The sequence below is a fragment of the Malania oleifera genome, chromosome 6 (genome assembly GCF_029873635.1).
Source record: "Malania oleifera isolate guangnan ecotype guangnan chromosome 6, ASM2987363v1, whole genome shotgun sequence".
Lineage (NCBI taxonomy): Eukaryota > Viridiplantae > Streptophyta > Magnoliopsida > Santalales > Ximeniaceae > Malania > Malania oleifera.
Window position 1 is genome coordinate 66,232,886 of NC_080422.1, and position 72,089 is coordinate 66,304,974.

Sequence of the window (72,089 nt, forward strand, 5' to 3'; positions counted from 1 at the left end):
GTTGCCCAAGGGTATAACCAACAGGAAGGGATTGATTTTGATGAAACATATGCTCCTGTTGCTAGATTAGAAGCCATTCGTATGCTACTTGCCTTTGCCGCTTTTAAAAATTTTAAATTTTTTCAAATGGATGTTAAAAGCGCATTTCTAAATGGCTACATCAATGAAGAGGTATATGTAGAACAACCACCCGGTTTTGAGAATCATAAATATCTCGATCATGTTTACCGATTGTCTAAAGCCCTATATGGATTAAAACAAGCTCCTAGAGCTTGGTATGAGAGGCTTAGTGGTTTCCTATTAGAAAATGAGTTTACCCGTGGCAAAATTGACACTACACTTTTCATCAAGTCCAAAAATGATGATATGCTCCTTGTTCAAATCTATGTGGACGATATTATTTTTGGAGCAACCAATGATGAGTTGTGTAATGAGTTTACCAAATGCATGCAAAGTGAGTTTGAAATGAACATGATGGGTGAACTTAGTTTCTTCTTAGGTCTACAAATTAAGCAAGCTAATCATGGAACTTTCATATGCCAATCTAAATACATTAGGGACTTGCTAAAGAAATTTAATATGGAAGATTGTAAAATCCTTGGCACACCTATGAACTCTTCCATAAAGCTTGATAAAGATGAGCAAGGAATCCCTGTTGATGTAAAATTATATCGTGGCATGATTGGAAGTCTCCTATATCTCATTGCTAGTAGGCCTGATATTATGTTTAGTGTGTGCATGTGTGCTAGATTTCAGGCTGACCCTAAGGAATCCCATCTGAAAGCTGTTAAATGAATTCTTAGGTATCTAGTTGGAACTATAGAGTTAGGACTCTGGTACCCTAAGCATACTACCTTTGAGATTGTTAGTTACACTGATGCTGACTTTGCCGGTAGTAAGGTTGATAGAAAAAGCACTAGCGGCACTTGTCATTACTTAGGACAATCTCTTGTTTCTTGGTTTTCTAAGAAACAAAATCCAGTTGCCTTATCCACTGCCGAAACTGAATATATTGCAGCTGGAAGTTGTTGTGCCCAAACTCTTTATCTGAAACAACAACTTGTGGATTTTGGATTGCACTATGAAACAATACCGATTAAATGTGATAATACTAGTGCAATCAACATCTCCAAAAATCCTATCTCGCATTCACGAACTAAACACATTGAGATTAGACATCATTTTCTTCGTGATCATGTGCAAAAAGGAGATGTGGCTCTTGAGTTTGTATACACAGATGAACAGTGGGCTGATATATTCACTAAGCCACTACCTGAGGATAGATTCATACAAATTAGACGTGAGTTAGGCTTAATGCATAGTAGAGAAGCTTCCTAAACTAAAATGCCTCATAACTTGCATAATTTTAGTGGGAGCCCTCTTATGCGAACTTTTCAAGTCTTAGCAACTGATCTTATTGTTGATTTATCTTTTTTCTTGAGATATTGTGAAAATTGGTTGTTGATTGGGTGCTTATGTCATACGCTCATTTATTGCATGTTCATATTGACTATTATCTATAATTGCATCATTGTCCAATTCATGGCCATTTTGACAATTTATTTATTGTGTTGGACCATACTGAACTGTTTGAGTAGTTGTGGATAAACTGTTAGGAAATATAAACTCAAAACAGGTTAAACTTATACAGGTTTACTTTTGGAAAGTCCTATTTACAAACGGCACTCTGCCGAAATTTTTCAAAATCCCTTTCCAAAATTAATCTTGTATAAATGTACTTAACAACCCATGCCTAGACCTTTAATTCCGATGACCCTTTTTCCTATTGCCATAAGGGGGAGATGGAAAGAGAGGCAAATTGGACGCATCTTGTGAGGGGGAGCCTTCTTAGGACTTAACCCCTATAGTTTTTCCAATCGGGTTTGTCATCATCAAAAGGGGGGAGAATGTTGACCTTATAGGTCACACCCTGGTTTTGATAATGACAAACACAATTGTATTTAATAAATATCTAGTTCATGTGCAGGTTCATATTAGCATATCTTCAGTGGCACGTGAAAAGCTTAAAGACTTGAAGACAATTTCATACTCTTAATTGTAATAGTTTTAAACGAAATTTGTCTGTAATAGTAATTAGGGTTTTCGGTTTGTAATAAGCTCACACACATCACATGCATGATTTAATTTGTAAGCTCAAACCGAACCATAGAAAGACCTTAGGGTGAACCATCGGTCGACCGACACCGGACTTTTTTGGTGTTTCCAAATTGGACCCCAAGCGACCTTAGGACACGTACATATGCACATATGTTTATTAGGCACTTGAAATAGACTTATTTGGGTCAATTCGGGATCGAAATGCACACTTGAAGCACTTTCGGTCGACCAGCCAACTCAGTTCAATCTGGCCTGGTCGACCGAAACCGGTCCGGGTCAACTGTTTGACCCAGGCCCGATCGACCGAGCGCTTATAGGTCATTTAACCTTGGTCGACCGAACCTTCTGGGAGTCAACTCTTTGACCTCCCGGTCGACCGACCAGATTTGTACTCCAACTACCTAGTCGACCGAGGGGTCTTGGGAGAATTCCCAACTGCCTGGTCGACCGAGCCCTGTAGTTCAAAAAGGCCCCGGTCGACTGAACCTCGGAAATTTGGCAAATCGCCCTCTCCGGTCAACCGAGCCACTTAATTCAAAATTGCCCTGGTCGACCGAGCTACTTGAGTCCTGGTCAACCGAACCATTTCTGGTCGACCGGACCTCTCAGGTTGCTCCCATTTTTTACCGCAGTTAATAACTTTTTAACGGGGTTAAATCATCTTAAGTATCATTAATCTTTTCCAAAAATCCCTAATAAGTCCCCAATAGTCAAAATTTTTAGTATGTCTATATATACTCCTTCATTTGGTGATTTAAGCACGGATTAGCAAAGAGATTAAAAAATTCTCTCTCAAGCCAAAATAATCATTTTTGCCTCTCATTACTCTCACTTCTTTTGAAACCTACTCAAGCTTACACTCTTCATCCATCAAAATCATTTGTAAGTGCATTGAGTACTTTTACTTAGAGGTTAGCTCTCCATATTTGTTGCATATTTGAATCAATTTTTGAGAGCATAACCTAAGTTTTCTTAGGAGGCTTTGCCAATAAGCCTGCCCTAAGAAATACTTGTTGTGACATCCCAAGTATTGCATTCTCGTTGCAATAACTTAGGAAGTTTGTTTTTGTTTGGAGATTGCAAAAATACTTTCAAACATATCTGAATATCTTGTGGTGTTCATATTGATATATTTGTGAAAAGATATTCATGTGTGTGATATATCAATCTTTGTGGTATTATTTATACAAGTATATATATCATTTACCGAAAACAAAGATTATCTATTTTGCAATCCAAGCATATACGCATTCTATTGATTGATAATATTGAGGCTTGTTTGATATTCTGTGTGAACACTCTTAACTGAATATTTTGAAGTACACAGATTATTATTGACACTCTCACGTACTTGCTACACAGATAGAAAACATTGTTGAGAGTTGACATATTTAGACCACACAGAGCTTACACTATTAAATCATCTGTGGTGTTTGTGTTTGTGCGCACTTGTGGTACAAATCTGCTTTACGTGAAAGCATTCTTGTATTGTACCTTTGATTGTATATCTGAGAGATTCCAGGCGTGGCCTGAGGGGGCGGTAATCCAGCCCGGTAAGGATTGGTGTAAAGGTTGAGGTCAGCCCTGTGGTAATTTGACCTGGTGTGTATAGGTGCCGCTCCACCCATTTAAGTGAGCAAGGTATTGTGATAATCCTTGTGCTGGTTAGCCAAGGCGGGGACGTAGGCAATTGGCTGAACCTCGATAACATATCTGCGTGTCATCCTCTCTTTACTGCTTTCTGGTGCTTGTATGGTTATTTAAACTGCTTCATTTAATTTCTGGTATATTTAGATTATTTGCACTAGATTGACCCTAGGCTTGTGAACATACTGCTGCTAGGAGGAATACCTAGGAGATAAAATTTAAAAATACCAATTCACCCCCCCTCTTGGGATCACGGTAAAGCTAACAGCCTTGTACAATTTTATTTGTACAAAAATAATAATAAAGTTGGTATTAATCTTAGCACTGTATCAGAATGTCCTTCCTCTACTCAGTCGTCGTTCCAGACGATGTCATCGTCATCGTATCCCTCCGGTCCCATCCTTTCTTCTCTCGGCCGCCGTTCTAGACGATGTTGTCATCATCGTCTCCAGTGTCTGCACCTCCAACGTGACTCTCGCCTCTCCGCCTCAAAGTCTCTCTCGTGATCTCGTCTCTGGTCTCTTGGTCACAGACTCTCTTAGTCTCATCTCTCTAAGTCTCTTGATTCCTCTCGCACCCCAAGTGAGAATCATACAACTAGACCAAACACCATCGCCCTCTTGAGTCTTCACTAGTTCAGCATATAAAAGAGCAACAGAGGGACCGTATGGCATCTCTGGTTCATCTCCCCATCCGACGTTGTTTCATGCTCAATCTTCTAGAGCTCCTCAGACACTGTCTTCCTCCTCATCAATCTTCGATCCCAAAGAGGACGACTTGCTTGAGTTGCCATGACAACACAGAGGGAGACGCAACCACCGCCATTGATGTCAAGCTTTGGCTTCCTCCCGGCATGTTGCAGGCTTCCACCCGGCTTCCCTTGCCAGTCCCCACAAGACTTGATGAAATAAAATATTTTGAGTCTGGCCTCCATGCCAACTCTTTAAGAGCAGAGAACAAAGTTGAGAGTGCAGGGGAGACATCACTTACTTTTATGCTTTTACATGATACTACACAGAGCTTTTAAAGCTCCTTTCAGGAGAGAATAACATGCTCTAGACCCTCTGTAATTAGCAATGAGCATCCTTCTAAAGACAGGAAATTTACCCTTCTACAAGCAGATAAAGAGTAGCTCATTCAGCAATAGAATTTCTAAAATCTGATACCATATTGGCTTGATATAGGCATTTGGGAATAGAGGGACCGTGACTTGATTATTTTGAGACTTGATTTTTTTTAATTTTTTTATTTTTTTTTTACTGTGCTTCAATTTTTCACTATTATCCATTTTTTCTTTATGGCATCTTTAACTGATATTGCTCGCCTTATAGAGATTGTTTTGAATGGCTCCAACTATAATGTTTGGGCCTAACAAATGTCATTTTTTTTTATTGGTCAGAGATTATGACGTTTTTTCACTGGAACAAAACAAAAACCCACACAAATTGACACGAGATCAACAGAAGAGTTTGATAAGGATCTTGATGAATGGGAAAGTACACACTCGTTTCCTTGTCTATTAATACATCTGTTCCTCTTATTCGGAGTTTACTTCCTAAATTTCGTAAGGCCAAACTTGCTTATGATTTTTTGGCCAAACCATACAACTATGGCAGTGATGTTACTCTCGAGTCTCAATTGGAAACTAGACTTTCCCAGATGCGTCAAGAACCTAGACAATCCATTGCCGAGTTTCATGCTCAGGTTAGTGGCCTTTGGGATAAGCTTTCTCAAGCTGACCCTACTTTTTATGGTGAGCAGTCGATTAAACCTTTTTGTTGCATATCGGGATCATCGTCAGTTTATATACTTTATGATGCATATCCGAGATGAATTTGAGAATACTCAAGCTTATTTGTTACATCGCTCTCCTCTTCCTACACTTGAGGTTGCTCTTGCAGAGCTCATTTCAGAAAAGACACGCCAACAAACTCATCGGGTTCATTCTACAGATATTGTTTTAGCTACAACTCTGTCTCGTTCCTCTACTTTAATTACTCCTACTGCAGCTGTTGCGTCTTCTAAATCGTGTTGTTTCAATGGCCAGTGCCATTATTGTAAGGAAGACGGTCACCATATTTTTGGTTGTCCTAAGAAAAAGGCCAAGGATGCTCGGGATGATTTCAAGGCTAAGTCCTCTTACTCTTCCAAGCCCGTTACTGCTATCTCCACCATCTCCTCAATTTTTTCTCCATCGTCTGCACCTCCTTTGTCGTATCTTTCTGCAACTAACCTTGAGGCAATCATCACAATGGTTCTATCCCGCACTTCTATTGCCTTATTAGTCTCCACAAGTACCTCGACACCTTGGTTTATTGATTTTGCCTATTGCAATCATATGGCCTATGATTCCTCTTTAGTGACACATAAGCAGTCTTTAAATCTTGTTCCCTTAATTTATACTACTGATGGTTCACATATGTCTGTTAGTCATCTTGGTCATATTTCTACTCCTAATTTTTCCGTTCCTGACGCATATATTGTGCCTAACTTGTCTCTTAATCTCCTTTCTGTTGGTCAACTTGTTGAATATGGTAAGATCTTAACCTTTTCTCACAAAGGTTGTGACATGCAGGATCCGAAGACGGGCCAGCTTGTTAGGACTGAGCGTAAAGTTGGTCGCCTTTTCGAGCTCACATCTCTGCATTTGCCTCGTTCGTTTCTCCTGCATCTCTTTCTGCTATAGTGTCTGCCAGTGTTTGGCATTCTCATCTTGGTTATGCCTTGCTGTCTCGTGTTCAGTCCTTAGCTTCTAGTGGTTACTTAGGAAATGTTAAATTTGAACATTTTGATTGTATGCCTTGTCAACTTGGGAAATAGAAAGTTTTACCTTTTAATGAAAGTAATTCTTTGTCTTCTACACCTTTCTATTTGGTTCATTCTGATATTTAGGGACCTTCTCTTGTCCTTACTAAGGGCTGGTCTCGTTACTTTATCATTTTTATCGATGATTACTCTTGGTATACATGGATTTATCTTTTGCATGACCGCACTGGGTTACTTAATGTTTTTCGTGACTTTAAGCAAAAACTCAGTTTGCTCTTACCATTAATGTTTTTCGGTCTAATAACGTTCTGGAATATACTTCTACCCCTTTCATTGAATAACTTTGAGAGGCCGGCACCTTATCCCATCGATCCTGTCCATCCACCTTCCAACAAAATGGTCATGCTGAACGTAAGCATCGTCACATTCTGGACACTGTTTTCTGTTAACTCTTCTCTGCATCCCTCCTAGAATCCTTTTGGGGTGAAGCTACTCTTACCACTATTTACACTATTAATCGGGTTCCAACCCCTACTCTTTCCAATAAATCTCCATATGAGGCTCTCTATGGAAAAGTACCTGATTATATTCTTCTCAAAGTCTTTGATTGTGCTTGCTTTGTTTTGCTTCCACCTCAAGAACATAAAAAACTTAAACCTCGCACTCAACTCTATTGCTTTCTTGGTTATGGCATTGAACACAAGGGTTATCGGTGCTATGACCCCATCGCCAAGCATCTTCGAGTCTCTTGGTATGTTTAGTTTTGGGAACACAAAATTTTCACTAGTATCTCTCCATTTTCTTTCAATTGTCCCTCATACTCCCCCATTTTAACTGATCCTACCATCGATCCCTCTCCCTTTTTCTCTTCTAACTCAGGTCATGCCAGCTCATCAGGTGATCCCTCAGTGTCTGCCGCTCCCAAACCTGGACCGTCTGATGATTCTGCCATCGCTTCCACTCCGCCTGAGTCCACTAGATTGGATGTCCGTCCTTCTAGTCGGGTAAGGGAACCTCCTACCTATCTTAGTGACTTTAACTATTTTTCTACTCTTAACTCCCTTCATAAGCCTCGCAGTTATCGTGAAGCTTGTTCTGTTCCTACTTGGCAGCAAGCTATGTCTGAAGAACTTCACACACTTCACAAAACTCATACTTGGGACGTGGTTGACCTGCCTCCTAGTAAGGCTGTAGTTAGGAACAAATGGGTGTATAAACGGAAAACAAACTCTGATGGTTCTGAAGTATGATATAAAGCTTGTTTAATGGCAAAGGGCTTTACTTAGGAATATGGCATTGACTATGAGGAAACATTTGCCCCTGTTACTCGTATTACCTCTGTTCTCTCCCTTTCGGGTGTTGCCTCTGCTCGACAACGGCCTTTATTTTAGGTAGATGTCAAGAATGCCTTCTTACATGGTGATTTGGCTGAGGAGGTATATATGCAGCCCCCTCTTGGGTATCCTCATTCTCCTTGTCAGGTCTATCGTCTCCACCGTGCTTTATATGGGTTTAAGCTAGCTCCCCGTGCTTGGTTTGTGAAGTTCAGCTCCACTGTTGCCCAACTTGGGTTTGCTTCTAGCCTTTATGATTTAGACCTTTTTACTCGTCACACTGCCACTAGCATCACTCTTCCACTACTTTGTGTTGACGATATGATCATTACTAGTGATGATACTTCTGGTATTCATGAGCTTAAGCAATTTCTGTGTCAACATTTTAAGATGAAAGACCTTGGCTCTCTTTGCTACTTTCTTGACTTAGAAGTGTTCCCTACCTCTGATGGCTACTCCTTGACCCAAGGAAAATATGCCTCAGATCTTCTCACACGTGCTGGTCTCACCGATTGTAAGAAAATTGATAGTCCACAGAAGCCTAACATGAAACTCCATCCTACTGATGGGGACCTCCTTCCCGATGCCACTCATCACCAACAACTTGTTAGGAGCTTGATTTATCTCACTGTCACTAGACCAGACATTGCCTATGCGGTGCACCTTGTTAGCCAGTTTATGTCGGCTCCTCGTTCGATTCACTATGCAGTTGTTCTTCACATCTTACGATATGTGAAGGGCACCTTATTTCATGGAATTTTTTTTTCCTCTAACTCATCCTTGATGTTACAAGTTTATTCAGATGCTGATTGGGCAGGGGACCCTACTGATCGTCGATCTACCACTGGTTTTCTTTTTTTACTTGGTCACTCTCTTATCTCTTGGCAGAGCAAAAAGCAGACTGTTGTTGCCCACTCTAGTACTGAGGTTGAGTATCGGGCCCTCGGTGATACTACTTCTGAGCTTCTTTGGCTTCATTCACTTCTCCAAGATATGGGATTTCCTCAGCCCTCGAGCACTCCGCTTTATTGTGACAATCATAGTGCTGTCTAAATCGCTCACAACGATGTCTTTCATGAACACACCAAACATATCAAGATCAAATATCATTTTGTGTGTCATCATCTTCAGGACGGGACACTTCACCTCTTGTCAGTTTCTTCGACTAATTAGTTGGCTGATATCTTCACGAAAGCTCATCCACCTTGTCATCATCGTGCTTTAGTCTACAAACTCCAGATGACATCTGCGATACCACCTTGAGTTTGAGAGGGGATGTTAGCATATCTCCCTAAAATACCCATGTATATCTCCCTAAAATATACAAGCTAAAATACCCTTGTAGTCTGCCTCCTTCCCCTATAAAGGAAGGCTTTGTACAGTTTTATTTGTACAAAAAGATCAATAAAGTTTGTATTAATATTAACAAAAAAGAATTCAAACTCTATCAAATGGATGTGAAGAGAGCATTCTTAAATGTATTTATAAATGAAGAAGTCTATGTGGCACAACCTCTAGGTTTTGATGATTTTCATAGCCCTGGTCATGTGTTTAGATTAACAAAAGCAATATACAAACTACAAGAAGCCCCTAGAGCTTGGTATGAGAGATTGAGTTAATTTCTATTGGATTATGGCTTTTCTAGAGGAAAAGTAGATATCACATTGTTTATTAAACCTAAAAATGAAGATATGCTTATTATTCAAATCTATGTGGATGATATCATTTTTGGTGCTACAAACAAAGATTTTGTAATGTGCATGCAAAACGAATTTGAAATGAGTGTGATGGGAGATTTTAATTACTTCTTCGGACTTCAAATTAAGAAAGCTAAAACTGGAACCTTCATAAATCAATCAAAATATATAAGGGATATGCAAAAAGTTTGATTTGGAAGGTAGCAAACCTATAGGAACCCCAATGAGTACGTATATAAGTCTTGATAATGATGAAAAAGGAAAACCAGTAGATATGAAATATTACCAAGGCATGATAGGAAGTCTACTATATTTGACAGCTAGTAGATTAGACATTTTGTTTAGTGTATGCATGTGTGCCTAGTTTCAAGCAGCCCCTAAGGAATCTCACCAAATAGCTGTCAAATGAATCTTAAGATACTTGATAGGTACTATTGATTTGAGTCTATGGTATCCTAAGGACATCGTATTTAAGATGATCAGCTATTCAGATGCTGATAATGCTGGATATAAAATTGATAGAAAAAACATAAGTGGCACTTGTCACTTTCTAGGACCGGTGTCTTGGTTTTCCAAGAAAAAAAAGTTCATAACCTTATCTGCAGCTAAAGCTGAGTATGTGGCAATAGGTAGCTGTTGTGCACAACCTCTTTACTTGAAGCAACAATTAAAAGATTTTAAATTAGAGAATTCAGCAATACCTATAAAGTGTGATAATACCAATGTTATAAATATCTCCAAAAATCCCATATCAAACTTAAGAGCCAAACATATAGACATAAGGCATCATTCCTCAAGAGATCACGTGCAAAAAGAAGACATCTCACTTGAATTTGTAAACACAATTGATTAATGGGTTGATATATTTACAAAACCTCTTCCAGAAGATAGGTTTATATCTATAAGACGTGAACTAGGTTTGTTACACAGTAGAGAAGTTGTTTAGAGAGTAAATTGGATGGGTTACCAAGAAAATATTGAAAGGTAAGAGAGGTCAGGTGACTGAATTATAAGCCCCAGTCAACTGACTCGCTACTATTTGCAAAATTTAAATACGCTAAATTATCAAGTGATTGGCCCTTGATTTCAGTCGACTGGTTGACAGAAATTTAAATACCAAAAGTGCATGAAACCCTAAACTTTCAATTTCCTAGGCACCTGAATTTGTTTCTCTCCTCTCCTCCACCTATTTTCCTTTGATCCCAAGTGCTCCCTCACTCAAAATCCTCCATTTAAACCCTAATGAACTTCTTCATACAACATTTTCTCATATTTTCTAAGGTTTTATCGGTTGATTTCTATTGCAATTATAATGCCACGAATAAAAACTTGGAAAGAAAGCATAGTCCTCCAAGTAATACGATAGTTCATCTATCGAGCAATGGATTGTAGCTCCAAATGCAAAGAGACTATACAGAGAGCATTTTCATTCGACATAACCCATTTTCAGAAAATTTTTGGATATCAATTTCTTTGTCAAAAACATTCCTGATATTCTACCTATGTTTAGAGCATTAGGTTGGAAGAAATTCATCACCTATCAAGCTAAGGGTGTTTTTCCAAACCTTGTAAAGATTTTCTATGCAAATATGATTAAAGGAGAGACGGTAACCATTATCGAAGTCATGGGAAAATCAATTGCCCTGACTCCTCAGATATTGGTTACCATTTTCAATATCTGACAAGGAGAGTTTGATTGTCCATCCTTTGGGCAATCCTGGATTATGGAACAAGGTTTCACTCTTGAAGAATTTTTACCTACAATCATAGTTGATTAACCTGTTTACTTTGGACATCCCCCACTATACAAGCAACTGAATCTTCAGGCACAGATCCTCCAAAAGATCATTACATAGAATATTTTGCCTCAAGTAGGTTCACATGACTATATTTCTTACTTACACTGTTTCATCATGTGGTGCTTACTTAAAGGAGAAGAGCTTGATTTATGAAGCTTGGTCCCCAAATGGACGATCTCTCGAACAGAAGCCCGCAGAGTTATTCTACCTTATGGACAAATCCTGAATCTTATCTTTGCCTATCTAAACGTATCCTCTCCATTTGACTTGTTCATCAAGAGAACCCATTATGACCTCTTCACCTCAACTACACTTAAGCAAATGGGTTATGAGAAACTAGATCGAGGTTGGTTTCCTAAGTATAATCGTAGACGCCTACAGGCTCAGGAACAACAACAACCAGTTCAGCAACCAGCTTAACACCCTGCTCCTCCATCTGATGATGCACCATCTTGGTTTTTAGCTTACCATTAGCAATTCATCAATTTTAGTGGCGAAATGAGAGTTGATCTTCGAACTCTTCAAGACAACTTTGCTACTCTTCAAGTTAACAATTCTTCATTGGATCATCGGCTTGGTCATATTGAACAACATATAGCTAGTTGTGCATAAGGAAAATAACCAATGGAGATAAGTGAAGCAGACACTGAAGAAGAAGGCGATGAAGAAGAAGATGAAGATGTTGAAGAAGATAAAGAAAGAGCTGAAGATGAAGATACAACTGCAGATGCTTTAATTTTTTTTTTTTTTTGTTGAAATTTGTATTTCAGACATTTGCTTTGTAATTCCTAGATGTTTCTTATGTTGTTTCTAGACTCCTTAATTACAACATAATGAATGATATTCTCTCTTTTTTTTTCTCTCTCTTTTTTAGGTTGATGCTGCTCTACGCTTTAGTGTGTTTGTGATTATTGTCTCGTCTTTTTTTTTATTAATGTTAAAAGGGAGAGAATTCTGAGCAAAAATTGTAACAAGAGCAAAACTAAGACTAAACTGAAATATGGAATCTGAGATTGAATTGAGACATACACTGCTGATATTATGAATTGACAAATATGAACTTAACATTGGTGATCTTGAAATATGAACTTAAATTGAATTTGATGAACTGCAACTAAATCTGATGCAATATGATATGCAATCATATGAATAAATGATTTACTTTCAGAATTTTGTAACGAGTATGCTTATTGTAAGGGGGAACCTTTTAAGGCTTACTCTTTTTTGCACCTTATTTGTCATCATAAAAAAGGGGGAGATTGTTGGTCTAAATAAGGCTTAAGAATCTTATTTTGATGATAACAAATTAAGGGAACTTAACATATTTGGTTAAGTGATGATGTTTTGGGATTCAAGTAGTTTTGATAAAAGGTTCAAGATCTTAAGAGCTTGATGAGGTTCATTAAAGGCTTGAACTCAAAGATAGAAGATCTAGTGAAGCTTAAAGTCTATTGAAGAATGAAGACAAGATAGACTCAAAGAATGAAAGCAAAAAGCACAAAAACTTTGTGTTTTAGAAACTTAGAATCTTAGGAAGTCTCATGTAAGTACATCGTAAATCTCAATATAAAATTTTTGAAGCTCTTAAGAATCATTATGGACTTAGAGACCTATTTTTGAAAACGTTAGATAATAATTTAAAGACTCAATTAAGTTTTACAAGATTAAAGATTTAAAATCAAAGTTTTTGAACATTTCTGAAAATTGTAAGAACAGATGACTGATAGTATTTCATCAGTTGACTGACATTTTTATACTAAAAAAATTTGAGCAAACAGTATAGAATCAAGCGACTGAACTCCCAAGCTCAAGCGATTGACTCATTACTGAATTTTGAAATATACTGAATTGTAAAAGCTCAGGCGACTAACAATTCAGGATCAAGCAACTAATACTATACTAACTTCAAAAATTTGTTCTTCTATAAAAGATCAGGCGACTAACCCCGATAGTCTTAGTCGAATGACCATCATAATTTTTAAATGAGGGAGTATATATAGACACTCTAAAAAGTACAATTGTTTGGGACTTAATGGGTATTTTTGAAAATGTTTAAAAAGGTTTAATTAAAAATAACTCAGTTTAACCACGTTTTATAGCGGTAAAAATTTTGGCAACCCAAGAGGTTCGGTCAACCATATTACCAAGTTCGATCAACCGTGGCGATTTTTAACTAACAATACGGTCAACCATCTCAAGGCAATTTTGAACCCCTTCGTGGGTTTGCTCGACCAAAATAAAGGATGGTCGGCTACTTATCAGGTTTGGTCGACCGTGGCCAAAATGAACTACATATTTGGTTGCCCAAACAGTTGGGGTGTCTAACACATGGTGATTTGGTCGATCGTAGAAGACATTCATTTTAGAACAGCTAACCGTTTGAAGTCAAAGTGTTGACTTATTTGGTCGTTCAGTCGACCGTGGGATTTTATACTACCATAGTTCAGTCAACCGAGGCTAAGCCTTTTCAACCAACGATGGTTCGATCGACCCAGCTTAGTATAACTTGACTGGTCTGGTCTACCGGAGCCCTTTTAATGTTCATTTTAGGTCTTGATTTTTATTAGAAGTCAACCCTATTCACATAGGTATAACTTTGGAGTTATAGGGGACTTTTCATATGATGTTTAGGAACCTAAAGTCAATCTATGGTCATTTGAGCTTATCAGTCCTATCATGCATGCAATGCATTTTTTATTACACACCATATAAAATTATGGACCCAAAATAAATTAGACAATAATTAAATGGTCTTAAATTCTTTATGGTTCTCTGGTCTCTTTGCTCTTCCCATGCCATAGTTGAGGAGATATTTGTATTCGTTATGGCTTCCTTGTATTCCAACCCTTAGTGCAGCAACAAATGATCCTGTTCAAAAGTTCTTAGGGCACATGTAAGAACTATTGGATTTGTCATAATCAAAATGGGAAGGACTCATAGAGTCAACAACAATCAAATTGGAATGAAAGAGGGAGATGAATGAAAACCTATTTTTGAGACTTAATATGGACTTTATTAATGGTTGCTTAAGCCATTTGAACTTACAAATGCACCTAGTACTTTCATGAGATTAATGAACCATGTATTACATGCGTTCATAGGTAAATTTGTAGTCATGTACTTTGATGATATCCTAATGTACAACAAGAACTTTGATGAACATATTAAGAATTTTAGATGCGTGTTCGATGTTTTGAGATGTGAAAAGTTGTATGTTAATGTTAAGAAATGTACCTTTTGTATGGAAAATGTTGTTTTTCTTGGTCATTTTGTTAGTACAAAAGGCGTTGAGGTGGATGAAGAGAAAGTAAGGGCCATCAAGGAGTGGCCAACGCCTAAAGGCATCACTGAGGCGAGAAGCTTTCATGGATTAGCTAGCTTTTATAGGTGTTTTGTTAAGGATTTTAGCACCATTCACCTAAATAATTAAAAAGCAAAATGTTGGATTTCATTGGGGGATTGATCAAGCGAATGCATTTGCTACTATTAAAGAAAAGTTATGTTCTGAACCTGTGTTAGCATTACCTAACTTTAACAAAACTTTTGAGATTGAATGTGATGCCTTGGGAATAGGAATTGGAGTCATTTTGATGCAAGAAAGGTGACCCATAGCTCTCTTCAGTAAGAAGCTAAGTGGGACAACCATGAATTACCCTACTTATGAGAAAGAACTTTATGTTCTTGTTCGCACTCTAGAGACGTGGCAAAACTACCTTTGGCCTAAGGAGCTTGTGACCCACACTGATCCTGAATCATTGAAGCATCTCAAGGGTTAGGTTAAATTAAATAGGAGGCATGCTGGATCGATGGAATACATTGAGACCTTTCCTTATGTTATCTGTTACAAGCAAGGTAGGGAGAACATTGTTGCTAATGTTTTATCACAGAGGTATATACTTCCTACTTCTATAAGTTCTAAAATTCTTGGGTTTGAATATGTGAAAGACGTGTATTCCAATGACACTGATCTTTCTGACGTGTATATGGCGTGTGATAAAACGGCATTTGATAAGTTTTACAAGCATGATGGTTATTTATTTAAAGAAAGAAAATTTTGTATGCCAAATTGTTCAATGCGTGAATTATTGGTGCGTAGGGCACATGGTGGGGGATTAGTGGGACACTTTGGTGCCAGGAAAACCTTAAAAATTTTACAAGAACATTTCTTTTGGCCTAGGATGAGAAGAAACGTCACTCGAATATGTGGTAGGTGCATTACATGTAGAAAGGCCAAATCTAAGGTTTTTCCACAAGGGTTGTATACACCTTTACCCGTTCTTAGTTAGCCATGGGTAGACATATCTATGGACTTTGTTTTGGGGCTGCCTAGGACAAAAAAAGGGTGGAGATTCTATTTTTGTGGTAGTGAATAGATTTAGTAAAATGACACATTTTATTCCATGCCATTAAACAAATGACCCCACAAACATAGTTGATTTTTTTTTTTCAAGGAAATAGTGCGACTCCATGGTGCACCTTAGTGTATTATTTCTAATAGGGGTGTTATATTCCTTAATTACTTTTGAAAGGTTTTGTGGGGAAAATTAGGTACCAAACTTCTATTTTCCACTATTTTTTATCCACAGACTGATGGACAAACTGAAGTAGTCAACAAGACTCTAACTCAACTATTGTGCAATGTCATTCAAAAGAATTTAAAAACTTGGGAGGATTGTTTGCCATTTATAAAGTTTGCATATAATAGGACTATGCATACTACTACTTCTTATTCTCCCTTCGAAATTGTTTATGGTTTTAATCCACTTACTCCTTTAGATTTTATGTCTTTACCTATTGATGAAAGGAGTAGTTTGGATGGACACAAGGAAGCCGAATTGGGTAAGTCAATTCATAAGAGGGTATGACTTTAAAGTGCGTAGAAGAATGAAAAGTTTGCTTCACAAGCCAATATAGGGCGAAGTCATGTCATCTTTGAACTAAGAGAATGGGTTTGGGTCCACATGCACAAAGAAAGATTCCCAATCCATAGAAGTGCTAAATTGCATCCTCGAGGAGATGGACCATTCCAAATCCTTGAAAAAATTAACGATAATGCTTATAATGTGGATCTTCTGGGTGAGTATAATATCTCTGCTACTTTCAACGTTTTTTATCTTTATCCCTTTTGATGTAGGTGATGATTCGAGGTTGAATCCTTTTGAGGAGAGGGGGAATGATGGGCACTATGACGGACCAAGTCTAAAAGATCCCTTGCAAGTTCCAAATGGGCCAATCACAAGGTCAAGAGGTAAGAAGATCAAGGAAGCATTGCAAGGATTGATGCAATCCACTTGGGCCAAATTTGCAAATGTATCAAGCAAGACCGCAACATTGAAGAAGGGCTTGGAAGAATAAGAACTAGATTTAATCCATGTGATACAAGCTATAGAGGGGGGCAGCATGGCCTAGTGGTTTAGTGTAGGCTCTTTATTCAAATAAGTATATGCACGGGCCTATTTTATGTTTCTATGGCTGTAAGCGTTTGGGCCTATTTAATTTATTAGGTGGGCTTCTTTTGTTAGTTATAGGTGTGTAGTTTAGGGTGTTGTTACGTTATTTGAGTTTGAATTTGAATTGAGAGGTTTAAAAACATAGTTGTAGCAACATTCTCTACAAGTTGAACGTGAATGAAGTTTCCTTCATTGAGAATTTCTAGTTTTCTCTACTTGTTATTCAATGAACTAAGAACTTATCAAAGGTCAAACCTTTGTAGCATTCTCACTGAATCTAGGTTATTGAAACAAGTTTTAAACAAGTTTAGAACATCTTGATTTGATTCTTGACATTCTTGGGTAAGTTTTCAATTTGTTTGTGGGTTCCAGTTATTCTGATGTCACGGGTTCACATCATAGAGTCATTCAGAACACAATTTAAAATTCATTCCCTCCGAGCTATTAAGTCAGATCCAGTTTAATTAATCAAATACAATAAAAAATTAAGCTTGTGTAGGGGTAAAGATATGAGAACTTAAGTCATGGAAGCTAAACAATATTAAACAACGCCAAAAATAATCAACTAGAAATTGCTCGAAATTAAGTTAACTAATAGAAGAAAAATAGAGAAAATAAGACAGTGTACCTCTGATCGCACATGAATGGTCATGGAACACTGACTTGGGATTTCAAGTTGCACCCATGGAATGATTTGCATTGTTTACAATTATCTACCACAAATCACTGTTCAGATTCTCAGAGCTTTTCTGTTGGCTATCAAATTTCTTTTAGAATAGACAGAAATTGATCACTGTATATTTGTATAACCAATATACTTCATTTGAGACAATAGTAAAATAGAAAAGAACTTTTACCCTAAATCTGCTTCATAGTCATAAAAGCATATGAATATGTGCCCACTGCTCCAACCAAAAATGCCATTAACATTATTACCAGAATACCAACAGGCTCAGACCCAGAATTTCCTTGGACTCCAAAGATTTTCAAGTAGATAATGCACGTTAGCAAGAAGGAAACAAAAGCAATAAGAAGTGCTCCACTGAGAGAAGTTACAGATTGAAGAGATAGAATCACAATGGCCGAAACCACAGTGCTAATCAGCTAGCCATTCTGATTGAAATGGTAACCACCCCACTGTCTTGGTAGTTGGAAGGGAAGCAGTTTATAATCACAGTAGCAATTGGCATTATTGTTAATCCATATTTGGCAATCAGGCCTGCTAAAATGGTGTAGATTGCTACTTTTGATCCGACTTTATTTGTTGGTAAGTTCATCATCACTTACAATTGAACATTTTGCTCGTAGGTGAGGTAACCCAGAATGACCATGGACAAGTAGATGCTTGTGCAGACAACAAAACTTAGAAGCAACACCTGCAATTTGGAAAAAAAAAAATTACATAAAAAAAAAAGAAGAGTAAAGTAAAAATAGAAAAACTTGTGAAATTTATATTTATAGATGACCTTATATCCCAATCTCAACATGTTAAAGAGTTTGTAAAATTGAAATTGAATTTAAATTCAACCTATGACTCAAAATTCATGTCCCAAATTGTTAAAACTTGATATACATTGTTGGTATATAACGTAACAGTTTAAACTTTTAGGTAAAGTGATAATCTAATATAGTATCAGAGTTCTGATTACCAGGAGGTCTTAGATTATAGTCTTGTCGCTCGCATTTATTCTATGGTGTTATTTATCATTTGTTTATTTCCTCACGTGCTATTTGTGATTACCAGGAATCCTACGTTCTAGTCTTGTCATCTACATTTATTCTGTAGTGTTATATATCATTTGTTTATTTCCTCACGTGTTCTTTCTAATTAGCAGGAGGTCCTAGGTTTAGTCTTGTCGCTTACATTTATTCTATGGTGTTTTTAATCATTTTTTTTTATTTCCTCACATGCTGTCGGGTTGCAAGCGGGAAGTGTTAAAACTTGATATATATTGACCCTTTAAAAGCAATCCCTTCTTGAGGGGTTACAAGATACAAGAGTCATACCTTAGACAGCTGGCTTTTCTTTCTCACTGAAGCGAGGGAACATTGCATGGGCGCCATAGCAAAATGTGTACAAACTGAGAGCAGTGGGCATTTCATTTAAATTTATGGGTTTTCCTTTCCCATGAAACCCAACGCCACCCGTTACACCGACGCACCAAACACACATAACGATAACCAGAGAAGAGAGCACTCCGCCGGTGGAGACATAGGAAAGAACACCCAAGTCACTGCACCATATAGAAGGGAAGATCATGGCCACTGCGAGTGTGACAAAAGAATGCCTCCCTCTTATGGTGAAACCTCCAAAATTTAAGGCAAAGTTTGAAGAGGGCCTGTGCAAGTTGTCTCCTCCAAGTACGAGAAGGTTAGTGGCAAAAAAATAGTGTTCTAAGCAGAGGACAATGGAGGTTATAATTCCACCTTTTGTGCCAAAAGCATAACCTGCGACGTCAGGATAGCTTGCGATGAGAGGATTGGAGTCCGTGCACCGTCGGATCAAGAGTGCTGAAGCTGCGATCAGGAGAAGAACCAAACTTAATCAGCCTCCAGAAGATAGTGCATAGGGAATGGAGAGGATGCCAATGCCTGAGAAACAGCATGTATGGTATAATATTGATTTAGTAAGCCAAATGTGCTATAATATTGCCTGTACGAGACAAAGCGTTTATGCCATTGATGAAAGTTTTATGGAAGCTAACTTTTTGGGTTGGATCCGCTGCAATTTCCATTGTTTTTGTGTGTCAGAGGAAAGAAAGATGGTCAAATTAACAAGGGACGCGGATAGGGGTGAAGTTGAAACATGAACAAACGGTGCACGTCCATATCATATCCAAGAAAGAATCCAAGACGGCGGGCATATGACCAGTTTTGCAAAGATTTAGGCGGGCCTGTTCACTCGTTCAATCAAAAGTCACAACAACAAATTCGAGATATTGAGTTAGGCTTCATATGCATAGTGGGTAGCAGATTTGGAAAAAATGAATAAAAATTCATTAATCTGAACTGAATCTGACCCGCTTAAATTGACTTGTGACTGATTTGCACCCTCAGATGAGTTGAATATAGTTTGAACTTCGTTTATCCGCCACTAAATAAGTCGGTTGGCGTACTTAAGATTTTATCGGATAGATATCCGTATATCCACTAATAACAAATATTTAAATTCATTGATAATCTGATATGCTCACGCTTAGTAGGCACCAAATCAATTCGCATAAGCTCTATTGGCTAAGGCCTAATTTCACACTCTTAACTCTTGCACTATTATATGCGTTTGTAAGTGTGCCTTATGCCCATATTCAAACTCAAGCCCAAACGCTCAACTTTTTTCTAATTAAAATAAACGACTCTAAATTCGTGCTCTGAAAAATAAAATAAAAAATTATATTTTTGTGATTAGTTATTTTAATGTTTAATATATTACCAAATTTTAATTTTAAAAACAGCTTCAGTTATTGTGTTATAAAACAAATTGTTCATTAAATAGTAAAAAAAAAATTATATTAACGATGAGAATAATGAATTATCCGCCATTCGCTACGGATTATTCGATCCGAACTCCTACAAATCCGAAACATAAATGAGTCAGATATGGATTGTAATATTTTCACCTAAGTATCCATATAATCTGCCATGGATTATCCGACCCGGTCCGCTTTGCCAGGTCTAGTCGGTAAGGATCCCTCGTTTACTTTGAATTTTGATTTAGTTTTACACAAGTACATACAGTCAAGGTCTTAAATTTTTAGTTCAACTAAAATTTTGAATTTCCATGAGTATAGAATTTTGATGAAAAGTCAATGTCAATGTTGATTTGAATTTGAAAAAAAAAAAAAAATTTTGAAGAAATTAGTAGTAAAACATGCAATTCGTGAAATGTTCAATATACATAATAATATAAGATTTTTACAAGTAATATATTACAAATTAAATGCACTTATGTTGTGTATTAGGTGCATAAGTTGTAATATAATATGCGTATTAAAGAAATTTATTATAAAATCTAATATGCATGTTTCATTTTCAAACATTGTAAATGGAATTCATAAATCAATAAAATATTTTTATTATAAAATAAAGATAATTTAGACATAAATGGTTAAATAAAATGTTGTTTCTAAAAGACTCTTGTAATAATCTTTTGTTTCAATAAAAAAATAAGATAAATTAAGATAATGATGAAATTTCATCTTGTGCTTAAACCTCACATTTGCATTTTAAGAGAATTTGATTTTACATGTAAAATTTTGACATTTCGATAAATTTTCAATGATATGTTGAAATTTCAACAAAAAATTATGTAAGTTAGGATTCAACTGCTATTTCAATTTTGAGGGTGATAGAAAGTAAAACTTTTAATAGAAATTTCAGTAATTTTGCAAAAATTTAAGATCATGTAATACAACTATATTTCAAAATTAAATAATATAAAAAATGTACAAGAGCAAGGAAGCATGCTAGTAAAACAATTAGCATTGTTCGAGTGTATAGTGCCATTTGATTCGTAGAATTAGGGTCTGAATAAAATCAAGTCCAATTTCCATTCATTGCAGTAACCCAAATAATGTTGATTACCCCATTAAAAAAAAAACATTATTTATCTATTAAACAAAATGGTAATTTTTTTTTAATACTCACAATAATTTCCATTATAGTTTTGCTCCATTTTCACAAGAGATAAACTTTTGTAGGGTAAAACTATTCCAAATGTACTCATACTTAGAGTCATTCTTGTTATATAATTACACCTTACCATTCAATTGATTGGAGAAATCACAACAAGACATGAAATTGAGTATGAATCCCATCAATTTATCCCTATGAAAAGTAAGGAGGAATTCCCCATCTCTAAGTGTTGGTCCCTTAGGAAATCAAAAAGGGGGTGGGGGTGAATTGGGTATTTTTCTAATTTTTATGACACTTAACTCCTTTTATCAAACTCTTGATGAGTAATAGTCGAGTATGTATATTCTAATAAATGTGTTAGGAAAGCTTAGATAAAAATAAGTTTATGTTCACTTAAAACTCACCCTATATGCTTCAATACCTCAATAACCCAAGATAGGGTATGAAATATGCACAAACACAATTGAACAATTAATTCAATCAAATAATAAGGAGTGTAAGAGAGTAGGGAGAGAAATGCTCAAACTCTTTTATAGTTGTTCAGTCATCTTCACAATCATCTACATCCGCTCTCTTAACCGAATCTAACACGAGGTTTCACTAGTGAACTTCTTGCCTTTCAACTAGGGAAAAAGCACAATTACAAGGTCTAACCTTTCACCGGGGCTATAATACAAAGCAAGCGCTTTCATCAGAGCTCAAACAAGACTTACAATGTTGAGAAATTACAAATGATATGTGACTTAATATCTCCCAGTAGATTGATGCAACAACTCAAGTTTACAACTCAAATTCTCTTAAAGGAATGAAACTTGGAACTTGAAGAGTGTTAAAAGTAACAAAAAGAACTTTTACAAGAAAGTGCACTTTTAGGTAAGAACTGAATACTCTATCACTTAGATATATGGAGGAGAATGAGAGATTACTTGTATATGAAATTTCCCTTGTACTTCTTCCTTGAAATTGGCTCCTTTTATAATAATAATAAATAAACAAAAAGTGTCCACTAGCCATTGGAGATCAGGTTTTGGCTCCATATGACTAAAGTTGGAGTTAAACAATCAATGAAAAGAAATCTGATTTTCATGTGAGATGATATATTTTATAAAATCACGAACAGTCATATAAATAGCAAAGTAAATTCTATTAATATCATATTTATACATCAATGACCCAATAGGGGAATATTCCTCCTTTTCCCTTTTTTTTTTTTTCTAGTTAAGGCACACACACACATACAAAAGTGGTTCTTCTTCTAATAGGTGTTGATATGGGTGCTAGTCAACTAATCTCCCTTGAAATTATTGGTTCACCACCTTCCTTATACATAAATATACTCCTAAACCCTTGTTCTTTGTATAATAGGCCTATTAGGAATTTTTCCATTGTTTTCCCAAAAACAATTAATAAAGGTGGCAACTCCACTCTTTCAATATTTTGTATTTTCCTCGAGTTTGTCCACCCTTATATAACTTTCTTGTTTCGGGATTTGTTGACATATCCTTGAACCAGAATCTAGTGTTAACATATATCAACATGCTTTCCGTACAAAAACATAAATACACATTTGAAATATGAGAGGGTTATGAACTAACCTTATTGAAGATAACACATCAGTAGATCAAGTGGAGGACACTCTTACTTATGCACACACTTGAATATCCAAACAATGTTGAAAGAAATATGGATTTCTCTTTTCAAACCTTTCAACCAAACCTTTTATTTATCCCAAGAAAATGCATGAAAACACTTGAATATTTCTCTACTTGCCTCCAATTAGACATGCCCTCATCTCTCTACCAAAATGTCTTTTATAGATCTTCAATAGGATGAAGGGAAAAGGCTCCTTGAATTTGAATTTGAAACATTCAAATTCAAATTAATAACTACCAACTACCAATGTCATCATCTGATATATGGAAATCCTAGGATAAAGTGCATGCATAAATATCTTAGTTAATCATGAGTAAACAACACAAATATTCAAATTTTCTCTAGATTGATTGACTAACTAAATGGGCCGGTTAATTACCTATTGGTGGCACCAAGCAAAAGAAGGAGGGCAAGAGGTCTATTGGTGACACTAAGAAAAAGAATAGGGCAAGGGATGTTGGTATATATGTGTGCAATGCCCACCTCCCATGACTTGATTGGCACACCTACCTGACATTTGGCTCAGATGAGGTCGAAGTGATAGACCGCAATGGTACTATGAAGACAGAAGGCATTCCCCTCCAAGACATGGGGGTTCGGGGCAGCGCTCCCAGTGGGGGGTATGGGTGGGCAACGCCCCCTAAACAATGGGGTCCAGGGACTGCCGGTAGGCCCCGAAGAAATGGTATGACCTAGCTAGTGAGCAACGGCTACCAGTGTGAACGGTAGCTGTAGTTGGTGAATGATGGCCACTAATGTCAATGACGGCTATGGTAGGTGAGCCGTTGCCACCTACCATGGTAGGTGAGCCGCCTATGTGCTTCTTCCACAAGCCAAAGGCTATAAATAAGACACCCCCCCCCCACCAGAGCATCACACACATCATGACTACAATATTGTGTCGTCTTATGTTTTTCTATTTGGCGTCCTTTCGCCATTGAAGAGTGAGTGCATAGTTAGGTAGATTGTTGTAATCTAATTGTTGTAATAAAACTTTCTATTATCTTTTCAATCGTTTCTTCAAAGGACATCTTGGTGTTGCTATTCTACAAGGGGCGATCAGACTGCTTGAACCTTTGCTACCTTTTGTTCCCCAGTGTTTTCTGCCAAATTTTTTACATATTCAGTTCAGTCTATATTTCATTGATTAAAAAAATGACTATCAACAAAAATCGAATAGTTACACAAGTTAGGGAGCTCATTATCAAGGTTCACTAGGATTTGGGAACTTTTAGCTAAACACTATAATTTTAGGATAGTTTTTTATTTTATTTTCTCCTTGTCTTTAAATTTTTATTTTATTATTTTGTTGTTCAGGTGCAAACTTAAAGGCTTCAATAAGGACCTAAGTATATATTGTCCACGAATTGGTTATTCTTAATGAAACTTTAATGATTAGATATGATGATTTGTGCAAATTTGTGGTTTCGTTGCATAATTGTTGCATACTAAACAAAGCATTTTGTTTACAAATCATTTAAGCTCATACAACATTAATGTTCAGGACCTTAAAAAATAGAGCACCGATTGACACCCCATTGATAATACAACTATTGATGAGTTAAGATCATGTAAAAATAATGGGAAGGGAGAGTGGAGGGCGTAAAATGAAGCCAAGATGATGCAGATAAAGATATAGGAGCCTTAAGGGGCTAAATGAGTTGGCACCAAGACATAGTGGCTGAATTAAACAATGAAAATTAGGTCTACTAGAAGAACTCACTTACATATTATGTCATTGTTTCCACTAGGCTTTGCATTAGCCTGTGAAAATTAGGTTGAAGGAAATGCTTCAGGTAAGAGATGACTAGGGTAGATGGCATCTAAAGAATAATTAGGTTTCATTAACTCCCTACTATCAAGTCATAATACTTAATTTAGAATAGGATCTAGTCAAAACAAGGCAACATAATGATTAAGAGTCAAAAGCAAAACTAGATATAAGATGTTAGAAAAAAGACTTATAACTATACAGGAAAAACATCTTTATGGACTCGTGAATGCTTTAGAGCTATGTTAGGTGCCTAACGTTGTATCCAAGTTCAAGGTATCATATTTTGAGAAATTCAAAGAATAAATGTGTCCTATCACTCGTTGGACCATGTACTAAAGTAAAATGACAACCTCTTTTATGATGACAAGCTATTGAAATACTACTTCAAGGATAGTAAAACAAGTGCATGATTGAGATGATACTTTATTATAAACCATGTTACAGTCAAGATAGAGTAAGATTTGATATATGCATCTATGGCTAAATATAAACATGTGATGGATATGGCACCAAATAAATTCATAAATTAAAATATGAGAAAGACATCTAATAAGTCCATTAAACAATATGAATATAAATGGCATAAGCTAGTTGCACAAGTGCAACCCCTAATCACTAACCTACAACTTATAACTATATCTATCAATACCCTATCACCTCCCCATTTTAACCAAATAGTGAGTTCCACCTTACAAGACTTCTTTGATTTGGTGGTTACTGAAAAATGATAAAATGGCATTAGGACTAGGAAAATTCTAGATCTCTTTGTTGAAGAAGCTAGTATCTAGATAGGAGAACTATGAATGTTAAGGTCTAATCCCAAGAGGGGTGAATTGGGTACATTAAAAACTAACGCGGAAGTTTAATCCATTTGTTTTTCACAAGTGATCTAAATATATACTCTAATCACCATAGAACTCAGCAAACAACTATACCAATTTTGATATTCCTCAATATGAAACAAAATCACAAGATTTACAATATTTTCAGCAGATTAATATTTATAACAATATGTTCAGCCACACAAAGGTTGATGCTAGAAATTGAATGATTAATGAATCAATACAATGCAATACCTGTAGATTAAATTTAATTTAATTCCATAGCTACAATAGAGTTTGACCAATATAGGTACTCAATCATTCATGGCATTCACAACTCAAAGTAAAAACATTCATAGCATTCACAGCAGATATATCTCGTAATTAATACACTTGAAAAGTAAAAGAGGTAAGGGAAAAAGTGACACTAGTGTTTTTTACAAAGTTCGGCAACTATGCCAACGTCCTTGCCTCATGCATTCCGCTATAAGGATTTTACTATCCCAGTAGGCTAATATGCCTTTACAAAAATTCCTTCAATAGGCGAAGTCGCCTCTTTTCTTTACTTAGGTGATGTTACCTCTCTCTTTTGCATGGGTGGAGCACCCCACTTCTTCACTAGGCTGATTCGCCTCTCTCCATTCAGTAGGTGGAGTTACCTCTCAAGTAAGAACAATCATCTTGCTTTCCAATGATTTACAACTGAACCGTTATTTTACTAAGAAATCAATAGCTAATTATGTACAAGAAGGAAACTCTCTTAATTGAGCAGGTTTTTACATGATCAAATCTAATGCACTCTTAGAAAGGTATTGCTATAAAGCTAAAAGAGATTAAGCAAGGTTTTCTTGTTTGAAAAGCTATAAATGTGAGGAAAATGAACTTAGAATACTTTTACTAAGGAACGGTGCAAAACACAATTGATTTTCAATAATATGTGTAATCTCTTGTCCAAAACATATTAGCTATTCATATCATCTTTTGAATTATAGTCGTTGTGCATATTTTGGCAACTTTATATTTGAGAATCGAAAATATTTTTGGTTGTTTACGACACTTATCGTAGCGCTTCAGTCGACTGAACCATGTGTTTGGTAGCTTGAACCAATTAAATTTGAATTTCCAAAGTTACAGAAGTCATTTAGTCGACCAAACTCTAAGTTTGATCACCTAAATCATTTAGTGGTTCAATCACCTGAACTGCTAGGAAGTTTTTACTGTAATTTTCTAGAACACCCTTTAGTATTTGGAGCATAACTTTTTCTAGAGAACTCCAAAAAGGGCAATTTAGGTATCAACAGAAAGTTAAGAAAAATATCATAATTTCCTATTGGAAACTTTTGAAGATGAGAAGATATAGATAGAGAAAATTGCACATCAATGCGACTGTAGAAAAAAGAAGGGGATTTGGAGAACCATGTTTTGGGGTTTTAATTTCCAAAAATGATTTTAGCTTCTTGAAATAACTTAGGGCCTTGTAAAAATATTTTCTAAGATATTTAAAAATACATAAGGTCCAATTAAGTTCCCTAAGAACTTCATAACAAAAATAAATTTGAGAACTACTTATATGAGACCTATTTTACAATACACATGGAACACTATCTAGGTCTTCATGTATTTAAGCTTGATGTTCATCCAAACTTTTCTTCAATAGCCATAATGCATTTACTTTGTCTGCTTCATGACTTTTCATTATACATCATTCACTATGCTTTTAAATTATAATACTTGTAAAAACACTTGATAGCACAATTAGATGGCTCTATTTGTCATTATCAAAATGAGATTAGGCCTTGTTAGGCCAACAATCTCCTTCTTTTAAATGATGACAAATAAGGAGCAAAATGATATAGCGTTGTCAAGGCTCCCCCTCACAATATGCAAAAACATAAGAATAAGTAATATAAAACATGTTAGGCATATTGAGATTAAGACTATATTACTCCCAAATTTTACCATATTAATAATCATAATCGTCCCCTTTTTGACTTAGAATTCAGAAAGATATTTTATAATAAGTTTTGCATTTTGCTAAAAAAAATTATCCCTCTTTTGACATCAACAAAATGTTCAATAGAAATCAACACACAAGTATATTTTTACATTTTTCTCTTAACTTCTCCCCATTTTGACATAAGCAAAAGGTTCAACAGGAATTAGTGTACAAGTATATTTTTACATTATACTTAACAAAATCCCATTGAAAATTCATATATATACTCAGCTATTTCAATTTTCTCAAACAAGAATTTTTCAGAGCCAATTAGCAACAGTTCACAAAGATATTACCATCAGCAATACGCCAAAACCATACATGAATCAACATACATAAGTTTGCCAACATCAAGTAGCATGTATAATCATACATCAACCAGCATGCATTACAAAAATACATCAATTGACATTATGTTGTCAGAAGTCAACATTATCTCAAAAACATTTACATGATCATAGTGTTTTCAAACCATGTACATTAATATTAATATCTTGAAGCATACATACGTAGTCAAGTTGTTTTTAAAAACAAAAACACAAACAACAAGTGCAATCAGATTACAAAAAGTTCTCCTTCTAAAAATTTGAGCTCCCTTATCTTGATTTAATATTATTTTTGTTCAAAATTTTCCTTTCGGATCTAAAAAAAGATAAGATTTAACTACATTATTAACCAAAGATGATAATATTTTTCTAACAAAATTTTCAATCATGATTTGGAGTAATGAAGCCATTTTAGATGCAATTTCATTCAAGAGATTATTCTAACATTCTTCAAGTCATAGGCATGCTCTAACTAGTATAACAAGTCATAAGTATTCATAAATCCATAAAAGTTTAAGCCATATATAAGATATTCTATTAAGTTTCTTCCTCACAAGATTACGTTCTCCTTCTTTTTGCATTTTTCATTACTTCCCCCACCCCCCCCCCCCCCCTCCTTTTATTTGACCCTAGATCATTCATTTTGCATTCTTTTTTTCAAAATTCACCCCCCTTTTTATCTTAAAATAAGATCTCCATTTTTCAAAAATTTATTTAGCATTCAGTTCTCCCTATCATCAAAATGAGTCCTATCATTATTTGCATTTAACCAAAAGTTTGAAGCCTAAAACACTTTCAACGCAAATAGTCTCCATGTTAGTTCAATAATAACGAACTCATGTAATCCTTGGTTTTGGGTTTCCCGTTTATTAGTTGAAGCATTCATGGGAATTAAATCAATCACTATATACGGGTCAAACTTTGCAAAGGAGACTTGCTATTTTGTAATATGATGCACCATTTTTAAGACTTTCTAACTTTAATGGCCTCATTTATTCTCGTTGCCTAATTTCCTAAAATTTAGCAAAATCATATTAATATTTGAGTGTTTAGGTGATTCGGTGGAGTTGAGGAGATAAAGAGAGAAAGACCAAATGATTGTATTTTTCAGGGCAGGGTAACGGTTTTTAAAACTCGATAATTCGGTCACTTGAAAATAGGCCTTTTGGTTAACTATCTCATTTACTTTCAATAGCTTGAAATATTTAATATTCCCCTTCTTTGGGTTTAGTCGACCGACCTTCACCCTTTGGTCGCCCGAATTGTCTGGATTGCAAAAACAACCAACACAGTGAGTTTTCGATCAACTAGACAAGGGCAGTCAGTCGCTTGAATGTCTTGAAGTTTGCAATAACTTTTAATTTTGCTCGGAATACTTAAGTTAATGAGCTAATTATTCTCAACCAACTTCCTTAACATGTAATAACCTTGATTTGCTTCAAATTTTAATTTATTTGCATATATTTAATCCAGTATATTATTTTGGGTTGCGCTCACCTTTATTTTGTCTATATTATAGGTGTTTTCTATTTATGCTAATATGACTTTTTATTATGTATTGTGATGCTTTTATTTTTAGTATTTTAATTTTGTTATGATCTTTATTATGATTATATTGTTCTTATTATGACTCATATTAGGTTTATTACTACATTCAACATGTTTAGTTTAGGGTTATGTATTGTGACGATTTGACATTTTAGTTTATTATTAATAAAAATTGTATTATTATATTTAGTATATGTATTGTGGTCGTTTAATATTTTAGTTTATTATTATATTATTACTACATTTATTTTCATATATTGTGCTTATAGTCATGTTTAGTTTATTGTTAGGGATATTTTTAGTATATGTATTGTGGTAGTTTTTTTAGTTTATTATTACATATTGTGTCATGATATTTATTATATATATTGTGGAATGTTTAAGTATTTTAGTTTATATTATATATTTAGTATTATAGTATTATGGTACGTTTCAGTACTTTAGTTTATAATGTGTATTTAGTATTTTAGTTTATATTATACATTTAGTATTACAGTATTATGGTATGTTTGGTTTATTATTATGAATTGTGCTATTTTTAGTATTTTTAGCTTAGTATTATTTTTTATATTTTACGTTTATTATCTTGAAAAATCCTAGAAATTTTGAAAAATATTATAGAATACTTAGAAAAATCTCTACAAAATTTTGAAATAGATATTAGAGTTATTTTTCTTAAAATATTTTCTTGATTATTAGAAGGGGTATCCCTATGATTTAAAAATAAAAAGAGGCATGGGCTCTTTTGAGCCTCACATGTCTTAGTTCAGAGGGATACCTTACTTTATATATTCCATAATAATGTGAATGCTTGTGTGTTTATTTGTAAATGCTTAAATAATGTGTCTAATTAATGGGAGTAAAATAAAAGACCATTGAAATTTAGTTTGGGATAATCATTAATTAATTAGGTACCGTTCGTAGAACAGAGGTGTAGGGGATGTTAGAACCTTCCCCTCACATAACCAAACTCCCGATCCCGAATTTGGTATATGCAGATTGATTCTACTCTTAATTGGGTAGTAATCGTGTGTTCTAATTACACTCCAAAAGGTTAGTGTCGATTCCAACATCTAATTTTCTCGAAAATTAAAACTATTATTTTCATTTGCCACCTCGGGGCACCTCGCTTCCAAGACATCGCGACAAGGGTGATCTTGGAATCAATAGAAAGCTAAGAAACAATACCACAACTTTCGTGTTGAAGATATTTGAAGATGAGAAGATGATGATAGAAATAATCACACATCAATGCGGCTGCAAAGAAAAGAAGGGGATTTGGGGAACCTTATTTTGGGATTTGTCATTCCAAAAATGATTTTTTTGCCTTTCGAAATAACTTTTGACCTTGTAAAAATATTTTCCAAAGTATTTAAAAATTATTAAACTCTAACTAAATTCCCTAAGAGCTTCATAACAAGAATCAATTTGAGAAGTATTTACATGAAACCTATTTTACAATACACATGGAACACTATCTAGGTCTTCATGTCTTTAAGCTTGATCTTTGTCCAAACTTTTCTTCAGTAGCCATCTTTCATTTACTTTGTGTGCTTAATGGATTTCCATTATACATCATTCATTGTGCTTTTAAACTATAATACCTGTAAATATACTTGATAGCACAATTAGTTGCCTTGGTTTGTCATTATCAAAATGAGATTAAGCTTTATTAGGCCAACAAACCAAACAAGAGAAGTATAAGTAGTTAAGGGACACTCAAGTAGAAAAGGCAAAAGACACATCCCAAAGCATAGTTGTTTTCTCCTCTATCAACAATATTACTCAAAAAAATTTTAACTAGTAGTTTTCCAAGAACTTTGCTTAGGCTTCATGGAAGGAAACACAACCAAAACAATCCTCCAAGTCTAGGAAAGAAAGGAAATAAATAGAATCTTAGCAATCCTCACCACCTATGCAAATTTTTTCCCGCAGTGGTCTCAATCCAAAAACTCTACTACAATACCCTAAATGGTATAACATCAATGCCCATTATGAATACTAGTCAGCTGAATACATGATTAATAAATATGTAGCATTCAAAACAAGGTGCAAGCACTCTAGGACACCAAGAGGCTAGATTTCAATTATAAGTAGAAAAATGCAAATCATTTTCTAATCTTAAAGGTGCAAAAATAAAAGTAGATGAAGAAGAGATCAAAAGGCCCTGGTCGACCAAAACCCCCTGGAGTCAAAAGTTTGACCTTCTGGTCGATCGAAAAATTTTGTACTACAACTACCTGGTTTACCAGAGGGTTCTCGGGAGAAATTCCAGCGGTCTGGTCGACCGAACCAAACAGTTCAAAATACCCTGGTCGACCGAAACTCGAAAAATTGGGAAATCGCCCTCTCCTGGTCCACCGTGCCCTTAGTTCAATATTTCCCTCGTCGACCGAACCATTTGAAACTTGGTCGACCGAACCTCTTGGGTTGCCCTAATTTTTTACCGCAGTTAATATTTTTTAAACAGGGTTAAAATGCTTTAAACATCATTAAACTTTTCTAATATTACCCAATAGGTCCTCAACGGTCATATTTTCTCCCATGCCTATATATATGAGTTCATTTGAGAAAATTAGCAGTGATTAGCCACCTTGATTAGGGAAGAATTCTCTGAAAAATAAAAACCCTATACTACTCATTTCCTTACTCAAATCACTCAAGCTTACCTTCTATTATCGTCTACATCGTTTGTAAGTAGATTGAGTTTGTGTTTGGGAAGGTTTGCTCTCTTGGTTGTATTTGTTTGACACGATTTTCGTGAGAGCCAAACCTAAGGATTCTTAGGGGGCTTTTTCTAATAAGCCTATCCTAAGAAGACTTGTTTAAGCTTCTGAGTATTGCATTTGTGTTGTAATTTCTTAGGAAGCTTGTATTTGTCTTTGGGTTGCAAAATCATTTTCAAAACATACTCAAATATCTTGTGTGATTTATATTGATATATTTGTGAAAAGATATTTTTGTTTTGTGATAGTGATCCTTGTTGCAATATTCATCAACTCACATATCTTTTGCTGAATACAAAGATTGAATACCTTTTGCAAACCGAATATATATATTACTCGAGCATCATATGATTGAGGAAACCTGCTCATTGAAACATACATATTGTCTAGCTAGTATCTTTGTGTGAACTATTATATTGAACTTATCTTGTGATACAAAGATTGTTTGTCTGACACTCTCACGTACGCATTAGATTGATAGAAAATACTTTGAGAGTTAAACCATCTAAACCACATTGAGCTTACATATTGAATCATATTTGTGGTGTATACTATTGCGCGCATTTGGGTACATATCTGCTTTACATGAAAGCACAATCATTGTACCATTTGATTATATACAAATTTGTTGTATATTCCAAGCACGGGCCTAAAAAGGGAGACCAGCCCTAGAATAGTCCCGAATTGGCTTAGAGCCGGTTAGGAAAGCTAGGTGCATCATCCTGTTAAGGCGTGTAGGTTGAGGTCAGCCCCGCTAATTGACCTAGTTAAGGTTGAGGTCAGCCCTGTGTTAATTTAACTTGATTGTAAACGGTGCCGCTCCACCCTTAAGTGAGCTATTAGTGGAATTCTCAAGCTTGCGAGCTTGAGGTAGGGACATAGGCACAGTTGGCTGAACCCCGATAACATTTTACTAAGGTCGACCATTTTGAAGAAAACCCTAATATTCTCTTACTCTTATCTTAAAATATATTTGTTGGAGAATTTCTTTGGGTTATACAAGAGGGAGCCTTTAGTATACATCAATTTAATATATACTTGCTTGAGAGGCTTCTCCTTTTAGTTTATAAAGGTCAATTATTTTGATAGCAAAATCCTAGTTTCTCCTACTTATCTTGAAGTATATTTTTGGAGAAACTCTTTGGGTTATTCCAGAGCTTTGAGCATATATTCATTAATATATATTGGCTTAAAAAGCTTCTTGAAAAAGGCTAAAGCATATATTCATTCTCATACTTTTTGCTTGGTAGCCTTTTTGATTTGAATTTGAAAAGGTCAATCATCTTAGAAAAGAAAATCATTTTCCAAACTATCAAGTTTTACTTGAAAAATATTTTGAGAGAAAACTCATACTCTACATGAGCTTCATTTCAAAATTATATGAGAGTGCATATTAGATTTTAATGTTGTAAATCCTTGCTTAGTTTAGAAGCATTTGTTTGTTCGCAATTTTTATTAAATATATTTGTATTCCAAGCGGGGCATGAAGAGGGAGACTCACCCAATCAAGAGTCCTGGATAGACTTAGACCCGATTAAGAAAACTTCGGGTTGGTTCAGATCCGGTTAGGAGAACTAGGAGCACCATCCTGTAAGGTGTATTGGTTGTGGCTCAGCCCCATAATTTGAGCTGGGCAGTGTTTGCCTCATAAAGACAGTGTAAGTGGCGTCGCTCTGCCTAACTAAAGTGAGAACTTAGTCAATCCTTGGGCTGCTAGCTTGAGGTGGGGATGTAGGTTGGTTTGGACAAACTTTGATAACACATTTGGTGTTCTTTATCTTCCCTATACTTTTTACATTCCAGCACATGCATGTTTATGTTTAAATTTATTGTGCATGGTTTAAATATTCATGTATTCTTAATACTTGTGAAATTGGTGAATGCTTAGAAAGACCCTAAGTTGTGCTATATTGATTGTGATTTGAAGTCAACCTAGGAAAAAAATTTTAAATACCCAATTCGCCCCCCCCCCCCCCTCCCCCCTCTTAGGAATACACCATTCCTAACACATGCTCTAGCCTTTCTTAAGGAGCTTCTCAAGCCAATATATACAAGTGAGATATATGCTCAAAGCTACCTTGTATAACCCAATGTTTTTCTCTGAAAATTATTTTCAAATCAAGGAATAGGATAAACACTGGTTTTCTTTAAAATGATTGACCTTCAAATAAGAGACACTTTCCAAGCAAGAATATATGAATTAAATATGTTGCTCAAGGCTCTCAAACATTTACTCAAAAAAAATTTTCTCCAAAAATTATTTTTCAACTAGAAGTGTATGAAAAATTTAAACTTTCAAAATATGAGATTAAAAATATATATATGCTCAAGCCCCTTTCAAAATAAATATAATTTCTCCAAGAATGATTTTTAATAAAAGAGGAGTAGGAGAAATTTAGACTTTGAAACCCATTTGAAAACCAAGGCATTCATGCAAATTACATATGAAGGATGATACTTGCTTGAGCCCATTCAAAATAAAACCCCAAAGAGTTCTTCAAAAATATTTTCAAGAAGGAGTAGGAGAAATAAGAAACTAAAACATTTTGGGGTGTAAAAATGGACGAAGAATCAAAAAATAATTTCCTAAGCTTTCCAAAGGATTCTCCAACATTTTTCTAGTTTTTTGGGATTGTATTTATAGGCTAAAAATCACATATAGCTGTTATGTAGCCATTGGGACCTTAAAATATTGTTTTAAAAAAAAAAAAAAAAAAAACACTAGCTATTTTTCGACCATTGGGATGCTTTCCCAAGAGGGTTGGTTGGCTAGGGGCAAGCCTTGATTGGCTAAGGCTTCAAAATTGCAAGGTTCAGTTGGCTAGGGCCAAGCCGTGGTTGGCAAAGGCTTCAAACCCATGAGGTTCAGTTCACTGTCCTCAGGTTTTTTGTGCAGACACCCTTCCATGTTTTGACCATAACGTTTTATATACAACTCCAAATTGAACGTTCTTGATATCAACAGAAATCTAAGAGAAAATCTCACAACATTCATGTTGAAAACTTTTTAAGATAAGAAGTTATGGATTGAAAAAAATACCAATCAATGAGATGGAAGAAACATGAAATTAGTTATTTTGTTATGAACACCTTTCAGTATTTCAGCCATAATGATTTTTTTATATAACTCAAATTTGAATGTTCTTGGTATTAATAGAAAGTTAAGAGAAAATATCACAACTTTCATGTTGAAAACCTCTCAGGATAAGAACTATTTGGTCAAGAAAATCACATCGGTTGACTGGTCGGTTGACTGACCCTTTTGTAAAAATTAATTTTTTTGCCTTTTTTAACTTCAAAATCATTTTCAAATCTTTGCATAAGTAAGGAATTTTATGAAAAAGGTTTTTCATGTTACTTGGAGGTCTTATGGTCAATTTAATGTCATGTTTGAGCTTCAAATTGAGTCATATGATATGCATGCACATTCAACCGTAATTACTATTACAACCCAAAAACAAATAAAGTCTTCGTGCTTCACTCCTTTGCAATCTCATGGAATACGCCGATATATGCTCGTTCAGGTGCTCTTACAGCTTCCATTTTGCATCCGTCACTTGTGCTTACAGAATTATAAATCTGTTTAATCACTAAGTAGACAAGTGAGGTGTTGTGGTTTGTCATAATCAAGATAGGGATCGGACTCTAAAAGTCAACAAATTGGTTTGTTGATTTTGAGTTTTATCTAATGGATATATGCTAATGGATATATGCTAATGTATTAACAAGTGATTCCCAAATCCACAAATAATTCCATATGTTCATTCTCATCAAGCATCAACCTAGCCAACATAAATCTAAATGACCAAGATCCAGCCCCACACTCTCAAATCTCACACTATTATTTGCATGCACCTTTGGGTATACCCTATGCCCAATACCCTTACTCAAACTCAAGATCAAATTCCTAATTATCGTGATCAAAACAAAAACCCTAAATTCATGATTTGAAAAAAAAAACAAAAATAAAAGGTTATAATTTTATGATTGATTATTAAATGCTTAACAATTTAACAAATTGCAATTTTAAAAAGAACTTTAGTTATTATACTACGAAATAAATAGGCTATTGGATGGTAAAAAATATATATACTTGGGATGTGAATAATGCATTATCCGCCATCCATCATGGATTATTCGATCTAAACAACTATAAATTTTCTACGTATGTGTTTTGGATATGGATTGTAATTTTCTCCCTTGTAATCCACCTAATTTTCTAGGGATCATCTAACCTGATCCACTTTGCCAAGTCTAACTTAAAGTAGTGAATAGTGATAGTGATGACGTAAACAATGAATTCATAAATAAATATATTGGGTGGCATAATGCACTGTGGCCATTGCTATACACTTGATGTGCTCAAGGAAATAAGGAAAGGAGCAACCAAGTAAACTATAGAAGTACCTTAGGAGAGCTAGTTGTAAATAAGGAAACAATTGAGAAAGATCTACTACCAGATCAAGGAGCTTATTTTTAGGATTGAAACTTATGACTCACTTGAATACTATTAAATAGAGTGATTTTAGTGTCGTCGAATAACTTAACCTTATCATATATATAGGATTTCCATCCTGTCTCTTTTTTCTTAACACCGAACCACATAGTGGCTACCCCATTTTGACCGTGTCTTGTTTCCTTTGCTTAGCGAGCATAAAGGGGGTTTAAAGCTTATTTCAATGTTTTATCTAGCCTTACTTACATGTTTTTTTAAAGCTTCCTAGAGCACCAATTTGATATTTTTTGAGGCCTTTTTCTAGTTGGATTGGCCACTGTTGGTTTAATTAAACTTGTTTTGTGTGCCCTAACACTTTGATGGGCAAGGAGGTAATATTTCCTTGCTTCCAAAGGCAATCTTGGAAATCAATTTTTACTTCTAAAATTTTGAATATAATTAGCAGCGTAGGGTAGGATAGGAAGCTGGCTTGAAAGGGGGAGGAGGGAGCATTCACGCTTGAAAAGGGGGGGGGGGGGGGAAGAGATAGTACATTAAAGCACTTGAAAAGAGAGAGGGATAGTGGCAATTTTAAAGAATAAGATAGTAAGACACTTTAAGGAAGAGGAAGTGTAGCACACTCAAAGAAATAATAGAGAAGAGTACACATAGGAGGAGAGCAAGCTTTCATCATCTTTGCTGGATCAAGCTTGGTTTTCTCCCCTTGTGAAGAATGTTCTTTGCAAGGTATGGCTATAATCCATTAAGGTAGTTGCCTTTTTGATGAAATAACAATAGTTCTTATGTGAGTCAATGAAAAGTGTTGTATTTTACATAGTATGCATGAATCTAAATTTTCATTCTTATGCAAGCGTGGTCATGAATTGGACCTTAATTAAGGTTCTTGCTAAATTTTCAACTTAAGCTAGAAAATCGGAGCTTGGGGTAGGGTTTAGTTTCCCTTGGTGCTACTATAGTTCATTAAGGGAGGATTTATTCTCCTTAGTTTTAGTGGTGGTTTGATCGATGGAGATCTAATCTCGTTAGGCACCAGGTCAATAGGAAAAGCTCAATCTTTATGGTAACTTTTGGCTACTAGAAATTGGGTAATGAGCAGGGTTCTACTTGAAGGAGAATAAGGAGGAGGAGCATCCAATAAAGCTACCTCTTTTGATTATAGGTTGAAGGTAGAAAGTTCGTAAAATAAAAGAAGAGAGTGAGAGAGAGAGAGGATAGCTTGGTAAAGGACTAATGGTTGGACTTCTACGAACTCCAACATGATTGAGAATGATGGGGTAGTGGTTATATTGTCCTGGTAGGCTTGGAGGAAACAACCATGTTCACCTGAGTTTCCTTGAATCTCATATATGCATTTTGTGTTTGAATAGGTTTATGAATCAGCACACACATGAGGTAAAGGAGAAATGGAAGTCCAAAGGACGTAAAGAACATATTGTCCGGCATATTCCATGAAGAATTAGAAGAGCAAATAAGAAGAAGATATTCTTATCATTTTATATGTAATTGCATTTAGTTTATATTTGGTCTATAATAATGCTACTCCATGTGATACGATGCTAAGCTCAATTGACCATAGGCTAACCTTAGGGAACCAAAAGTTTCATAGAATATAGGGAACCAAAAGTTTCATAGAAAACTGTTCACTTAAAATGTCATACTCATTCTCATATGGCTGGAAAATTTCAAGGTCAAAATAGGGCTAATACTTAGGTTTTAACTGAGCTCGGTCAACCAAACCCTCCACGTTCAAACTAGTTCAATCGAGTGACCATACCTTAGGCTAGAAATAAAATTTTTACAAAGCTCAATCGATCGACCTATTTTAATTTCATTTTCCTCAGTCGATCAACATTTGCGAAAATTTGAAAAGTGCTTTAAGGCTAGTCAACCAGTACATTCACCAGTTGACCGAACCTCATTATCTAGCCATGATGAAAGGCCCAGTCGACCGGCCATAGAAGAATAAAAAGTACTCAGTTGACCGACCTTTGATGCTCATTTGACTGAGTATCGAACGCTTTAAAAATTGCCTAAGGTCAGTCGATCGACGCATGCCTCGGTCGACCGACCCTCTCGAGTTGCTCAGAGTTCTAGCACTGAACATGCTTAATTTTCTGATTAAACAATTTAAAAATGACGAGCGTGTCCCTTAGCAGTCTTATTTTCAAAAAATCTATAAATAACCCACTCATAACTTAAATTAATAGCTTTTGATTAGCCAAAAATCCTCCCAAAATATTTTGGGCAGTTTAAATCAAAATCAAAAGCTCCACTCCAAACTTTCATTGCAAATATTTTTTGGAGTGCATCTAATATAGTTTTTCTCCTATACTTTGTTTTTGAAAATATTCATTGGAGAAAACATTTTTTCTTTGAGCTTAGATTATTTAAAAGATCTTTTATTGCATATCTTGTTTTCACTCATTCTTTCAAAAACAAGAGTATATTTACACTCTTCTACTCTTCATCTCTTATTTTACAAAATATTCTTGGATTGATTTTGAAAGGCTTAAGCACATATTTACACTCATATATATGGTGCTAGAAAAGCCTTATTGCATTTGAGCTATCATATATAAATCTTATGTTTGCAAAAAAAAAAAAAAAAAAATTATTCGAAAGACACCCCTAGGTTCTCCAATATTTTTATTGAAAAATATTCTTCGGAGAAATATTTATTAGGGTTTAATCATTGAAGCTTTTATCATATACATCTCATTCAAATATTTCAAAATTTATTTTTGACAAAATAGCCCCTTACTCTATTGAGCTTATTTCATATTTTCCAAGAGGGAGGTTGAATTGGGTATTAAAAAATTAATACCTAGGTTAATCTAAACAGAAGCAGTATAACACAACCTAGGGTCTATCTATGCAATCTCAAATGCGCAGATAAATATAATGTGTGAAAATTAAATCATGCGCAGCATTCACAGTCTATTGAAAATAACATATATGAGCAGTAAATGAATTACGAAAATATAAAGTGCACACACGGTATGTTATTGAGGTTTCGCCAATATTGCCTAAGTCCCCGCCTCAGCTCGTAAGTTCGAGGATTCAAATAATGCTCACTTAATGGTTGGAGTGACACCATATACAACCCCATGTCAAATTACCAGGGCTGAACTCAACCTTTACAACCAATCCTTATGGGCTAGATCAACACCCCTCCAAGCCACGTCTATAATACAATAGATGATAAAAAATTTTGCGAACAATTAAAATGCTTCGACACAAGCAGATATGTACTACAAACCGGCACAGTAAATAATGCACTCGCATGTGATAGAGAATTAATGCTAAGTGAGATTTGTCATAGACAGTGTATCTACTCACAACAAGATATGTATCAAAGTATACGTGTGAGTGAGTAAGGTATATGATTCTAGAATATGTCTTCATAGTGTAAGTAATCACATAATCTAAATAACCTTAAGAAAATACCTCAATAATATTTTTCAATAATAAAATTAGGAGATAGTCAAGATTAGCTTCTCGAAAATATTTTGCAATAAGCACAAAATATAGCCTTTGAATCCTACAACAAAGATGCAAAGATCCTCAAACAGAAAAGAGTTATCCTAAGATAATATTTATCAATGAAATAATCTGGGATCAACTCAAGCTAACTCTCTAAAAATAATTTCAACAATAATGAATGAAAGAGTATACTAGCTTTAAGATAATGTATGAAGCACACAACAAGTGAAAGTCAAACTCCCTCTAACTTGCAATTTGTTTGCAAGAAAAGAGTAAGCAAATAATACTCTTTAGTTTTGAAACGATTTTTCAAGTAAGAATATATGAGGGTATGAAATATAAGCTTGAAAATATGAAGTATGTGCAATGGGAGTTCAAGAAAAATCAGAGAGAATTTTTGCTAATCTATTTGCTAATCTCAACTTAATTTTCTCAAATGAAGTAGTATATATAGACATTCATAAAAATATAATTGTTGGGGGACATACGTGGAATTTTAGAAAATATCAATGATGGTTAATTAAAATTAACCTCACTTAACTTGCGGTAAAAATGTCCAAGTCAAGAGTTTTTGGTCAACTGTATTTTAAGTTAGATTGACTATATTGATAAGTACATTCGACCAAGACACTTTTGAAGTACAGATATAGACGATGGGATTAAGGTGATTTTGAACCCCTTCAAGGTTCGGTTGACTAAGGCAAAGTCCGATCAGCTACTTATCAGGTTCGGTCGATTGAGCCCAAAAAAAACTAAACATTTGGTCTGCTGAACTTTTGGGGGACAGACACATGCCAATTCGGTCGATTGTGGAAGATACATTCAAAAACGTTCGGTCTACCAAGCCTTGGTCAAATTGTTGACCTCTGAATGGTTCGGTTGATTGAGTTGAATAGAACTAGCTGGGTTTGGTCGACGGAGACCCTTTTAAATATTATTTTAGGTCTTGATTCTTACTAGAGTTTACCCCTGATACATATGGTGTAACTTTTAGGTACTAATTTTAGGTCCTGATTCTTAAATAAAATTTAAGACAAGGATCATATGTCAAAATCAGAGAACTGTGGCAAAAACAACATATTTCAAATTATGATTTGCAATAAGAACAACACATCTGAGAACTTGCCAAAATGAATTCGTTCAAGATATAAGCTAAACATGTTGGTGAGCAAAACATAATAAGATTTAATTTTGGATGCTCCCTCTATCGATTTGAATCCTGGCTTAAATAAAATAAATTGCTTATACTAGTCAAGATTAATTTAATTGAGCACGCCAAGGAGTATAAGCAATAATTTTTTCATTCTTCAAACCAATTATATTAATCACCTAATCAATATAATTGTCGCTATAGACCATAGATGCATCAAAGAATGTAAATTAAGACATTCTATATAGTTCATGACCCAAGAACAATCCATATCAAATTATATAGCTTTAAGAGTTGGATATGATGTTGGGGTATTCTAAAGAGCCTCAATACTCATTAAGTGAATTGATGTGTATGAGTTCGTTAAATTCTTTCTATAGGGTTGGAGCTCAACTCCTCTAATCATTTGATGACTATGTGAGGATGAAATTTAACTATTTAATTGATTTTCACTCATCCTTTCTGAAATGTGGAATAGTTTCCCAAGAGGGGGGGGTGAATTCGATTCTTTTTATATTTTAACAATTTTTAAGCTCTTGTTTTCAATTACCCAAAAACAAGATACATAAATAGCAGCCACACTTAAAAATACTGAAATTTAAATTCACAAGTAAAATAATGAAATCAAGATAATAAAATCACTCAACCAAGAATATTAGAGCTTTTGTTGATTTCCTTATAGACTCTTAGTATGCAACTTACTTGATTAAGATTTCCGTAGATTAATTAACATACTCGCTTTTTGGGTTTCCGCAAAATGATTAATCAAACGTACTTTCTAAATATCAAGTACTTTTGTTTCTTTCTTACTTAAGCCACTTGCACTTTTAAATCATACAACAATAGTAAGTGAAAGAGAGAAAAACACAAGATTTTTATGAGATTCGGCTTCAACACATCCTACGTCCTCGCCTTTGTAAAAACACCAAAGGATTTCACTATATTAGTTTCGTTACCTGGTGGAACAATACCTACTTACAACCACTCCTTCTGTTAGGCTAGAGCCCGCCTCTCCAAACAACAATCCTTTGTATGGTCCAACGAATCAACAACTCTAAATCATCTAAGAATGATGATAAAGAAATTGTGTGTATAGAAGAAAACTCTCACAATAGAGTAAATTAGTACAATGATTAGCTCACTTATACTCTAAGGTAATTCAAATATAAGAAATTTGAAGCTCAATACATAGTATGAATTACCAAATAATATTTCAAAGGAAATGAAAGATTCTGATTTTTTAAAAACTTTGCTTTAAAGTATAAATCAATAATAGATCAGAATTTTAAGCATAAGAGAATTTTAGATCCTTTGAGAAATTTGAATACTTGAAGATCACTTAATCTAAAAACTTTTGAAAAGTTGCTTGATTTAAAAACTTAGAAGATTGCTGGATCTAAAAACTTCTAAGAATTTCTTAATTTCAAAAACTTTCAATATTGCCTCAATAATCATATTTCAAACCTTTGAAGCTTTTGACAATTTATAGATGTTTTTAGAAACCATCCATTACTCCCAAAGATTTCTAAAAATCATTTCCAAATATTTTGAACTAAATATGTTCAAAAACGTGGTTTAAAAAGTCTTCCCATTAAGAGCATTAATGCAAACGTTTGAGCGGCAGTCGCCTGTCACAGAGCACTCTCTCAACACAGAATGCTGGCAGTCGCCTGCCAGAACCAAGGCAGTCGCCTAGCTTGTTCACATAGGTGCCTGGTAGTTTAGGCAGTCGCCTGTCTAGCTACTGACTATTTGAAAAACCATTTTCTTAATGTGACAGTCGCCTACCTCATCATGGCAGTCACTTGGCCCTTCATTATTTCAAAAAGTTTTCTTTTCTTAAACCCTTTCTTTTTATTGATTTAAGAAATATTCTTTAGAGTATATATATAAAAACATATTTTTGAACTTTTATGAGCTTCAAACCACTTTATATTTGAGATTAACTTTGAAGTACTTACATTTAGAATATCCTAAAAAAAATATAATTCTTTTAGTCTTCAATCTTGTTCTTCCATCATATTTGTGATTTCAATCTTTCCTTTGAGCTTTTCTCAATATAACTTTGTCCTTCAAGCTCTTTTATAATCCATAAGCTTTCCTTCAAGGATTCTTTGTAATCTATAAACTTCCTTATGCACTTGAGCTTTGTTACTTTCCTGAAAAACTTTTATTTAAAACATATTAAGCATATCATTTATTTGTTATCATCAAAATAAGAATTGTAAGCCTTAGGCCAACAATCTCCCCCTTTTTGATGATGACAAATCGAGAGCAAAAATAACATTCTAATACTCATGGCTCCCCCTATGAATAAGCATGATATATTTTTTAAACGTATGATTCATGCATATAAGTCCAAAATATAATCCATGAATATACATACAAGGACAAAGATAATTCACAAACCATGATAAAATTTCACAAACCATAGTATATCATATTTTTGCACTTACAACTTCTCTAAAACATTTCTCCCCATTTGGACATCAATCAAAAAGGAGAAAGAGATTCAAAAATAGAGAAATGTTGCAAGTCAAGGTACTAGTTTTAGAATATTAGGTACAGACTATCCAATAAAGTTTAAAATACAGAATAGCACATAAAAGTGACAAATAGTTTATAGATGAAAACATATTAGTCAGAGGCTTCCATGGATTCACTCTCATCATCTCCTTCCTCTTGGTTGTCACTCTCATCATTTCCTTCCTTTTGTTCTCCAGATTCATTATTTCCTTCCTCTTGTTCACTTTCATCATCTCCTTTCTCTTGGTCACCAGATTCATCCTCACTGGATGTTGCAGAACTGATACTCATAGGATATTTTCCTTTAGAAGAATTGGCCAACTTTTGCTCAATCTTTTCAACTCTCTTATCAATATGTGAACAATGAGTTTCTATAGATGTAACCTTGTCTTGCAGAGTACCAAGGCTAGATTTCATACCATCACTGAACTTCATATAATGGTTAAAAAATGGAACAAACCATGAAGGAGTGTCTGGAGCAAGCTAAACCGAAGGTGTTTGCATGGAAGATGAAGGAGTTGGTGGAGCAGATGAGACATTCCTATGTCCTTTATGAAACCACCCTTGTGGAGAATTCTTGTAGCCCATCTGTTTGAGAACAGTATCAGAAAAGATATCATAGTAAGTTTTTCTAGTGAAGTTGAATGATGGTGTTAAAACATTAAAATGAGCAAAAACCATATTCAACATTCCAGCATAGCGTAGAACAATACGAGGAGCATCAACTTTCATGATAATCCACTGGATGATCAAACTTGGAAGATCCATCTTCTTTCCTTTAAGAATGCACCACATTACAAAACAATCCAGAAATAAGATATGGTCATGAGAACTGAATCGTGGTAAGATGTTGTTTGTAATGAGCTTATGCAGAATTAGGGCTTTCAGGTTAAGTTGCTTATAAAGTGGAGGATGCCCAAAGTTAACAGGAGTTTCAATCATGACCATTAGTAAAAACTCTTGTGAGGTAAAACCTTGAGTCATAATCCATTGCTTCTCAATAATATGAACCTCAAAATCCCCTAGCTTAATTTGAAGAATCTTTCCTAAGGATATGGGATTTAGATGGATATTTTGCCCAAGCAAACTTGTTTTGATTCCATCATCGCATCGGTCCATGTTTGCATAAAAAATTCATACAGTATTGGGACAATAGCCTTTATCTTGGTAGGTAATAAACTTATCCCACCCAATGTTCTTAAAGAGTTCAATGATTTCGGGAAAATCGGAATTAAAGATTGTGACATCAAGAACTTTACCTAAGATCGGTTCAGCTGAAGCAATCTGATTTCGGTAAAGGTGCTTAGTGTGTGGAGTTACCAACCATTTCTCCACCTTATCGTTATTGATCCTTGTTAAAGATGAGGATCCCAAGACACCAACAGATTTGGATCGAGGCATATTTGTATAGAGAAGGAAAACAAGGAAACCCTAAGGTAAGTTTGGAATTTGGTGAGTAAAAAGGTTTAGATACTTGGTTTCAGGATGATTTGAGCAAGATTTGTGTATGGAAAGTGATAGAAACGAAAGATTTCAGAGAGAAAATGAATAGTCTGGCACCTGGTGAATTTTAAAAAATGACTTAAAATAGGGTTTTAAACCTACCCGCTGCGAGGCAGTTGCCTGCCTAAATGTGGCAAGCGCCTATCTATGTGGAATTTTAAAAGACAGTAGCTTGGCAGTCGCCTGGCACCTTGGTGGCAGTCGCTTGCCAACCAAAACAGTGTTTAGAGTACTTCTCGACTATGAAGCATACCCAATTCTCTTCTTATAAATATGAATCTTTCTTCTGACAAAGGTTTTGTGAAAATATCTATTAATTGATCATGTGTATTTACAAATTCTAGCATTATATCTTTGTTTTGCACATGATCTCTTAAAAAATGGTGTCTTATGTCAATGTGTTTTGTTCTTCAGTGAGACACTGGATTTTTTGAAATATTAATAGCACTTGTGTTGTCACATTTGCTAGGAATAGTTTGATATTGTATTTGAAAATCTTTTAATTGCTGTTTCATATACAATGTTTGTGCACAACAACTTCCTACAACAATGTATTCTACTTCTGCTGTGGACAATGCTACAAAGTTTTGTTTCTTTGAAGACCAAGAGACTAAAGAATGTCCTAGAAAATGACACGTTCTACTTGTGCTTTTTCTATCTATTTTACCTCCAGCAAAGTTTGCATCTGAATAACTAATCATTTCAAATCCAGATTCCATTAGATACCATAAACCTAGTTCAAGTGTGCCTAATAGATACCTCAGGGTTCTTTTGACTGCTGTTTGGTGTGAATCCTTAGGAGCTGACTAAAACCTTGCACGCATACATACACTAAACATAATATCTAACCTACTTGCTGTTAAATAGAGTTAGCTTTCTAACATTCCTCGATAGTACTTAGTATCAACTTGTTTCCTTTTTTCATCTTTGTCAAGATTAGTTGAAGTACTCATAGGAATTCCTATAGGTTTATTTTCTTCCATATCAAACTCTTTTAACATGTCTTTAATGTATTTAGTTTGATTTATGAAAGTTCAATTTTTCTCTTGTTTGATTTGTCATCCAAGAAAGTATTTTAATTCTCCCATCATGCTCATCTCAAACTCTTTTTGCATACATGTGGCAAATTCTTTACATAGATCTTTATTTATAGCTCCAAATATAATATCATCCACATATATTTGAACTAATAGCATATCTTTGTTTTTAGTTTTAATGAATAAGGTACTATCAACCTTTCCTCTTGTAAATTCATTTTTAAGTAAGAATTTACTTAACCTCTCATACCAAGCTCTTGGAGCTTGTTTTAAACCATAAAGAGCTTTTGTTAGTTTGAATACATGGTTTGGATTTTTAGAATTTTCAAACCCTAGAGGTTATTTTACATATACTTCTTCAGTTATATAACCATTTAAAAATGCACTCTTCACATCTATTTGATATAACTTAAAATCCTTATGGGCTACATAGGCTAAAAGCATCCTAATAGCTTCCATTCCTGCCACAGGTGCAAAAGTTTCATCATAATCAATTCCTTCTTCTTGATTGTACCCTTGTGCCACTAGCCTAGCTTTGTTTCTTACAACAACTCCATTTTCATCCTTCTTATTTCTAAATACCCATTTAGTTCCTATGATTGATTTATCATTGGGTTTTGGTATTAGTTCCCATACTTGACTTCTTTCGAATTGATTTAATTCCTCTTGCATAGCTATAATCCAAGAATCATCTTTTAAAGCATCTTCAATATTTTTTGGTTCATCTTGGGATAGAAAAGCATAATGATTACAAATATTTTTTAGTGAGGCTCTAGGGGTTATTCTTTTTGATGTTTCACCAAGAATTTATTCTTTTGGGTGATTTTTTTTTTCATATTTCCACTCTTTAGGAAGTTTTAGTTTCTATGAAAGGTTTTCATTTAATGCATCATTGTTCTTTTCTTCTTTTATTTCAAGAACTTTTTCCTTTTGTGAAGTGACTTCTTTTTCATCATTCATATCTTTAATGTTATAATGATTTGATTCATCAAACGTTATATGAATTGATTCCATAATTATAGAAGTTCTTTTATTATAAACCCTATAATCTTTACTATTTGTACAATAACCTAAGAAAACACCTTCATCTGATTTTGCATCAAATTTTCCTATGTCATCTTTAGTATTTAATATAAAGCATTTACAACCGAATACATGAAAGTAGGATATGTTTGTTTTCTATCTTTCCAAAGTTCATATGGTGTTTTATCTATTTTTGATCTTATTGATACCCTATTTACAATATAACATACTGTATTTACAGCTTCTGCCCAAAAATATATTCAGGTAGACAATTTTCATTGAGCATTGTTCTTGCCATTTCTTGCAAAGTTCTATTTTTCCTTTCAACAACTCCATTTTGTTGTACAGTTCTAGATGCTGAAAAATTGTGAGTTATTCCATGTTCATTATAAAATTTATCCACTTCCTTATTTTTAAACTCTCTTCCTTGGTCACTTCTAAAGCTTGTTACATTATAGCCTTTCTCATTTTGTAGTTTTTTGCATAAAGTTATTAATTGATTGCAAGCTTCATCTTTGTTTGCTAAAAAGATTACCCAAGTAAATCTTGAAAAATCATCTACTATTACAAAAGCATATTGTTTTCCACCTAAGTTTAAGGTTCTAGTTGGACCAAATAAGTCTAAGTCTAGAAGTTCTAGGGGTCTTTTGGTGGATATGAATTTTTTCTTTTTGAAACTTGTTTTTACTTGTTTTCCTTTTTGACAAGCATCACACATCATGTCTTTTACATACTTAATATTTGGTAATCCTTTTACAAGATTTTTCTTAGATAATTTAGATAGTAGGTCCATACTGGCATGTCCTAATTTCCTATGCTATAACCAACTTACTTCATTCATAGCTGTTAAATTGGTTATGTTTTAATTTGTTATTTTCTCAAGATTTATACAGTAAACATTATTTATTCTATGAGCCATAAACAAGGTTTCTTTATTTTTCGGATTCTGGATAACACATTTTTCTTTCATGAACATTACTTTGAACCCTTTATCACTTAATTGACTAATACTTAAAAGATTATGTTTTAGTCCTTCTACTAATAGCACATTATCTATAGTGAGTGAAGATTCTTTACCAATTTTTCCGATACCAATAATTTTACCTTTGGCATTGTCCCTGAAGGTGACGTATTCCCCATCCTTTTTTTTTTAAGGTGGTGAACTTGGTATTGTCACTGGTCATATGCCCTGAGCATCCACTGTCCAAGTACCATTTGTCCATTGTCGTAGTTGTCCTAAGGCAAACCTATAATAAGGGACATTGTGTGTTAGTTTTTGGAATCCAAATTCTTTTGACATTAACATATTTTTTCTTTAATAGGCAATTGAACATCACATGACCTTTAGTCTTGCACATATAGCAAGTTGTGTGTTCATGTTTGTTATTTGATGAAGAACTAGCATAAAACTTAGCTTCCTCAACAAAATATCCCATGTATAGCTTTTTATTCCTTTTATTTGTTTTAACGCTGTAGCATATTCTTTCTTTGTTTCCATGAAGCCTTTGCTATCTAATCATCTTTTCAAAGTTTTCTTTACCTTTAGTAAAATTATAGGCAATCTTTTCTTTATCCTCAATTACCTTTTTGAGTTCATTTATTTCTAAATCTTTCTTATTCAAACCATTTTTATGAGTTTTATCTAACTCTTGTTTTGTTATGTTTATTTCTTCTTCCAACTTCTTTATATAAGTGTTTCTTTCTTCTTCAATAACTTTGAATGTTTCAAGCTGCTTTACTAATTCTTGATTTTGATCTTTCAAAGTTATATTTCTTTTAGACACTTTTATAAATCTTTTATGTAGTGAAAATAATTCAGTTTGTAATTCCTTATAAGAAGGCAAACAATCACATGACTCATCACAAGACACATTTTGAGATTCTATTGAAGAGTAATAAGAATTTACCTCTTCATTGTTTTCCATGAAGCATATATTTGTCATCTCTTGTTCACTTCATTCGGTTTCAGTTTCACTAGAGCTTGAGTCGTCCCAAGTAGCTTTCATTACTTCCTTCTTTTTCTTCTTGTCTTTCTTGAATAATGGACACTGATTTAATATGCCCTGGATTTTTGCAATGATAATAGATTAATTCATTCTTACCTTTATTTTCTTTCCTACTTGTATCTCCTTTTTCAGTTTTCTTTTTATAGAATTTTCTACGAAACCTTTTATTTCTTCTATATAATTTTCCTAGTCTCTTAGTAATGAATGCCAATTCATCTTGATCTAAGTCACTTGTTTTGCTTTCCTCTTTACTAGTGCCATGGCTAGATGCTTTTAGAACTATGGATCTTTTATGCTTTGGTTCAACATTCCTTTCTTTCAATGCCATTTCATATGTAAGAAGTGAACCTATAAGTTCATCCAAAGAAGTAGACTTAAGGTTTCTACCTTCCGTGATAGTTGTGGCCTCTGGTTCCCAAATAGAGGGTAGACCTCTTAGAATCTTTCTAATCATTTCATATTTAGTATAGGTTTTTCCTAAGGCACTTAAAGAGTTTGTTATGTGGGTAAATCTAGTATGCATGCTTGATATTGTTTCATCAAAATTCATTTTGAATGCTTCGTATTCACTTGTTAGCATGTCTATCCTATTATCTCTAAGATCAACGGTTCCTTCATAAGTTACTTCTAGTTTATCCCAAATCTCCTTAGCTATTTTGTAGGCCATGAATCGATTAAACTCATTAGCACCTAATGCACAATATAACACATTTATAGCACTTGCATTTATTTGAAGCATTTTATAATCTAAGTCAGTCATGTCTTTCTTTTCTTTTGGAATATGTTTTCCATCAACTAACTTAGTGGGGATAAGATTTCCATCCATAGCAACTTCCCAAGCTTTCCAATCCATGTGTTGGAGGTATATTTCCATTCTCTTTTTCCAAAAAGTATAATTGTGTCAACAAAAGATTGGTGGACGGGTTGAGGATTGTCCTTCACCGAAGGGTGCTACTCCAATGTTTGCCATTTAGATCTTTTTATCGTTTCTTGTTAGGAATTTCTATAACTGGGCTCTGAAACCAATTGAAATGTGGAATAGCTTCCCAAGAGGGGGGGTGAATTGGATTCTTTTTATATTTTAATGATTTTTAAGCTCTTGTTTTCAATTACCCAAAAACAAGATACATAAACAATAGCCACACTTAAAAATACTGAAATTTAAATTCACAAGTCAAATAATGAAATCAAGATAATTCAATCACTCAACCAAGAATATTAGAGCTTTTGTTGATTTCCTTATAGACTCTTAGAACGCACTTTACTTTATCAAGATTTCCGCAGATTAATCAACGTACTCCCTTTTTGGGTTTCCACAAAATGATTAATCAAAACGTACTTTCTAAATATCAAGTACTTTTGTTTCTTTCTTACTTAAGAACTTGCCACCTACACTTTTAAATCATACAACAATAGTAAGTGAAGCAGAGAGAAAAACACAAGATTTTTATGAGATTCAGCTTCAACACAGCCTAGGTCCTCGCCTTTGGCAAAACACCAAAGGATTCCACTATATTAGTTCCATTACCTGGTGGAACAATACCTACTTACAACCACTCCTTCTGTTAGGCTAGAGTCCGCCTCTCCAAACAACAATCCTTTGTATGGTCCAATGACTCAACAACTTTGAATCGTCTAAGAATGATGATAAAGAAATTTTGTGTACACAAGAAAACTCTCACAATAGAGTAAATTAGTACAATGATCAGCACACTTATACTCTAAGATAATTCAAATATAAGAAATTTGAAGCTCAATACGTAGTATGAATTACCAAATAATTTTTCAAAGAAAATGAAAGATTCTGATTTTTTAAAAACTTTGATTCAAAGTATAAATCAATAGTAGATCAGAATTTTAAGCACGAGATAGTTTTAGATCCTTTGAGAAATTTGAATACTTGAAGATCACTTCATCTAAAAACCTTTGAAAAGTTGCTTGATTTAAAAACTTTGAAGATTGCTAGATCTGAAAACTTATGAGAATTTCTTAATTTCAAAAACCTTTCAATATTGCCTCAATAATCATATTTCAAACCTTTGAAGCTTTTGACTATTTATAGATATTTTAAGAAGCCATCCATTACTCCCAAAGATTTCTAAAAATCATTTCCAAATATTTTGAAATAAATATGTTCAAAAACGTGGTTTAAAAAATCTTCTCGTTAAGAGAATTAAAGCCAACGTTCGAGTGGTAGTCACCTACCATAACTTGACAGTCACCTGTCACAGAGCAATCTCTCAACACAAAATGCTAGGAGTCGCCTTCCAGAACCAAGGTAGTCGCCTAACTTGTTCACGCAGGCGCCTGGCAGTTTAGGCAGTCGCCTGTTTAGCTACTAACTATTTGAAAAACCATTTTCTTAATGTGACAGTGGCCTGCCTCATCATGGCAGTCGCCTGGCCCTTCATTATTTCAAAAAGTTTTCTTTTCCTAAACCCTTTCTTTTTATTGATTTAAGAAATATTCTTTAGAATATATATATATATATATATATAAACATATTTTTGAATTTTTATGAGCTTCAAACCACTTTATATTTGAGATTAACTTTGAAGTACTTACATTTAGAATATCCTAAAAAAAATATAATTCTTTTAGTCTTCAATCTTGTTCTTCCATCATATTTATGATTTCAATCTTTCCTTTGAGCTTTTCTCAGTATAACTTTGTCCTTCAAGCTCTTTTATAATCCCTAAGCTTTCCTTTCTTCAAGGATTCTTTGTATTCCATAAACTTCCTTATGCACTTAAGCTTTGTTACTTTCCTGAAAAACTTTTATTTAATACATATTAAGTATATCATTTATTTGTTATCATCAAAATAAGAATTGTAAGCCTTAGGCCAACACTTTCAAAAGTATTTTAACTTTCATTTTATCGTAATCATCTTTGTACATGGTTTTACTTGGGAAAATTTTAATAAAATTTTGGTAGCATGCCGTTTGTACATCGGACATTTTCTCATAAAACTTGTACCTGAAAAATGGTTGTTTTTCAACAAAATAGATCATATAAAGCATGCAACAACTAATAATCTACTACAACCATGCAATTCACATCCACTGCATCGGCCATTCAGGAGGCATTCAATCACAAGCATGCAAACCAGTAGTACAATCAATAGTTCATTCAAAAATATAAACAATCCATTAAAGATAGCATTATCAATAAACCATAGAGAATAGTTATAAATTCATTGCAGTATTCATATGAACATTTTGGCATAAATGATATATGCATATATAAAAATGAGAGCATTTTAATTTATATAGTCATGAAAGATAAGTGCTCCCCCGAGTTGTGCATAATTACTATCTTATGCCTTTTCAATTCTTCAAATTCCTAGCCAAGAGTTCTTAATATTTTCAAAGACTTGAACTTGGATTTGGCTGCATTAGGCTTATCGAACCAAAAAGTTACAATGAATATTCGTTAAGATAACAAGTCGTTGTCTGCCTCTTTTCTTATGAATCTCAAAACGTACGAGGCCCATGTTTGAATGGCTTTTAATTTCAACTGCTCGTGCATAGGTTTTTTAAACATTTGAATTTTCTTTAAATTGAAACCTAGTGCAATCCTTTTAGTCATTCAACTTCATTATAGGGATATGAAGCTCTAAATGATTTGATTTAAAGTTTGAGAACTTGAGAAGGTAATTTGAATAAATACTCTTAAAGATTTAAATAGAAGTGTATTCTGAAGCGAGCATATGTGGACAATGTTCAAAATATTTTCATGCTAGTGAATATGTCCAGGTTTGGCCAAAGAGCATATGGGAGAATAAGATTTTTGACTATAGCTCTTTCGAGAAAGGGATGTATTCTTTAAAGTTAATTACAATTTAGAGCAAGGATACGAATTGATGGATACGTATAATCCTTACCAAACATGATCGTGATTTGGTAAATAGTCATATGGATAGGATGATGAACCAAAATATATTATTTTTATATTTTTAACTTAGGTAATATTTTGATTTACTTAGATAAGGAGCTTGATTCTCTTAGTGGATGCCTCTAAATTTGATTACAAGTGTTAGCTTTACGGTGATCCCAAGATGGGGAGTGAATTGGTATTTTTAAAATTTAAACTCTAGGTTGATCTCCTAACACCATTATATTCACAACCCTATGGTTAATCTAGTGCAAGTAATGTAAAAGTATACCATAAAGTAAATAAAGCAATTTAATCAAACATATATGCACCAAAAAGTAATAAAGTAAGGGTGACACGCATAAATGTTATCAAGGTTCGGCCAATTTCCTACGTCCACACCTTGACTAACAAGCACAAGGATTACCACAATAATTTACTCACTTAAATAGGTGGAGCGATACCAATACAAACTAGGTTAATTAGCACAAGGCTCACGTCAACCTTTACACCAATCCTTACCAACCTGGATTACCGCCCGCTCAAGCCATGCCTGGAATCACTCAGATTTGCAATCAAATGGTACAGACAAAAGTGCTTTCACATAAAGTAGAAATGTACCCAAATGCGTTCAATCAGATACACATAAATAACATGAATATAGTGTAAGCTCAGTGATGCAATATTTGTCAAATCAATACTCTACACAGTATAATCAATATCAAGCTCAAGAGTATTCAACACAATTCAATTAGTATGATGCACAAGAGTTTTCAACACAGGCAAAGTCTTGGAATCTAGATAGAATATTTTAGTAGCACATCAATATTCCATGTACACTAAATAGATAATCAAACTAGTTCCAAAATGATTTTTCTCAATGAAGTAAGCAGCACAATACTAGTTTGAAAGTTTACTTGCTTGTTTGAAAAACCTTCGCACGCCAAAATCAAAGCTATTGGACACTTGCAATGGGATGCAAATATCCTAAACTTCTTTGGTTTAATCCACCACAAGATTCATAATGGAGAAATCTATGGGATAAACCAAGGCTAATCTCCCAAAGAAATAATCTCAAACACACACAAAAATGGGAGTATTAGCAAGGAACAACAATCACAATAACGCAAGATATATTCTCACAATCCTAGATTTTATCAAAGGGACGTAAGATTGAGATTATTGTGGGCAAAGGGAGATTTTTGAGTAGAGAGAGTTTTTGGCTCAATGGCTTTGCAAATCATACTCTAATTGTGCAAATGGACTTATATTTATAGTCAGGTGAAAAACTATTACCGTTCGGGATATAATGGGCATTATTAAAAAGTCCCAAAAGTTTAAAATCCAATTAGCCCGAAATAATCCTATTTTACCATGGCTAATTTATTTTAACCGGATGGGGTTCAGGTTGCTGAACCTAAGTTTGGTCGCCCGATAAGACACATACCAAAAAGTTATTCATTGTAGTTCAGTCACCTGGATAGAGTTTTGGCAGCCCGAATCAAAGTCATTAGCAAAACTACGTGACTTCGAGTTCCCCATCAAATGTTCGTTGGCCCGAATCCCTATATTTGGTCGCCTGGAGGTATTTTTGAAATAAAAAATGTCAGTCATCCGAATTGGTGAACAATCCCTTTCGAGGGGTTCAGACGCCCGAGGAAGACGTGTGCATTTAGGGTTCGGTCACCTGAGGGCTAGTCAAAATTTTGACTTACAAAGGTCGTGCGCTTGAGGAGTTTTGTGCTCCAAGGGTTCGGTCGCTCGAGCCCTCTTGTCTTGCTTAGCTTTGTTCAATTGAGCTTACGCTATATCCTATGAGTGTTGGAGCCTAGGGTCTTACTACTATTACAAACCCATATAAATCATTACACACCAATATGATTTACAATTACAAAATACAACTCTTCGCAGTCTTCTTGTTTCTTCAAATGTCCTTCCTTGGGATATTTATTTGAACCTGCACAAGCACTTGACAATCATAAAATATCAGTATTTGTCATTATCAAAACCAGGTGCGACCTATGAGGTCAACATTCTCCCCCTTTTTGATGATGACAAATACACCATGCAAAAATTGGGTATAGCTTAAAGAAGCTCCCCCTAACAATATGCATCATGTACTTAACCTATGTTTTTGCCCCCTACATGTCGCCCTTTTGGCAACAGCAAAAAGGGCCATAGGAGTTAACATTCTAGGTAATAGGTAAGTGTTACGTTTATACATTAGAAATTTGAAAAGATTTGGAAAAATTTTGGCAGAGTGTCGTTTGTAAATCAAACTTTCCAAAATGATGCCTGTATAAAAGGTAACCTGTTTGAGTTTAAAATTTCTAGTAGTTTATCTACAACTACTCAAACAGTTCAGTATGGTTCAACAATAAAGGAAATGTTTCAATATCATCATGAAGTGGACAAAGGAGTTGTGCATTACAAGTAGTAATCCATATGCATTACACGTAATAGGATCATGTTATAGATACAAATATGTGCACACTAGCAATAATCAGTATTCACAAAGTCTAAGGCAAGAAAACAAATCAACAATGAAATTGGTTGGTAAGACTTGTTAAATTTCACTTGAGAGCTCCCCCTAAATTTATGCAAACTATGAAACATCTAAGAAGCTTCTCTACTGTGCATTAGACCTAACTCACGTCTAATTTGGATGAACCTATCCTCAGGAAGTGGTTTAGTGAATATATCCGCCCATTGTTCATTTGTGCATACGAACTCAAGAACCATATCTCCTTTTTGCACATGATCACGAAGGAAATGATGTCTAATATCAATGTGTTTAGTTCGTGAATGGGAGATAGGATTTTTAGAAATGTTGATTGCACTCGTGTTATCACATTTAATCGGCATTGTTTCATAGTGCAATCCAAAATCCATAAGTTGTTATTTCATATAAAGAGTTTGGGCACAACAACTTCCAATCGCAATATATTATGCTTTGGCTGTAAATAAGGCAACTAAGTTTTGCTTCTTGGAGAACCAAGAAATGAGACATTGTCCTAAATAATGACAAGTGTCGCTGGTACTTTTTCTATCAACTTTACTATCGGCAAAGTCAGCATCAGTATAACTAACAATCTCAAAAGTAGTATGCTTAGGGTACCACAAGCCTAACTCTATAGTCCCAACTTGATATTAAGGATTTGTTTGAAAGCTTTTAAGTGAAATTCCTTAGGGGCAGCTTGAAACCTAGCACACATACACACACTAAACATAATATCAGGCCTACTAGCAGTGAGATATAGGAGACTCCCAATCATACCACGATACAATTTTACATCAATAGAGATTCCTTGCTCATCTTTATCAAGCTTAGTGGAAGAGTTCATAGGTGTACCAAGAATTTTGCAATCTTCCATATTAAATTTCTTTAGCAAGTCCCTAATATATTTAGATTGGCATATAAAATTTCCATGATTAGCTTACTTAATTTGTAGTCCTAAGAAGAAAATAAGTTCACCCATCATGCTCATTTCAAATTCTCTTTGCATGCATTTGGCAAACTCATTACGCAACTCATCATTAGTTGCTCCAAAAATGATATCATCCATATAAATTTGAACAAGAAGCATATCATCTTTTTTGGATTTGATGAAGAATGTAGTGTCAATCTTGCCACAGGTAAACTCATTTTCTAGTAGAAAACTACTAAGTCTCTCATACCAAGCTCTAGGAGCTTGTTTCAATCCAAGTAAGGCTCTATACAATTGGTACACATGGTCGGGATATTTATGATTTTCAAAATCAGGTGGTTGTTCTACGTATACCTCTTCATTAATGTAGCCATTTAGGAAAGCGCTTTTAACGTCCATTTGAAACAATTTAAAATTTTTAAAAGCAGCAAAGGCAAGAAGCATATGAATGGCTTCTAACCTAGCAACAGGAGCATATGTTTCATCAAAGTCAATCCCTTCCTGTTGATTATACCCTTAGGCAACTAGTCTAGCTTTATTCCTAGTTACTAACCCATTCTCATCTTTCTTATTTCTATATATCCATTTAGTTCCAATGATTGTGTGCTAATTAGGCCTAGGAACTAAAGTCACCACTTTGCTTCTTTCAAATTGATTAAGTTCTTCTTGCTAGACATCACCCAAGACTCATCCTCTATGGATTCTTTAATATTTTTAGGTTCTTCTTGGGATAAGAAAGCGGAGTAATTTACTAGATTTCTCAAGGAGGATCTTATGGCTACTCCACGGGATGGTTCGCCTATGATTTGATCTATAGGATGACTTCTAATGAATTTCCAATCTCTAGGTAACTCTTGATGTTCATTATCTTTAAGCAATTTTTCGTTTTCTTCTGGGTTTTCACTTGCATTATTTTCAATAGATAGTTTGTCAAAACATTTTCTAATATCAATATCATCTTCATCATTTTCCTTAGAAAATGGATTAACTTCATCAAACACAACACGAATAGATTCAATCACAATCAATGTTCCTTCGTTGAAAATCCTTATGCTTTTCTATTTAATGCATATCCTAGAAAAAAACTTTCATTGGATTTAGAGTCAAATTTTCCTAGATGCTCATTATCCCTAAGTACAAAGTATTTACAACCAAACACATAAAAGTAGAAAATATTAAGCTTACGGTTGTTCCACAATTTATAAGGGGTTTTATTGATCGAAGGTCTAATCAACACCCTATTCATAACATAGCATGCAGTATTAATGGCCTCGGCCCAAAAATATTTTGGTAAGTTATACTCATTTAACATAGTTCTACCCATTTCTTGGAGTGACCGATTCTTTCTTTCTACTATACAATTTTGTTGAGGTGTCCTAGGTGCAGAGAAGTTATGTGATATGCCCTCTAAGTCACAATATTTATCTATGCCCTCATTTTTGAATTTCGTGCCTCTATCACTTCTTATGTGAGTTATTTTATATCCCTTTTCATTCTAGATTCTCCTACAAAGTTTGTTGAACTATTCACATGATTCATTTTTATGTGTAAGAAACAACACCCATGTAAATCTAGAAAAGTCATCTGCAATTGCAAAAACATAAGATTTACCACCAAGGCTTTGCAAAGAATTTTGTCCAAATAGATCTAGGTGAAGCATTTCTAAAGGTCTAGTAGTAGATATGAATTCCCTTTTCTTAAAACTAGATTTTGTATTTTTTTTTGCTTACCCATTTGACATGCATCACAGATTTTATCTTTTACAAAAGACATCTTAGGCAAGTCTTTGACTAATTCTTTTCTAACAATTTTAGATAATAAATCCATGCTAATATGTCCTAGACGCCTATGCCATGACCAACTAATTTCATTTATAGCAGAAAAACATGTTACCTATTGTGAAGCTAAAATATCAAGAGAGGTAGTATAAACATTTTCAAGTCTATCGGAAGTAAAAAGCACTTTGTGATCAATTTTATTTTCTACTATGCATTTGTCATTTTCAAAAGATACTTTGTTTCCTATGTCACACAACTTACTTATGCTAATTAGATTATGCTTCAACCCACCAACTAACAAAACATTGTCAATAGTAAGAGAGGAATTCTTACCAACCTTACCTACTCCGATGATGCATCCTTTGGCATTGTCGCCAAATGTAACATAGCCTCCATCCTTGGGAATGATTGAAGTGCATTTTCCCTTGTCGCTAGTCATATGCCGTCAACACCTGCTATCCAAGTACCACTTGTCCTTGGAGGAGGATGACCTTAGGTATACCTGTAAGATAAGCTAAGTGACTGATGCTGGTCCCCAAATTTTGTTGGGTCCACAGGCGTTAGTAGCCGAATCTCCCTTAACTACCCATACCTTCCTAATTCTAGCATGCTTATTCCTAAGTGGACAATCAAATTGAATGTGACCAATCTATTTACATTTAAAGCATCTTAATCTACACTTAGGCTCTTTAGGAGGAATATGAGATTTTGACTCATGTGTAAAGTGTCCTAAGTAAAGATTAGGTCATCTAACATTTTCAACACCATTAAAACAAAGACCCTCTTTATTTAAGGAGTTTCTTTGGGTGCCAAGTAGTTTTTCAAAATTATTTTTACCCTTAGTGAATTTAAAAATGATTTTGGAGCTATCTTCCAATTTTCTTTTCAAACTCAACAATAGTGGCATCTTTTTTCTTTTAAAATAGAGGCATGAGTGGTTTTTGCCATATTAAACAACTTTGACCAGTTTTCACATTTATTTTTCAAATTATTATTTTCTTTGGTCATTTTGCCTAACAATTAGAAACACAAATATATTCAAACTGTAATTCTCTAAATGTAGGCATGCAATTAGAATCACAATCATCAGATGAACTGTATGAAGACAACGAACTAGAAGAGAATAGCTCATCCTTGTGTGCCATCAAGCACATATTAGCGACCTCTGAGTCGCTGTGATCTGATTCTAAGTCACTGCTACTGATTTTGTCCTATGAAGTCCCGACCTTCATGGCTTTCTTCTTTTTCTTAGCCTCCTTTTTCAGCAGTGGGCAGTCATGTTTAATATGCCCCACCTTATTGTAGTTATAGCATGTAGGAGCATTTGATTTTTCTTTTCTTTTGCTGGACTCTCCCTTCTCATTAGAAGACTATATTTTTTATAGGGCTTTTCTATTCTTCTTGAAAAATCTACTGAATTTTCTACTTAGCATATCCATTTCATCATCAGTGTCAGATTCACTGCACTCACTAGATGTGTTAGTGGAAGCTTTCAATGAAGTAACCTTCTTAGTCCTATTATGCTCATTAAGTCTCTCGTTTATGCTCAATTTATATGTGATCAGGGAACCTATCAATTCATCTAAGGTCATGGCCTTAAGATCTCTACCCTAAGCAATGGCTATAGCCTTAGCTTCCCACACAGAAGGTAAGCCTCTAAGGATCATCCTAATCATCTCATATGTGGGATAGGTCTTTCCTAATGCATGCAGTGAGTTTTTTATGTGTGTGAATCTGGTGTACATGCTCTGACTAGACTCGCCTACATTAATCTTAAATGCCTTATACTCACTGGTCAACATATTTATCCTACTATTCTTCACGTCTCTAGTACCCTCATAAGTGACCTCTAACTTATCCCATATTTCTTTTGCAGTCGAACATGCCATAATTCTATTAAATTCATTCACATCAAGGCTCCAATATAAAATATTCATAACAATGGCATTAAGACTAACATCTTTCAAATCATCATCATCATCATCATCATACTTATCCTTAGTCTTAGGAACCCTAGTTGCACCCTCTGTTTTCATAAGGACATAGTTTCCTTTAGAGACAATTTTCCACACCTTCTAATTAGTATTTTGAAGGTAAATGCACATCCTCTATTTCCAGAAGGTGTAATTAACACCATTGAAAACAAGAGGTCGTGTGGAAGATGGTCCCTTAGGGAAATGGGTCACGGAGCCATGAGCCATAAGTGATCCTTTTTCAAAAAAACAGCTAGTCTATGTTACGTGACTCTGACATCAATTGTTAGCTTTCTCATGATCCCAAAAGAGGGTTGAATTGGTATTTTTAAAATTTAAGCTCTAGGTCGATCTCCTAAGAGCAGTATATTCACAATCCTATGGTCAATCTAGTGCAACTAATGTAAAAGTATACCAGAAAGTAAATAAAGCGATTTAGTCAAACATACGTGCACTAAAACGCAATAAAGTAAGGGTGACATGTAGAAATGTTATCGAGATTCAACCAATTGCCTACATCCCTGCCTTTTCTAACAAGCACAAGGATTACCACAATAATTTGCTCACTTAAACGGGTGGAGTAGCACCATTACAAACCATGTTAATTAGAACAGGGCTGACCTCAACCTTTACACCAATCCTTACCGAGCTGGAATACCGCCCCCTTAGGCCACGCTTCGAATCACTCAGATTTACAATCAAATGGTACAGACAAAATTGCTTTCATGTAAAGCAGATATGCACCCCAAATGTGTTTAATCACATACACATCAATAGCATGAATATAGTGTAAGCTCAGCGATGCAAGATTTGTTCAATCAATACTTTACACAGTCTAATCAATATCAAGCTCAAGAGTATTCAACACAATACAATCCATATAATGCACAAGAGTATTCAACACAAGCAAAGTCTTGGAATCTAGATAGAATATTTTAGTAGCACATCAATATTCCAAGTACACTAAACAGATAATCAAAGTAGTTCCAAAATGATTTTCCTCAATGAAGTAAGAGACACAATACTAGTTTGAAAGATTACTTGCTTGTTTGAAAAACCTTTGCACACCAAAAGCAAAGCTATTAGATACTTGCAATGGGATGCAAATATCCTAAGCTTCTTTGGTTTAATCCCACACAAGATTTATAATGGAGAAATCCATGGAATAAACCTAGGCTAATCTCCCAAAGAAATAATCTCAAGCACACACAAAAATGGGAGTATTAGCAAGGAACAACAATCACAATAACACAAGATGTATTCTCACAATCTCACATTTTATCAAAGGGATGTAAGACTGAGATTATTGTGGGTAAAGGGAGATTTTTTAGTAGAGAGAGTTTTTGGCTTAATCACTTTGCTAATCATACTCTAATTGTGCAAATGGACTTATATTTATAGCCAGGTGAAAAATTATTACTGTTCAAGATATAATGGGCATTATTAAAAAGTCTCAAAAGATTAAAATTCAATTAGCCCGAAATAACCCTATTTTACCGTGGTTAATTTATTTTAACTGGCTGGGGTTTGGGTGGCTGAACCAAAGTTCGGTTGCCCGACAAGACACATACCAAAAAGTTATTTAATGTAGTTCGATCACCTAGATAGAGCTTTGGCAACCTGAGTCAAATTCAATAGCAAAACTACGTGACTTTGGATACCTGGTCAAACATTCGGTGGCCCGAATCCTTGTATTTGGTCACCTAGGAGCATTTTTGAACTAAAAATGTCGATCACCCGAGTTGGTGAACAGTCCCTTTCAAGGGGTTCGAGTGCCGAGGGAAGACGTGTGTATTTGGGGTTCGATCACCCAAGGGCTGGTCAACATTTTGACTTACAAAGTTTGGGCACCCAAGGAGTTTTGTGCTCCAAGGGTTCAGTCGCCCGAGCCCTCTTATCTTGCTTAGTTTTGTTCAATTTTGAGCACAGTTAAAACACATTCATATATTTTATGCCATGTGTGGGAGTGTTGGAGCCTTTGCTATGGTCTAATTGAGCTTACCCTATATCCTGTATGCATGATGTGCAGGTAATAAACATACAACCACAACCTAGGTTACTATTACAGACCCATATAATTTATTACAGACCGATATGATTTAAAATTACAAAATATAAGTCTTCCCGGTCTTCTTATTTCTTCAAGTGTCCTTCCTTGGGATATTTATTTGAACCTACACAAGCACTTGACAATCATCAAATATTTGTGTTTGTCATTATCAAAATCAGGTGCGACTTATGAGGTCAACGACAAGGAGGGTGTCTTTTAATTTGCACCTGTATAATAGGCATTTATGATCATTAGTGCTTAAACTGGAAGTGATGGCTGAATTTTGATCAAGGCTTTTGTGACAAACAAGTGAGTTTAGGATTAAGTGATATATAGTGTAAGATGGATCCCCTAAACTGCAAACTTGTGTGATGGACAAAATGTGCTTAACTTAAGATATCCCTATTTAGATTTTGATTAAGCATTAAGAATTATTCACCTAACAAAGAGGTCGTGTCCATTTGGATGTGGATGCAAATACTAGGTATATATATTTTAACCTCGAACCACTCTCTAAGCCTACAGTCATCACAACCCCTAAGCATAGGAACTAAGGGAAGATTAAAATATTTATATAATTTCTATTGGAATCCAATCTTCCTTAGGTCCTACAAAGTTTTCCTTCATGATTACCCACATAATTTCTTTGTCTAAACCTCTAGCACTTCTAAGTAAACAATTAAACCTGACGTGCCCTTTCATTTTATGGTGCAAGCAAGTTTTGAATAATCGTGAGAGATTGTGCTTGCATATCAAATTTTTACTAGATGAGGCATAAAAATTTTGATAACTATGGGATTTATAAAATGAACCCTTTTTTGAAAGATTTATTTCTTTTAGCTCCTAAGGGTTTATCATAAATCTTTTTTTCATTTTCTTCCAAGCATTTAATATTCAATATCTTCTCAATATTTTTATTCTTTAGAATAGCATGATGATCTTTAATTCGTCTAATTGCTTTGCTATCTTTTTATTCTCATTTTTAAGAAATGATTTCTGCTTAGATAAATTTACTAGAAATTTATTCTTTTTCAATAAAGTCTTATCTAGCTTTTCATATGAAGGCATGTTTTCATTTATCAATTTAGCACATGATTCATCATAAGATATACCAGAGTTATTATGTGAATCATTGCATGCAATGTCAGCAGTATTATCACAAGGAATATTAGATGATTCATCACATGACACGACATGACACGACATTCAACATAAGAATCATCACATGCACCATTAATAGGATTATCATGATATTCAACATATGATTTAGCATTTCACATATCACAGCATTTACTGTAAATTTGTACTTTTGTTAAAATCATATACCACTTTTTCTGTTAATGCAATTTCCCTATCATTTACCACTTCTTAAGTGGTGGCCTCATTCTCCCGGGATTCTCCATATATCCTTTCAAGTTCATACCAGATTTCCTTTGCACTTGTACATGCCACAATCTCAAGAAAAATATTACAATCTAAAGAACAATACAGTAAATCCATTGCATGTGAAGTTGCATGCATCAAAGCAATATCATTTTTGTTTACGAGCCTACAAATTCTTTTGACAATCACTTGGCAAGCCTCGAGTCCATTGATTTTATAAATATGCTCATTTTAATTTTCTAGGTGGTATAATCAACTCCACAAAAAAATAGAGGACTGGAAGGTGATCATCCCTCTCCAAATGGGGATACACCAATGTGAGCCATTGAAATCTTTTGTAAAAACGTTTAAGTCAATGCAATGAGGCTCTAATAAATATTGTTGGAATTGGTTTATTCCCAAAAGGGGGGTGAATTGCGTATTAAAAAATTTATGTCTAAGTCAATTTACACAGCAGCAGTATAACACAACCTAGGGTCTGTCTATGCAATCCCATATGCGCAAATAAATATAATGTGTGGAAATTAAATCATTTGCAGCATTTACAGTCTATTGAAAATAACATATATGAGTAGTAATTGAATTGAAAAAATATAAAGTGCACACACGGTATGTTAATAGGGTTCGGCCAATACTGCCTACATTCCCACCTCAGCTCTCAAGTCTGAGGATACCACTAATGCTCACTTAATGAGTGGAGAAGCACCATATACAACACCAGGTCAAATGACCAGAGCTAACCTCAACCTTTACAACTGACCCTTATGGGCTAGATCTACACCCCTTTAGGCCACGCCTAGAATACAACATATGATAAGAATTTTTGCATAAAATTCAAATGCTTCTTTAAAAGCATATATGTACTACTATTCAGCACAGTAAACAATACACTCACGTATGATAGAGAATTAATGCTCAAGTGAGATTTGTTCTAAATAGTGTATCTACTCACAACAAGATATGTATCAAAGTATACATGTGAGTGAGTAAGGTCTTTGATTCTAGAATATGTATTCACAATGTAAGCAATCACAGAATCTAAATAACCTTATGCAAATACCTCAATAATATTTTTTTAGCAATAAAATCAGAAGATAGTCAAGATTAGCTTCTCAAAATATTTTGCAATAAGCACAAAATATAGCCTTTGAATCTTACAACAAAGATGCAAAGATCCTCAAGCTGAAAAGAGTTATCCCAAGATAATATTTATCAATGAAATTATCTGGGATCAACTCAAGATGACTCTCCAAAAATAATTTCAACAAAAATGAATGAGAGAGTATACTAGCTTTAAGATATTGAAATTAACCTCATTTAACTTGTGGTAAAAATGACCAACCCGAGAGTTTTCGGTCGACTATATTTTAAGTTCGGTCAACTATATTGATAAGTACAGTCGACTGAGGAACTTTTGAACTACAGATATAGTTGACTGAGTTAAGGCAATTTTAAACCCCTTTGAGGTTTAGTCGACTAAGGGAAAGTTCGATCGGCTACTTATCCGGTTTGGTTGACTGAGTCCAAAAGGAGCTGAATATTTGGTCGACTAAACCGTTGGGGCATAGACACATGCTAGTTCAGTCGACTGTGGATGATACATTCAAAAACATTTGGTCGACTGAGCCTTGGTCAAAGTGTTGACCTTTGAATGGTTCCATCAACTGAGCTGAATAGAACTTGCTTGGTTCGGTTGACCGAAACCCTTTCAAATATTATTTTAGGTTTTGATTCTTATTAGATTCTACCCATGATACATATGGTATAACTTTTAAGTTAAAGGGGATTTTTCTTGAAGTGTTTATAGGAACCTAAAGTCAATCTATGGTCATTGAGTTAACCCCAAAAATTCAACGTCGGTCGACCGAAGGTGCTCCCTAAGGTCAATCTATGGTCTTGAGCATATAATCTTATCATGTATGATGTATTTATTACAGACCATATTAAATTACAAACCAAACTGAATTGAATGCAATTACAAGAAATAAAAGTTGTCTTTATTCCTTTTTCTTCTTCAAGAGCCATCTTAGACATAAGCTTTATGGATTGTATAGCTTCTTTGTGTTTCTACCCTTAGTACATGCAAAGGATGATCTTGTTCAAAAAACTCTATACACAGGTAAGATACTTTGTATTTGTCATAATCAAAATGAGATAGGATTCAAAAAGTTAACACATATCATTAGAGAGTGCATATTAGAGCTTCAACATGCTTATTTTTCTGAAGCATTTATTTGTGCAAAATTTTGATATCATTGTATTCCAAGCATGCCCTAAAGTGAAATAAACCACCCTGTAAGGTGTATCAGTTTGGCTTTAGCCCAGTTAGGTGTGTTGAGGAGACTCTGCCTCATAAAGAGAATTGGGTGTGGCTCAACCCCGTAATTGAGCTGAGGAGACTCCGCCTCATAAGGAGAACTGGTTGTGGCTCGGCCCTATAATTGAGTTGGGGGAGACATCGCCTTTTAAGTAGGAACCAGTTTGGCTCAGTCAGCAACTGAGTTGGGGAGACTCCACCCTGTAAGGACAAGTGTAAACCGCATCACTCCACCCGATTAAGTGAGCACATAGTGGAATCCTTGGGTGGGTTGCTCAAGGCAAGGACGTTAGCGAGGTTGTCCGAACCTCGATAAAAATATTGTGTCCCTTTCTCTATCTCATTAAATTTTCGCATTTAAATTTCTGCTCATGTATGCTTACTTATTTATTGTTATAATTATTTTTCATACACAAATTAAATTTAAATGGGATACGTTCTACACATGTATGTTTATACTTATTGTTTAATTATTTTACATATATGTTTATATTTAAATGTGATATGATTTGTGGTGAATCGGTATAAATTTAATTTAGCCAAAAAGTTTTTTAAATACCCAATTCACCTTCCTCTTGGGAACTTCATATATGACCCAAATGGTCAATAATCATGTTATAAATTCAAGTCCATGTAACTTGTCATGGGGGTAGTTTTCATTTATAACACGCTCATTGTATATTTTGAGTGCTGTCATATTTATATTGAACCCCTATTGCATAATTCTTGAGTAGAGCCTTGACTGGCTATCGTGCTTTTCAACTAAAATGCAATGTGTCATGCTAGGTGTTAAGTGACTAATATTTACTGCATGCTGAAATAATGAATATATGATGAATGCTATTAAATGAACATCATCCTTTCACTAAACACAAGTATGTATGCATGCAAATATATAGGGCAGCTTAAGCCCCTCTCTTGAGAAATAAAAAATTTAAAGCCACATACCCCAAGCACTCACGTTATTATTGTTTCTACTTTTTGAGTCTTAAGACTTTTCGGTGTACCATGAACATCATATCCTGTCTCTATTGAATCAATCTTTGATATGGACTGTTCATGGGGCATACGAACACCTTACACACAACTTAATATTAAATTTCTGGGGCATGTGTATTCTAAAAATAGTTTTACTATGAAATACAAATGGCTTAACATATATCCAGTAAAATTTGTTTAAGAATGAAAAGTATTACTCATACTACTTAAACTCTTAATGAATTTTCACAACTAGTTTCTGTATAAGTAATTATCAGAATCTAAGGATGAACTAAAAATTGAAAGGAGGAGCTTTTCAATTTGAATCTCTATCTTGAGTGCTCACCCAAACTTTTATTTTAGATCTGTATTAAATTTTTTGTGGTTTGCGTGTCTAAATATAATGCTTTTATTGAATATCTCGATTGAAAATATTTTTCTTAGCCACAGTGTCTTAGGTTTTACCATGTGATCCTTGCTTTAAATTGTTCTGATATTTTTAGGATCTATATGGTTGGTTTTTCTCGTAAATTTATGCTATGTTCTAAATTCCTCACCAAAAAAAATATAGCTTGCTCGAACTTTAGATTAAAATTTCTTTTTCAGCAAGCACGATCCCCATAACTTATTAGGAATATCATAAGGGAAAATTGTTTTTTAAATTATTTTCAAAGCAAGAAATGAACCTATAAGGCTTTCATGACATGTGTTATTACTTTACACTTAAATTTTATACCAAGAAGTTTTATTTTATTGTTTATACAATTTTTAAAGGGCATTACATGACTGGTTCATTGATCATACATAGAAATGCATGTGAACTAATTAGACCAATCTTATACTCAAACCTACACTCGCTATCATAGGTCGTATGCTTTGAATTGAAATCTTTTATGGGTCTTATGTAGTATTGACTCTATGAGTCCAATCCTAATTTGATAATGAAAAATCACTTGGTATTTGATCTATGCATTGAGATTACGAAGAGGGGCAATATTTAGCATGCACAGAAGGTTAGAAAGTCATGGAATCCATGAGGATTAAAGCATATACAAGCTGGCACAATCCATGGAACTAAAAGAGTAAAAGAGTGAAGATGCAAGCGTCAAGTTCAAGATCGTCATGGGAATGGGTATTTAGAATTGATTGTATTTGCATATTTTATATGATATAGCTAGAAGCTCAAAATATGCCCTACATATATATCTCATGAGAATCTTCTAGGGTTAAACATTGACTTAGAGACCTTATTGTGAACCTCGAAAAATAGTTTATAAGGGATCAAAGAAAATAGAAAATTTGATTTTGAAACTAAAAATAAAAAATTCTGAAGTTGGTCTGCCCAGATAACTGAGGTGTACCCTCAGAAGTCTTAAAATACAACCTCAGAAGAATGAAGTTTTACTTTAGACTTCTGAAGATTTTCCTCAAAAAAATAAAGAATTAGTTCAGTTATTTGGAGATTTAATTATTGAAACATAGAATGAGTAGAACACCTTCAGACGTCTGAACCCTCAATCCAGTCATCTGAGCTGCGACTTCAGAAGACTGAACCTATAGTTCAGTCATCTAACCTTGTGTCCAGACTATAATTTTCAATGCTTTAAGGAACATTAGACGTCTAAACCCGAAAGGTCAGTCATCTAAACCTGCAGAAATTTTAAAAGTCTAAACTTTAACAAGAAAACACGCAGGTTGTTTACTTAATATAATTGATCCAATGGTCAATATTTAAAATATGGCCAATATTACTTATAAAAAGAAACTCTAAACCATAGTGCCTCACATTTTGCCCAAGATTGAGAGACTTGAACATACTCCTGAACTATTGCCTGTGCTCCAACTGATTCATATCTAGTTTTTGGGCATTTTTTGCTATATTGATCGTAACAATATTCAAGCATGTATTTGAAATCAATAGTGGTATTGAGGTTTGAGTATTTTGAGCAATTAAATCTAATTTTTGTTTCCCACATTCATTATTTTAATATATTTTCATGGGAGCATAAATCAATATTTCGGTGTTGTATATTGACTAATTCGATAAATAGTTGACAAAGTTATTTTTGAAATAACTAAATCTTTGAGATATTTTGAAACTATTTATTTGTTTAAAAAAGTGTTATTTGGGTATTTGATTGGAAATTCTAAGAGCTTCTTGAAACATATTTTTGAGGAATATCTTTAAAGTAAATTCTAAGGGAAGCTTCGTCCCGGTTAGAGGAGCAATGATTTAGTGCAATCTTTGAGTGGGTTGCTCAAGGCGAGGACGTAGGCTGGGTTGGCTAAACCTCGCAAAATCATGTTTGTCTTCTCTCTTCCCTTAACTTTTTAATTTCTACTTACATTTCATTATCAGTTTTTGCGTGTTTGTTTGTTGATTAATATTACATGCACTTGATAATTAATTGGGTATAATTTAATTTATTGAGATAATAATTTGAATTAATTCCAAGCCAGTGTGATTATTTTGTTAAATATTGAAATAGGGATTAAGTGGTAAAATAAATTTAAATGTTTTTGAAATACCAAATTCACCCCCCTCTCTTGGGATAACACTTTAATTCACATGCAGTGTTTAAACTGCAATGGTTTGAGGACATTTTTTGGTCTGACCTTATTTATCATGTCATTTTAATCTTTTAAATGGCTAGTTATACTGTTGTTGTGTGCTTACTTGCAAAATCTTTCAAAACATCAATGAAAGTGCTTTCATTTGCCCAAGTTTTATGTCAAAAAGAGGGGGTTCTCATTTTAAGCTAAGAAACTTTGTTTAATGATTAAATTGTTTTATACTTAGCTTAGTCTTTTTGCTGATGCCAAAAGGGGTAGAATTATTTAAGCAAAATGTTAATATTTTCATACTCCCTACATTTTTTAACGTCTAAATACAATGAGTGCCTATGTCTTAATGCTAAATCTAAATGCAAGATTAAATTGTAATGTCTTCTTTTTTGAATATGCTTAAACTTCATGATTTATCTTTAAGTTGTGCATAGTGTGTGGGGGAGCCCTTTTAGGCTGCACCCATTTTTCTCTCGTGTGTTTGTCATCATCAAAAAGGAGGATATTGTTGACTCTTTGAGTCCGATCCCTTTTGATTATGACAAATCACTCGTATCTCATGTATGCATTTAGTATTTGAACATGTTTTTGATTCAGCAAACACATGAGATAAAGGAGAAATGGAAGTGCGAATGACTTAAAGAACATATTGTTTGGCATATTCCATGAAGAATCAGAAGAGCAAATACGAAAAAGATATTCATATCATTTGATTTGTAATTGCATTTACTTTATATTTGGTCTATAATAATGCTGTTTCACGTGATATGATGCTAAGCTCAATTGACCATAGGCTGACCTGAGGGAACCAAAATTTTCATAGAAAACACTTCACTTAAAATGCCATACTCATTTTCATAGGGTTGGAAAATTTCAAGGTCAAAATAGGGCCAATACTTAGGTTTTAAACAAGCTCGATTAACTAAACCCTCCACTATCAAACTAGCTTAATCGACCGACCATGCCTTAGGCTAGAAATCAAATATTTACAAAGCACAGTCGACCAACTATTTTTTCACTTCAAGTTTCTCAATAGATCGACGTTTGCAAAAATTTGAAAAATGCTTTAAGGCCAGTCAATTGGTACATTCACCAATCGATTGAACCTTGTTATCTAGCCATATTAAAAGGCTCAGTTGACCGGCCATAGAAGAACAAAAAGTACTTAGTCGACGAACCTCCGATGCTTAGCCGACTGAAGCATAGCATCAGTTGACTGAGTATCAAACACTCTGAAAATCTCTTGAAGTCAGTTGACCGGCACATGCCTCAGTTGACCAACCCTCTCAGGTTGCTCAAAAATCCAATACTAAACATGCTTAATTTTCTAATTAAACAATTTAAAAATGACGAACGTATCCTTTAATGGTCAGATTTTCGAAAAATCTATAAATAACCCATTCATAACTTTAATTAATAGCTTTTGATAAGCAAAAATCCTCCCAAATATTTTGGGCATTTTAAATCAAAATAAAAAGCTCCACTCCATCCTTTCATTGAAAATATTCTTTGGAGTGCATCAAATATAGTTTTTCTCCTATACTTTGTTTTTGAAAATATTCATTGGAGAAAACATTTTTTTTCCTTTAGCTTAGATTATTTAAAAGAGCTTTTATTGCATATCTTGTTTTCACTCATTCTTTCAAAAACAATAGTATATTTACGCTCTTCTACTCTTCATCTCTTGTTTTACAAAATATATCTTGGGTTGAGTTTAAAAGGCTTAAGCACATATTTACAATCATATATATGGTGCTAGAAAAGCCTCATTGAATTTGAGCTTTTATATATAAATTTTATGTTTGCAAAAATAATTGAAAAGCAAACCCTTGGTTCTCCTACATTTTTATTGAAAAATATTCTTTGGAGAAATATTTATTAAGGTTGAATCATAGAAGCTTTTATCATATTGCTGACTTTTTTAATCTGATCCCTGTTTTGATGTTGACAAAGCACAAGGATCTTATGTGTTTTTTAAGTGCTTGAATAGGTTAATTATTTTGGCACGCACATAAGACAAAGGGAAGATGGAAGCTAGGATGGAACTTAACGACTACATACTCCTGGCGCATTCCATGAAGACAGAAGAGTGAAGAAGGAAAAAACACATATATTTTAATTTGTAATTGCATTTGGTTTTCTATTTGGTATGTAATAATGCATTACATGCATGATGATGATGAAAAGCCCAGAACGACTATAGATAGACCCTAAAGACCCTACACCTTCATGGAAAACCTATTCTTAAAAACATAAGATCTTACAAAGTTT

At 34.4% G+C, this 72,089-nt stretch overlaps 1 pseudogene; it reads right to left on the reverse strand.

Moving 5' to 3' along the window:
- Positions 1–11,716: 11,716 nt before the first annotated feature.
- LOC131158624 (amino acid transporter AVT1J-like) lies at positions 11,717–44,193 on the reverse strand (annotated as a pseudogene).
- Between the last annotated feature and the right edge of the window lie 27,896 nt (positions 44,194–72,089).